The 60948-nt window shown below is 40.2% G+C and overlaps 4 protein-coding genes across 5 annotated transcripts; all 4 read left to right on the top strand.

Moving 5' to 3' along the window:
- Positions 1 to 1354: 1354 nt before the first annotated feature.
- LOC310863049 (chitinase-3-like protein 1) lies at positions 1355 to 10036 on the top strand (the record flags this gene model as incomplete). Its single annotated transcript, XM_083771172.1, has 12 exons — positions 1355 to 1446; positions 1596 to 1622; positions 1852 to 2056; positions 3084 to 3140; positions 3318 to 3474; positions 6166 to 6290; positions 6624 to 6741; positions 6949 to 7131; positions 7872 to 7988; positions 8104 to 8236; positions 8615 to 8884; positions 10029 to 10036. Exons 1-12 carry the CDS (start codon positions 1419 to 1421, stop codon positions 10034 to 10036), a joined length of 1428 nt encoding a protein of 475 aa, XP_083627298.1. The 5' UTR covers positions 1355 to 1418.
- A 2306-nt stretch (positions 10037 to 12342) lies between these two features.
- On the top strand, positions 12343 to 18225 carry arfrp1 (ADP-ribosylation factor related protein 1). The gene is made up of 7 exons (XM_083771317.1): positions 12343 to 12696; positions 12932 to 13019; positions 14757 to 14839; positions 15462 to 15543; positions 15654 to 15724; positions 15857 to 15957; positions 17180 to 18225. The coding sequence occupies exons 1-7, from the start codon at positions 12604 to 12606 to the stop codon at positions 17265 to 17267; spliced, it is 606 nt and encodes a 201-aa protein (XP_083627443.1). The 5' UTR covers positions 12343 to 12603; the 3' UTR covers positions 17268 to 18225.
- A 2134-nt stretch (positions 18226 to 20359) lies between these two features.
- Positions 20360 to 26422, top strand: stmn3 (stathmin-like 3). Its single transcript, XM_083771404.1, has 5 exons — positions 20360 to 20463; positions 24173 to 24268; positions 24459 to 24640; positions 24869 to 25060; positions 26150 to 26422. Exons 1-5 carry the CDS (start codon positions 20445 to 20447, stop codon positions 26210 to 26212), a joined length of 552 nt encoding a protein of 183 aa, XP_083627530.1. The 5' UTR covers positions 20360 to 20444; the 3' UTR covers positions 26213 to 26422.
- An 835-nt stretch (positions 26423 to 27257) lies between these two features.
- LOC310863215 (3'-5' exoribonuclease HELZ2-like) lies at positions 27258 to 46622 on the top strand. Of its 2 annotated transcripts, XM_083771401.1 has the most exons (20): positions 27258 to 27377; positions 30856 to 32343; positions 32981 to 33164; positions 33415 to 33522; positions 33637 to 34151; positions 34245 to 34868; positions 35097 to 35895; positions 36052 to 36127; positions 36320 to 39758; positions 39936 to 40021; positions 40180 to 40317; positions 40411 to 40566; positions 40680 to 40824; positions 40930 to 41046; positions 41123 to 41315; positions 42759 to 42905; positions 43065 to 43274; positions 43406 to 43556; positions 43979 to 44146; positions 45334 to 46622. In XM_083771401.1, the coding sequence occupies exons 2-20, from the start codon at positions 30977 to 30979 to the stop codon at positions 45447 to 45449; spliced, it is 8739 nt and encodes a 2912-aa protein (XP_083627527.1). In that variant the 5' UTR covers positions 27258 to 27377; positions 30856 to 30976; the 3' UTR covers positions 45450 to 46622. The 2 variants fall into 2 exon arrangements, with proteins under 2 accessions (XP_083627527.1, XP_083627528.1); XM_083771402.1 differs by lacking the exons at positions 40930 to 41046; positions 41123 to 41315; positions 42759 to 42905; ... (2 more) ...; positions 43979 to 44146; positions 45334 to 46622 and having other exon boundaries at positions 40505 to 40566; positions 40680 to 40819.
- Positions 46623 to 60948: the final 14326 nt, after the last annotated feature.

The raw sequence follows: 60948 nt of genomic DNA, 5'->3' as shown, positions 1-60948 counted from the left end.
TATCCAGAAAGGTCAAAGCCCATTGGCGAAATGACAATGTATGAGGCGGTTTCCAGTGCGAAGCAACCATCTTCTTTGCGGCCGTTACGCCAGCAAAGAAGACACGAATACGGGTGTTATTTAATGGCAACTGGGATACATCATTTAATAAGAATAGAGATGGGGAGGGTGTGATGTTAACTTGTAGAATAGTCGAAAGGTTAGTAGCAACCAAATTCCAAAATGTGAGGACACTCGGACACTCCCACACCATATGAAAGAATGTACCTATGGTGTTTGAAGTGCAGAAAGTGCAGTTGTGATTATTTAAAATCTGCATAGCACACAATCTACGGGGGGTTAAGTACGTCCTATGAACAAAATTTAGATGAATTTGTTGATGATCAGGATTCCTAGAAGACAGGATAACATTAGACCACACTGTATCCCAGCTCCAATCAGGATCTAGATTTGGTATGTCATTCCTCCATACAGTATTGACAAGCAAGGTCCCATAACTAGATTCTAATAAATAATCATACAATACGGAAACAAAACCTCTTGACCTACTACCACAGATAAGTCTATGCAAAGGGTGCATTGCAAGGGGGGTCTGCCATGGCACCCCATATGTCCTCATGGCAGTTCTCAATTGTAAATAGAAAAAAAAAGAGTTACCAGGCAAGTTAAAAATATCACATAAATTCTGGAACGAACGTAAACCATTAGCATCAAATAAATCACCCAAAGTATGAATCCCCTTGGAACTCCATCTTGGAAAACGAATAGGACGATTGTCCAAAAGCAAACCATCATTGTTGAACACTGGGGAAATGTATAATATATCCTATATTTTTAATTTGATTTGTTTCATACAAACAGGATGGGTTGCTACTAGGAATGAATTTCACATGTGAGATTTTTGGTTTTTGTTTTTTTCCCCCCCCAAAAAAGTATTATTGTAGTTTAATGAGAAAAAAAGGACACCATGTTTACCATCACTAGTATTTTTGCTGTATGTTTTTCTCTGTGGATTAAAACCTGAAAATGTAATGCACTGTCCAATATATCCCCAGTACATACAACATAATATTAATATACTCCATTTCAAATATGACTTCACGTTGATTAATCATATTACTTTTACATAAGATACGTTTGATAAGACAGATGCTATAACTCTACCCGTGGGCCCATGCAGGCCAATACATCAATCATACGTATAATTATGTCTCTCAGGGAACATCTATTTGAATGTTAATGCTGTGACCATTGCATTGCTGTACCACGTGACTGAGAGTAATCGGAGAGGTGGCTTGTGTGACGTTACAGTATGAATACATATTGTTGTTGTTCTGTCTGCACTCTGTGAGGTGTTCCATGATGGGACTTACCCTCTCCCCGGAGCTCAAACTGTGGAATAAGAAAGGGCTGCTAACATGAATGCAGGAATAGCATGCACAATTGGTGAGCATTTCTGTGTTGCTTTTGTGACACATCTTGTGTGCGTGACTGCCCTGTCTTATAGAGGGGTTGCATCTTAAAATGAAATCAATTATGTATGTAACTTTGAACACAGCACTTTTGAATTGATATCTGCATTGTGTCTTCTACAGTAGGTCTGCAACTTTTTATTCAGATTGGTGAGTAAACAAATATAAAATGTATAAATATAAATCTTGTTAAACACAAATGGCAGAAATTTAATACTGTTAATAATCTACTGTATGCATCCTATCCAGACTGTAGTAGCCAAGCCCTCCTCCGTACATGTCATCTTTAAGTTAAATATATTGTATATTTTGTTGTTTTACACACAATCTGCGTACACATCATTAAAAACTAATATCTCTATTCTGTTTCTCATCCCAGCAACCACCACCAAACTTGTTTGTTACTTCACCAACTGGTCTCAGTATAGAACTGGCATAGGGAAATTCCTACCAGAGAACGTTGATCCTTTTCTGTGTACCCACATGGTTTATGCCTTTGCTATCATCAATTACGCTAGTGAGATCACTGAATCTGCCTGGAATGAGAACACTCTCTACAAATCATTTAATAAGCTCAAGAAGAGGTAAGAATACAACATCCAAAAGACACCTTAGTTTTTTTCAACCAAGGTTCATGTTTTAGGTTGTTATTAGAGAAAGTAAATGTGTTACATTTTTTCATTCTTTCGTTTTAGGGATTTTAGCTGTTTTTGACAGGAGGGCGGGGGCATTCGAACATGGGGCTAAATATGTATTTATTTACAAAATATTATGGCAATTTATTATTTATTATAATCCTATAATAGACCCCGGGAAATTACATCTTGCCACAGAAGATCGCAGGATCTACTGAATGTGAAGGAGTCCTAGGGGGCTGCCACACTCTGTGTGTTGTAGGCTCAGTTTGACACATTCAGTAGATCTCGTGATCTTTTGTGGCCAGATTTCTTGGGGTCTAGTAGGACAAGGGGTTCTCAAGCCGTGGGCCGCGACCCCTCGGGGGTCGCCAAATACTTTTGGGGGGTCCCCAAATAATTTTCTATTTTTATTTATTATTATTCTTTTGCAACATTATGGCTGGAAAATGGAAATGAAGAGTTTAAATATAGTACACATAGTACATGCATACACCTTCCCTAATGATTATATCTGGTTTATTTATGGTGTATTGTCTCTATTAGTCAGGTTATTGTAGCAGTCAATTTATATTGGGGGTCGGGAGGGGGCGGGGCGGGGGTCCCGACCCGGCCAAAAATGTTGAGAACCCCTGTAGTAGGACTATAGTAAATAATAATAAAAATAAATCGCTATAAAAATGTGTAAAAATAAATAAACATTTTGCCCCATGCTCGAATGCCCCCGCCCCCCTGTCAAAAACAGCTAAAATCCTTAAAACGAAAGAAAGCAGCAAATGAAAAAAAAATAACACTCATCTTTTACTTTCTCTAATAACAATCTAAAACATGAACCATGGTTGGAAAAAAAACTAAAGTTGTAAATTAACAGTTAAATTAACACATTTTTGTAATTGTAATTGTAATGGTCTATAGACTATTTCATATATATTTCTCTCTCTCTCTCTCCACCCTTCTGCATCACCAACCAATGTAGAAACTCGAGACTAAAGACTTTACTGTCTGTCAGAGATGAGAGAGATGGTGGATCCCAGTGAGTGAATCTCTCTTGCTAACTCTTTCTGAAAGCCTAATTTGCATAATGTGTTGTCACTTGGGTAGAAGTGTGACAGTAAAAGTTTGTTGTACAGCAGCATCTATTCAATTTGTTGTTTTGTGCTGTGACCTTCTGAGTGTAATGACTTGTTTTATCCTCTCTGTCATATGCCAGCTTCTCCACAATGATGTCCATAGCAGCCAACCGTCAGACATTCATCCAGTCCACCATCAAATTCTTGAGAGCTCATGACTTTGATGGTCTAGATCTGGACTGGGAGTACCCTGGACATCCCCCAGAGGACAAGCAAAGGTTCACACTTCTCTGCAAGGTACCGTGACTTGAGTGTCTGTATCTTGCCTACATACTCTCTATACATTCTATTTTTCCTCACAAATATATCTGCTGCTATCAAAATCTAATGATTACATGCTCTGTAATCTGCAGTCAATCATAGTTTAAACTATTTGGACAGCACCTGTCACTGCTATTTACCCCAACGGTTGTCTGTGGGAGGATACAGTATACAGGTTACGCCGCTGCAAGACGCCCCTCGGGGGACAGGTCTCCACCAGCATAGGATGTTTTTTGGAAAAATGTCAAGTGGTATTTCTTCCTCAGCCTAGTGGGAATATGCGTGGACAGTTTCATCGCAATCGGATGCTGTTTCAATGATTTGCAGCATTTTGTACAAAACGGGCCACCCCTTCTTAGCCGGATGTAATATGATAAATCAATATGAGAAATCAGACAGACCCACCTTGATCACATGACTATAGATATCATGTGTACCGATTTGCATGAGATTTGGGTAAATATGAAGGAGTAATTTTTTTTTTTACATAAATCGGCCTCCTGGTGGCGCTATAACAGTCCGCTATTGAAAAAGGTTCATCGTTGGCATTCAGGGAGGGTGTGTGCACAGTTAGGCATCGGCCCGGGTCAACGATGCCGGAGATTAGCTGTACACAGACGCACGGACACACTGACACACACATGTGCAAAACATACTGTAGGCCTACTCTTCCCATGCCTTTGGCCTGGTGGAGACAATGGGCTGTATTTTGCGTGTCTTAAGTACCAGGTCTTATTACTTAACTTAAGACCTGGAGGCGTGATCAATGCCATTTGGCTATTAGTCAAATATAATGGGTGGCCTCCTTGAAACAATCAAACATACCAGAGAATGCTTCGGAAAGTGGTCGCCTGTACCACCAAGTATACCGTGAGGCGTAGTGAGTGTGCTAAACATATCAGACTACATATCAGTGTGGTCCTTTAGGCTAGCTCATCTTAGTGGAAGAAAACGCTCACAGCAAAAACTGGACATAAGTGGTATTTGGTAGGCTTAGTGACCCAAAAACACAACTACAGTACAGTAGCTTATTGCAAAATCAGGTGCAAGTGCTGCACAATTAATCGAAAAAAGATTGCGATCTAGATTCAGTCACCTATGCAATCTCATTTCTAAATTTGAGCAAGAATCGTGCAGCACTTAGTTGGCTGTCCAATTCATTTTAGTTAAGAGAGGTTTAAGTCAAGCACTTTGATGTTGTCTGTTTAAACTAAGCCACAGTAGTTGACTCCAGGTGCCCTTATTTTGCATGTAATGTTCAACAACTACAGACTAAAGACAATGAATATTATATTCATGGATAAATGAGAATCGTGTGAGAATTCTAGTGGAGGAAAATGTATTCACATTTAAGCAAGAATGGTGCAGCACTAGAGCACTGAGAAATTTGATATAATTGATTTTGAGAAATATATATATATTGGATTTGGATTGTGCTATACGGCCGCTAATCCACACCAGCTACAGTACCTTGATAAAGGCTATACTGAAACGTTGGGTCTGTAATATCCATTATATGTTAACAATAAAGATAAATACAATAAATAAATCTTCAGATCAAACGTCCAGATTTAAATGTGAAAAGTGCAATCCTTGACCTCTACTCAGAGGATTGCAGGTCAAGCTGGAATTGCCATCCCAATCCCAATTGCCATCCCAAGCCAGCAGGAGAAGAGCAAGGTGCAGGGGGGAATATAATATAATATACATTCTTAGGACATCTTGTTTTTGTGGTGCCCACTTTTTTTGAGGCGTGCTCTATAAAGGCCCCTCAACATGTGATTCCAATTTGGGGTTGATTGGATGTATGTGGGGTTCATGATATATATGGTGTTCTTTGTAAGAAATAGTTTCCACCCTCACATCTTCCAGGGGAAATATTGTATTGATTCTACAACCTATGATTCAAGAGTTATATATGTCAAAACATAAGCGGCCTGATATAGCGCCACTATGAGGCAGATTTGAAAGAGGGTGGAGTGTCTTCCTTGGTCTACTGGGTGTGCGCATGCTAAATTTGACACAGATTGATCCAGCAGTTTACAAGAATGGCTGTCCTCAGACACACAAACACAGACAAAAAAACAGTGTTTTCGCCCCCAAGCATGGCGAACATAATTAACACTCATCCAGAAGATAGTTCAATTAGTATCTCAGGTTATTATTGGCATATTGTGGCTGGTCCCTGGAGGGGCACGTGGAGACACATCCTTTGTACTGAAAGAACATCGGTCTCACATGACACAATTCTCCATTTCAACATGTTAAACACTTATCCCTTCTTTCATCCTGGCAGTGTGCCGCGGGTTCGACTCCCGATCCCGACTGCCTTTACTGCATGTCTTCCCCCCATCTCTCTCCCCATTTCCTGTCAGCCTACTGTCTGTCCCTCCATAAAATATATAAAATAAAGGCAAAAGCCGCAAGTTCAAAGCAAGGCTTCCTATTTCAGGGGAATGGGGACACGGAGCATCATCAAACAATAACGGATGATGTTGCCCGTAAACATAATTTACTCTGGATCATTTCCTGGGGCAACCACGGCAATGGAATCGCTTAAAAGCTTTAAAGGCCTCCTATTTCACACCACCTCTAACTTCTAAGCATCTTCACCTCAGGTTACCTTCCTTACAGCCAAAATAAAAACACACAATGTTTTCTTTCTAGGAGCTTTCAGAGGCATATGAAGCTGAAAGAAAGGCCAGAGGGAGCCGACCACTCATTTTATCTGCAGCAGTCACAGCAGAGATAGATGCCATTGAGATGGGATATGAAGTCGCTGAGATGTCAAAGTAAAGCTTGCAATGCTGTCACCACCTTAGATATGAAGGCCTATGAACCAAAACATTGTTTCTGTTCACAAAAAATATATTTTAATTGCATGTGAAAAAGACTGGGCAGGAAGTTAAGGAATTTGTCATTGATTGATCACGTGGCTTTGTGTGTGTGTGTGTGTGTGTGTGTGTGTGTGTGTGTGTGTGACGTGTGTGTGTGTGTGTGTGTGTGTGTGTGTGTGTGTGTGTGTGTGTGTGTGTGTGTGTGTGTGTGTGTGTGTGTGTGTGTGTGTGTGTGTGTGTGTGTGTGCACGCGTGTGTGTGTGTGTGTGTGCATGCGTGTCTGTGTAGGTACCTGGACTTCATCAGCGTTAAAACATTTGATCTTCATGGTGGTCAAACCAATGTGACAGTCCACCACAGCACCTTGTACCACGGAACAGTGTCTACTGAAAATGATACCAACATAGTAAGAAATATGCAATGTATCACAATGCTTAACCATTATCTTACTATGGTAGGAGACCTGCATACTGTGTACTGTAGGACCTAATCATACAACTGGATCTGAACCAGGTCTATAGTTTGCCATATACAATCAAACGTCTCGGCAACAAAGTACAGCAATAAAAGCAATGCATTGGCTACAACAGTCCATCGTCTTTGGTCCTCCCAGGACTATGTTATGCGGTACTGGCTGGACCGAGGAGCCCCTGCAGGGAAGCTGTTAATGGGCTTCCCCACACACGGACGTTCCTTTACCTTGTCCACAGCAGAGAGTGGCCTGGGTGCCCCAGTCAGTGGCCCTGCTATACCTGGCCCGTATACCCAGCAGATGGGTGTCTGGTCCTACTATGAGGTAAGGCAATCTGGGAACTAGTTAACTCAGCCCTCACCCACCCGTGTGCGTGTGCTCGTTAACACATGCACGCGCACGCACGCACGCACGCACGCACGCACGCACGCACGCACGCACGCACGCACACACACACACACACACACACACACACACACACACACACACACACACACACACACACACACACGTCACACACACACACACACACACACACACACTAGAGGCAATGCAAATTGTATCATTATTTATGTGCAATGCACATTCAAAGGTGAGCAGAGCACTTTTACCTGTCACATATGGAAAACTGCTCCCTGCTGCAGTGGGGAGGGGGGTGACACACACACGCACACACACGCACTTTAGTCTCATAATATATGAATTATAATTATATATTATTTAATATTATCTACTGTATAAAGTGTCTGTCTGTGGTTGGCACATGGACTGGACATTTGCAGCTCATTTGCAGCTCAACTTCATACGTATACATACTGTAGTAGTAGATAATATTACAATTTATATTATCCTTTATAATATATTTAATATTATTCCTTATACTTCATCACCAAAATACCAAAACTACCATCCACTAAAATCATTACTTTAAGTCCTCTCAGAGAGTCTATACTATGCAATGTGTTGTGAGCTTATCGTCTATTTTCGCTGAATGTTCACCTATTATGACATGGGGATGCTATAGTATAGGGTTTGTGTGGTTAAGATGCTTGTTTCCTCTTTAGATCTGCTCTTTCATCAGAGGGTCCTCCGTCTACTGGATTGATGCTCAGAGTGTCCCATATGCTGTCAAGGGGAACGAATGGGTGGGCTTTGACAACCAAGACAGCTATGAAGCCAAGGTCTGACCCTGCCGGAGGACGCAGACAAGATACATTTTAAATTCATAGCCTCTTTAGAACTATATATACTACTACTATATATATTTTCATCTTCTTTCTGTTCTCCCTTATACAGGTGGAGTATCTGAAGAGCAGGGCGTTTGGCGGGGCCGTTGTATGGACACTGGACATGGATGACTTCTCTGGACAGTTCTGTGAGCTAGGCAGATACCCACTGATAACACACCTGAAAACTCTTCTCAATAATGGTAAGGCCTACACTGCAGCCTATACACAGAGTCATATACAGTACAGTACAGTACAGTACAGTACAGTACAGTACAGTACAGTACAGTACAGTACAGTACAGTACAGTACAGTACAGTACAGTACAGTACAGTACAGTACAGTACAGACAACATATATTTGTACATTTTCATGTTTCACTGTTTGGGAGTGATGTGGTCATACAACAAACTACTACAAATTAGGCTATATCAGATCCAAACTAATCGCAAGACTACAGTGTTGAGGAGCACATATTGATATATTTTTTCCCATACCTTCCTTTGTAGACTCGAATACATCAACATCACCACCACATCAAACCACTAACCAGACAAACTCTTCCTCCTTATCTTCTGAAGTCACACGTCCGACACAAGAGTGGCAGACCACCGGGAGACACCCCATTACCACGACAAGACCAGGAAGCACCTGCCTACACAACATCACTGTTGCGTTTCCAAATGTACGCTACTGCCAAAAGAAACGTGATGGATTTTACCAGAGATCAAGTTATCCAAAGATCTTTTACCAGTGTGTGCGCGGGAAGACATCAACAGTGAGATGCCACGGCAGCCTCACTGTTATCACGGACCCGGTGTACAGTAAGGGAGACCAGGCCAAGCTGGGGAGTATAGTTTTAATTCATCTTGTCATAGCCACATATGTGTTGACAGTATGGTGATTTTATAATGTTTGGGGGAATTCAAACACTCCTGTACGCTATGGATAGATGGTGTGGACAGAACTGGCAACTAATAAAGAGTTAGTTGAATATTTTTTTATGACCAGAGTTCCAGTATACACTGCTCTGTGTATCTTGCCAAAAATCTATAGTCATAAATGTGTACAATAAAAGTAATGAAGTTCCGTGAAAACCTGAGCTTGGCCAGAACATTCTTTAAAAAGTATCAAAGAACTTTAACTGAACAAAATATTTCATTCTCACTTGTTTCTCAATCATGTGAAAAGACTGCAGGCATTTTGTATTTTGGTGGTTTCATTTAGTAATAATCACATTAACAGCGAACAGATACTGCACCCCTTCTCCCCACCCAAACCGACCACTTTTCATTGACCTTACCGAAACCGCAACGGGTCATTTAGAAAGCACATCTGTTACAAATTAGATAAAGCTTCAAAGGTATGGGCACAACATGTTATAAACTGGTCCAATAAAGTTAAAATGTTCACACAGTCGCTCATCACTTCTTGTATCATGTACATTACAACTTGCTTACTGCAGCAAAGTCACAGGAGTCTGTATTAACTTATCAAGACCACTAGATGGAGTGAGAGGGCACTGCTCAATGAAGGCACATATTATACCCATTACTCAAGAATTTTCATCCATCTTCACTCGTGTAGATTACAGTACATACCATATAAGTAGGTGTCTATTTCGGACTGTAATTTTTCCTAAAAAAAATGTATGCCTGTATTATTTATATTATTGATAGGAGAGTAGGGTGACAAGAAATGGGGAGAGCGGTGGGGAGTGACATGCAGCAAAGGCTGTCGGGATTGGGACTCGAATCTGCGATGCGCTGTCAGGCCTAGGTGCCCAGACCGCTACGCCAGAGGTCCAGGCCATATGCTGACTGGTTGACAGTAACTATGCTCAGGCCCTGATATATCCTTAGTGAGATGTTCTAGACTAGAATATATCAAAGACACACATTCCACATGACTGCACATTGTGTTTTGTGACATGGCTGTTGATGGTGGAATGAGAGTGCCTGCCTGGCAGCTCTGCACATCTTTCTTGATCTTCAGGATACTGATCTGGTGTTTATATGCTGTCCTAGCAAACCAAGGGCAAGAAAGACTTGGATAGTCATTGATTTTCTCAAAGACTACAGCAGCTAGTGATGATGACGCTGCAAAGGCAGGAAGGAAGGAAGACAAAATCATCTGCATCAGTCCACAACACACTAGTATGGGCTGGTAACAGCCAGCTGGCACTACCAGCCACTAAGCTTATCTTTTTCAAGGCCAAGAGAACTGGGAGTACTGCACCGCAGCTTAACTCCTTCACACTGTGGGAAGTCATAACAGAGACATGTCTAATAGACCTCCTTTCAAAACCTACCAATACAGTAATGCTTGACTGCACTGCTACAGCTCTTACAATATCTGCTCGGTCAGAAACCATTTCAGAGACATATTTCACCAAAAATATAGTAGGACACAGCTAACCCTGAACAACAATTAGTAATAATATGATTCATACAAAAAAGAGAGGGTGTGTCTGGCAGAAGGAAAGTTTCCGTGTTGCTTGCTTACTCCAACCTTGCACTTTGTAATTACAATTACAAAAATTATACACATTCCTGAAAGGCACTGACCTTTCTCTGATTCATTCTGGTCAGGTTCATCCATCCTCAAATGGTCAGATTGGCACTCGATGTTTTACAGAAGACGTTGTTTTCCATGCATCACTGGTAATAATAATACGTCTTCTTCTCCTCCCTTCCTTTCTACTGAAATGACAAGATACAGCACAGTATATGTTAACAGCACATGTTAACAGTTAACTAAATAAAACCAAATAAACAAAGCTAAGCTATACATAGTTACAGATCTGGGTTTTGTTTAACTATGTGACCCCTGGTAGCCTGCCTGGTAGCGTGACACTGCATTCCGGTTTAATCCCTCATCATGTACAGGTATCACCCCCCCCATCTCTCTCCCCATTTCCTGTCAGCCTACTGTCTGTCCCTCCATAAAAGATATAAAATAAAGGCGAAAGCCACAAAACATTTTTTTAAAGGAGGAGGTTGTGTTTTTATCCGTGATGTTTCTGTGAGAAGCATGCAACGTTTTTCTTGTGTTGCAATGTTTTTCTTTTAATCATAACGTCTAATAAATCAAATCAAGTCCTTTGTCGGCATACCTGGCTTAAACTTTATCATCAACATTGAATACCTGTTAGTGTTGAAGCTATCTTGCCAAACAAAAAACAAATAGTTTAGCCGGTAAAACTTGATTTTATTTTGATAAAGATGTTGTGCAATAATTCTCATCCATTAGGCCTCAAACTTGATGTGCCACTGGCATACCAGGTTAGCCGCAAGCAACTAATTAAGTAGCCCTAGAACGGCTCTTGTTGTTACATACAGTATGTACAGTACAGGCATTCTAGGTCTACTAATTAAGATGCTATAATGCATTGCTATCTGGCATCTAGATATTATTTATTATTATTTATTTATACAGAGGGATGGTCTCCCTGACAGCTCAACTTATTTTGCTGTTCTACCCAATCTAAGACCAAGTTATATAAATTTCACAGAATGATTCTGTAATTCCGTAAATGCACCATACATACCACTATAGGCTATATACCTTTAGTATACAGTAAATTGCAGGCCAGGGTAGGGTAGGTCTACTCAGAGATCACAGGTTGATAGTTGTTCATGTCATGTGGAGTTTCAGCCTATCTCTCTCTCTCTCTCTCTCTCTCTCCAATGAGATTTTTCGGAGAAGAAATTATTAACATGACCTTCCTTGAATATGCTTTTATGACGAGCAGCCGATCGTTCCTCGTACTTCAACATGTCACATGAGTCATACTGCAACTGAAGAAATGCCACATCATTCATGACCCTAATTAATTGACCTGAAATAGCTCTGAAAATTAAGTTAATATTAGGCTATTATTCTGTAAATTAATATTGTTACGGTTTTTTTCTATCACACTGGAGTCGCCCATCTTCAGTTTGTTAATGTTTTATATATAACTAAATAACCACTGCATGGACTCAAATAAAACAATGGTCTGGAATCTACTGGGCTGGATTACACTGTCAGATCAGGCCAGGGGTCAGTTTTGTATCTGACGGTCTGACCCCTGACAACATGAACATATTATGAGATGACCTCACCTATCCAACCTGAAACCAACTTCACCGCGGTCATGAGATGAGACTCCAAAGACAGAGAAACAGAGAAACAACGAAATTGTGAGTGGGAGGGCTCCGTGACACTTGGATGAAGAAGATGATGATGGTAACGCCTACAGTGAAAACCACTGGACTTCAATCCCCACAATTCCAATTTCCACATGATATACTTCCGGTTTAAATAACACGTAGCAGCAGCCAGCAGCACCACGGCTCAAACAAACAAGAGAAACATCCATAAGTTATCTGTCTATTATTTTCAGCGTATTTTGTGTACTTTAAACTTTTATAAATGAACATACTCCGGTGTAGCCGGTTCAGTCATGAGCAGTATCCTGCTCGTTTTGGCTTCGCGTAACAGCTGAGCTAGCTAGCTAAGTAAGTAGCTAATTAACGTTAGCCAGAGTTAGCGAGATTGTTTACGTTTAGTTTAGTTTAAAAGAAAGATGTACACCTTACTCTCTGGGTTGTATAAGTACATGTTTCAAAAGGACGAATATTGCATATTGATCCTTGGACTGGATAATGCAGGGAAAACGGTGGGTAGCAGTTAATTATTGGCTAGTTTACAAGTTGCACAATAGACTTGGATCGCCAGACTATCATAGATGTAGTCTTGGTCCAAGGCTAGCATATACATTTTATGTAGAATTCTATTTATGTCTATTCGTGGGCAACAGTATCGTTGTTTTGATTTGTAAAATAAAGATGCTTATGTAACTTCTTGTACATGACATACTTTTTTTTTTTTTTTTAAACATGTTTTCCCTGCAGACCTTTCTAGAACAGACCAAAACTAAGTTCAGTAAGAACTACAAAGGAATGAATTTGTCCAAGATCACCACAACTGTTGGCCTGAACAGTAAGCTCATCCATTACATTTTAAAACTTTTGCCTATAGCCTTATTTCTGTCGTTTTATTTTTTTGTATTTTTCGGTAATTTAAAGATATTGAACTACATGATAATATTCTGCTGTTTGTGTTTTTGTTTTTGGAAAATGGTCAGAAATGTTTGATTGCAGTTGTTTGTAAAGTGTAAATGATTTGAATGTGTGGTACATTATCAGACCTTAATCTACATTTTTTTCCAAATCTGTAGTCATTTTGAAATATATATTTTATGTATTTGGACCCCATTTTTAAAATATTAAATATAGCCTAAATAAATAAAATGGGTGCCCACACTGCCCAGAGGTCTCAGGGTCTCAGAGCCCACTGTACCCGTTCCAGTCCTACAGCATTAGGGGTGGGCATAACTCTGTTCCATAGCCTTCCGCTTCGCAGAAGGCTATGCGACTTGCCGGTTTGAATCTCAAATCGAAATCAGACCAGCCTCTCCTCTTTAGTGGAAATCTCACTAACGTTTGACCTACTCACCAATACAAACACGGGTTGTGTCAATAGAAAGCCTACTTTCCTTAGTGGAAGCACTCTGAGCCCCCCACCACACGTATAAACGGTACTTTTTGGCCAGAAAGGGATTTCTTTCCACCGGAGGGAAAATATTCTCTATGAGGCAGTTCTCTGGGCAATATCAGTAGAGGGCGCAGCGGAGTAACAAAAAATGTTTTTTTTTCGGTGGAAACAAAATCCCCTTTTGGCCAAAAAGTACTGATTATACGTGTGGTGGGGGGCTCAGAGTGCTTCCACTAAGGAAAGTAGGCTTTCTATTGACACAACCCGTGTTTGTATTGGTGAGTAGGTCAAACGTTCGTGAGATTTCCACTAAAGAGGAGAGGCTGGTCTGATTTCGATTTGAGATTCAAACCGGCAAGTCGCATAGCCTTCTGCGAAGCGGAAGGCTATGGAACAGAGTTAGGGTGGGCATAGCCCCGTCTGGGTGAAGTGTCCCTGAGAGCAAGACACTTTGGGCTGTATTTTGCGTGTCTTAAGTAATAAGTATCAGGTCTTATTCCCTAACTTGAGTAAACTAAAGACCAGAGTGGCCAAAGAGCATTGATCACGCTTCCAGGTCTTTAGTTTACTCAAGTTAGGGAATAAGACCTGGTACTTAAGACATGCAAAATACAGCTCTGTAACTCCTAACTGCTCTGTGGGCGCTTAATAGTGCCCACTTCTCCTAATACAGCGGCCCCCAAACCCTTTTGGCCGTGCACCCCGTGTTACCTTCTGACCTAGCTGACGCAGCTGACCCAACGCTCATGCTCGTTGTATTTGAATTATATGATTATGGCAAATAACGGTAATCACAGAATGTCACTGCACTGAGAGACACACAACTGCTGTATACTACTATACTCTCACAGCTGCTCTATACGTCTTACAACAGTGGTTTACAGGATTTTGCCGTTTGTGTTAAATAACACCATAAAACTAGAGGGCGTTCTCACGCACCACAGTTTGGGAACCCCTGTCCTAATAGTTAGGATGGGTAAATGCAGAGGATATGTGTAAATGCACAGTAACAAAAAAATATCCCAAATGATTGGGGACGGTAACAGCTTATACTAAGGGGCCACGGTCACTTATAAATGATTATAGCATCATGATTATTATGCAGATTAGCTTGCTTCTGGGTATGCTCTTGTGCTCAGTCAAAGTAAACCTATTAATCCACAAATCAATCACCCTTCACAGTTGGCACGATTGACGTGGGCAAGGCTCGTCTAATGTTTTGGGATCTTGGGGGACAAGATGAACTTCAGTCATTATGGGACAAAGTAAGTTGCTAATTGCTGCTGTGTGTCGCATATTAATCCATACTGCCCTGGCATACTGGCAAAACTGTTATATATTGTTGGAAACAATAAAACCATCCTTGACCTGTTTAGTTTTTATGTTTTAATTAGGCCGTTTGGAAATTTGCCAATTTAGGAGAGAGAGCGATTTTTAGCTCAAGGAGTGTTTTTTGTGCAAAATTAATGCTTGGAATGGATTCACAATCATGGAAACCCCCTAGTTTGACATGTCAAATGCTACTTAAAGCATAAGGAAAGTTCGACATTTTTGACAATTTTGCCTGCCATAGGATGTTAATGGTACAAGAAACCACTATGAAAACATTGCTCAATATTGACAGCCGGTCAGCAAGTGGATTCACGAATGTATTTATATAGACAATATTTTAGGCCAATAAAAAAGACTATATACCAAATTTCCCAGCCTGTCGGCTGCCGGACTAATAAGACTGCAGTCTATTTGTAGCTTTGTAATGCTTGCACACTCTGTTGATCCCCAAATTGTCCTTGCAAGCAGTTTCCAGTCAGCTGTAAATGTCAGTTGTTTCACTGCTTCTACTATAGTCTACTATCACATCATCATATCCTTATTGCCTGTTCTTAGTACTACGCTGAATCCCATGGAGTGATCTATGTGATTGATTCAACTGATGAAGAGCGTCTGTCAGAATCAAAGGAAGCCTTTGGTCAGTAGTATCATTGTGTGTGGGGTGAGGGGGGGGGGGGAAGACAGATTAATAGGTGTGTGTGTGTGTGTGTACTTTTTGGAACTGACGAGACTTGCCATTTCCTCCAGAGAAAATGATTGGCAGCGAAGTTTTGGAGAGCGTTCCACTTCTCGTGCTGGCCAATAAGCAAGATGTTGCGGTATAGTACCTTTTTTGGTCATTAACTAATCTCTAGTATGCTAAATGTTTTGTTAACAGTACCTATAGCCCTGGTCTTGTTGATGATTTTATACTTTATTCTTCTAATCATGTCATGTCTTCCTTTTCTCAGAACTGTTTATCTGTCCCAGATATAAAAACGGCTTTTAGCGACTGCGCTCCAAAGATCGGAAAGCGAGATTGTCTAGTGCAGCCTTGCACTGCCCTGACAGGGTAAGATTCTATGATTCTTCCAGGATAATTAGTCTGAATGGATTACGTTTTGTGCGCTTCTAAGTCAGTCATCGCTTCTATTTTCAAAAACCAAAGTAGTGCAATTCCTGCCACAATAGCTGCTAGGCCATAATATGGTCTCAAGTCAGAGCAAGTCAACAACACAATCTTCAAATGCTTAGTCTGTAACTAGAATGCAATTCTGGAAAAACTGCAAAGTGTGGTTGCCTCAATCGCTAATATAGGCCCCTCCCACTAATCTTGCTTGCCAATTCACATCACCCCTGTGATCATGTGTAAGTAATGAAAGGGAAGTGGGGGTAAAGTTGCCACCCACTTCCTAGCATTTTCAGCGCTTCCATTTGACTATGGAAGAAGCATTTTAAAATTGTACAATTTACAATTTACAATTTAGGCATTTAGCAGACGCTCTTAATCCAGAGCGACTTACATTTAAGCAAGAACAAAAGCATGGGAATACATCACATAAAAGCATTTATCATGAAACATGCGTAAGCTAAGAAAGTAACAGTGGAATATCTATATAATGAAACTATACATACACTATACATATAAACTATACATATTTACTACTATGCTATACATATGTACTATGGCGTGCTATGACTATATACAATACAATTATAGTGCTGTCTACATAACATGCTATAAGTCTGTGTCAAATGCTATCTAAGCCAACAGAAATGCTATCTAAGGGGTTAGGGTAAGTGCTATGGGCCATGATGGAGTCTGAAAAGGTGGGTTTTCAGGCTACGGCGGAAGATTGGGAGTGATGCTGCAGTTCTGACTGCAATGGGAAGTGCATTCCACAGTTTTGGAGCCAGAAGGGAGAAGAGTTTGGGACGTGTGGAGCGTTGTCCCGGCGTTTTTAGTGAGGCGACTTCCAGTCAGCCAACAATGTGTCTTAAGAGACTAGTCATATGACTAACAACAGTTGGTGTGCACTGTGCATGTATGGCTGAGCAAATTGGGCAGTATATTGTTGCCATGATATGCGACTAGATATCTTATGCCCTGTTTTATACTTTACAAAAAATCATTGTGAGCATGTAGGTCGTCTATATGTTAAAATTTGCTAAACATATATTGTCAAAATCTTAATATCGATATCAAGGTACTGTATCTGTTCAAAAGTGTCATACTTTGTCTATTGCCTATGTCTATGTCCACGTCTTCATTTAGAAACTCCGCTCTCTTTCAGGGAAGGGGTCAATGAAGGCATTGAGTGGATGGTGAAGTGTGTGGTCAGGAATATCCACAAGCCTCCAAGACAGAAGGACATCACATAAGAGGTTGTCTTTGACAACCAACACCCAGCTCTTGACACTCATTTTGTGACTGTGATTTTCCTCCTTAAAGACTTTCAATAGAGCTAAACCCTTGGAGCCTGAACAGGTTTCCTGTCTCCTTGTGTTTGGGCATCTCGGCAGTGGCTTTGAGAAGTTTCTCCATCGAGTTTTTGGACTGAGTTGCATGATATTTATATCAGACCAACTGGGTTGATCCTTTTTTTTCTTCTTCAAAGCAGTATTTTGTTTTACCCTGCTTTGCGTGCAAAGGACGTATTCACTTTTGTTTTGCCACTAAACCTTTCTCGTTCAAGGTTTGGTCATGTTCAACATTTTATCAGATTCTCATCATTTTCACCTTTTTAGTGTTAAAATATTGAACATTGGACCTGTCATCAATCTATTCTATATAGGGTATCTGGGTGGATTTGATATGAGCATTGAATGGTTTCTGTGCATTTTATGCAAAGGGACTACACTACAAATTGTGGGCTAACGGGGACCTACAGGAACGCTATAGTTACTAAATGCACAAAGAAGGCCCCCAGTAGCCTAATATGGATGGACAGTTGGACACAATACTAATTGTATGATTGGAAGTGACTTGTAGTCGATCACTTTATACTGACTTAAGTTTAACTTGATATATATTAGCAAGTCTGAAATTATGTCCTATTGTCCTCATTGAAAAATAGAATATTGTAATAAACCAAAAAAAGGAAAAAACTAACTATTTGTCATTTCTGAATTGCACATTTGCACCAGACTAAAGCTTTTCTTGAGAGTGGCCTGTTGTCATTGTAACCAGTGGGTATAGAAATGTCTTAGAGTTAACAAATATGATCTTTGAAATCTACCATCTATCATTCTTTCTTGTCTCATACCGTGTCCTTGGAAAAAAACAAATCATTGGATGTTTTTACATTACAGAAAATGGAAAACATCTCATGGCCCCTACACACTGCAAGATATTTTTGCTCTGATTATGCTGTTGGGGAGCTTGACAAAACCCAATCTGACACAAGATCTGGCTTTCATTGCCAGGGTTTTGCTCGCAAGTGTTGTCCAGAAAACTAAATAATGGAACAAAGAATTGCATTCAGTCGTTTACATTAATGGCATGCACTGAACTCAGACATTTAGATTGCATGTGTGGTTCATAATACTTCCGTGGCTTCCTGTCTAGCCAACATGATTCACTAAAGGAGAAGAGCACTAGTAATGACCTGCCAGTCAGCATGTTTTAATGCTACTTCCACAGAGGCCTTGGCCCTTAATTGTAGCTCATGCTCATAAACCTGGATCAATGACAGGGTTATGACAAAATAACCTTTCCCACTCACAGATCGTAAAAGCCTGTTTTAATTCATCACTTTTCTTTCTCTCCTAATCATAATGTCTTCTTCAGGATCCATCTTTGCCTCAACAATCAGTTCAGAGAAAAACAGAATTAATTGAAGACATTTTATATTAATCCCCATCCTGTTGTTCTATAGGTGTTTATCAGTGTTGTCAATTTTCTTGGACAAGAGTATGAATCAGAAAAATATTTGTAATGGTATTTATATGTAAATTACCCTATCCTGCAGCTGCATTACAAGTGAAATTGATTGTTAAAGTACATATACAGGGCAAACAGCATTGAATCATTATTTGCACACCTTTACTGGGAGGGGAGACGCATAAAATAATATATCAGTGTCTCCTCATGCTGATCTCTGAAAAATATGATAATCTCAGCCTTATCCTCATTGGTTGTGAATGGAGTAAGCAGCAAAGGGTGTAAATAATGGATTGGCTGTGAGAGTGGTGGATTAGAGGTCATGCTAGGGGGGATGCTGATGTTAATGTTTCTTTATCCCCATTGCCAATTTTGAAATGTACCCCACCCATATGTTACAGACTACAGATGTTATACATGTGCTACATTACATAAGATATTATGATATAATATTCAACTAGATGGACATTTAAAACATTGGAATCACGGTTAAAAGGCTTCCCCCCCAATTACTGTAAAATATTGTTCATGTTTATAAATGTATGTTAAGTAACGTATATTAGCATGTACATGACAAGGAAATACACTTACTTACAGTATATATAGCCTACTACTTTATTAACCCATGATGCAACATATCTGAAGAGACAAATTGTTTTGAAGTAATGCTCAGTACATTGTACAGGACTGAAATATTTTGGGAATATTTTTTTCATGATGTACAGCCAGGGTATCAATTCAACTTCGTCCAAACACCTAGCATATAGGTGGCTAAAAAGGTGACTATAAAGTATTGGAGTTTACCTGACTGGTTTATTTAAAACCCAACTAATTTTGATTGCCATTGCCCTAGACAGCACCATGAATGTTGCAGTATCAATTGTGGCTCTGGAACGGTGATAGTCTATGTGATTAATGTAATTGAATTGTGACTTGCAGCACCAAATTGTAATAGCTATACAGTTGCCTTTGACATGCCTAGTTTAGATTGATAATACCTGATAAAAGACACTCTAGGGATTTTGTATATGATCACCTCTGATGCTGACCAATGTTTTTCTCCTTCCTTCCATTACCTGTTCTGTTCTGAAGATGTGCTCTTCTAATGCAAATCCAATCCATTCCACCATCATCTGCATCTTATCCCCAATCTACGCATAGCATTGAGTCACAAGAGGTGAGTCATGTCCTGTGCTGTCAGCCTAGATGACCTATACCCCCCACTGGCCCCCCACTCATCCTCCTTACGGTCAGCTTCACTCTGAAAGCCTTCCCATACCAGACACCAACAAAACAAATGGTGTGGTTCTTCTGTCATGTGCTGACTGTATTAAATATTAAGGGGTGTGTGTGTGTGTGTGCCTGCCTGCATGCGTGTGTCACTGCCTGCGTGCATGCGTGCGACCGTGCGTGTGTGCTGTGCTGTGCTGCCTGTCTTCTTGTACCCCACCCCCTTTACTGATGATGGGGTGCAACCCCTTTGCCTACTACACACACAACACACACACACACACACACAGTCCCACTGGCTGCCATTGTTCAGAGTGACGCGTTGAGCCTTGTGCACTGCACCACTCAGGGGCACAGACAAACGCCCAGCCTTTCTCCCTCACATTCTCTCCTCTCCTCCATCCGGCAACATCCGTCTGCACTCTCCTCCTCCACCTATAGGAACCATGGCCACTACAGTGTCAGGTAAGAGCAGAGCATCCGACACAGAGAATCTGTTTCATACCGGAGGTCAAATGTGTGAGTATGATAGGGTTGTTTATTTAGAACTGTTTAAGTGGTACGGTGCTTTAGGTCAATCTAAGGATGGAGATAGCATAAAGCTACAAAGATGGTGTCTATCTTTGTAGCTTGTCATGGTGACTGGGACTTTCTCTTTCTCTCTCAGATGCAACTGGAACTGCAACATTATAGATACTTGAAATGTGGACTGAAATGTAGCCAAAGTCATACTGTACATTCGTTATACCCATAAACAGCTATATAAACTGTATGGTTTCTTCCAGAGAGAGCAGAATATTGTTCCTTTAATAGAAATCTTCCGGTCTATTTTCTTCTTTACCTGCCTATTTTCTGATTATGTTAAGGTGTGTCTAAATGTTTTCTATATAAAGCACGGTAGATGTTGTAGAAGCAAAAAACAGGACTGAGCAACACAGCATGCAGTGCGGCAAACTAAATATACTGTTGCTGCTACATGCAGGTGATTCCATCCGGCATCCAACATTGTGACTGTCAGGAGTATTCTGGATGGAGTCTGGCTATCCGTTTGAGGGCATCATCATTATCACCACCCTAAATGCACATTATACTTAACTACTATATTTGACCCTCAGGGCTCTATACATTTTCTGTTTTCACACTACTTTAAATATCTTTATTGAAAATAGCAGATGTGCGTGCGTGCATGCCTACACCAGGAGCTAAAGTTGATTCTGTAATGCAAAAAACTAGCTCGGTTTTGTCTTAAACCCAGAGGAGCAGACGATCAACTAGAATTGCAATAAAGCTGAGTGATTCAGGTGCGGGTCTGTTTCACCCAAGGTTATAATAGGCTGTAAGGGAACGGGCATGTGACGTAAAGGTAAAATTTGTGATATTGTTTGGTGAAAACAACTTTTTAAAGCTCTATTGTTCTGTTGTGAGTATTTGTTCAGTAACAGCTGTTCTGTGTTCTCTCTCTCCAGCTCTTTCATAAACAGAAAAGACATTCCAATTTCAGCCAATCATTTATTATCTGCTCATCTCTTTGTGTCATTACTTCCAGTCCTGTGTATCCCGTATGAGGTCTCTCTCCTGATTGGATGAAATTGGTATCCCGATCTGAGAATGCATTTTCTGTTAAGAGCTGCCAGCTGGAGAGACAGGGACGTCCCTGTTATTGAACAAACACTATGACTATAGCAATGATTGCCGTCAGAATATAGAGCTATTTAAACACTTATTTTAACCCACACAAAATGATCACTGCACCTTGAAGAACACTGGCAGAAAGGACCCAGCCTTACTCCGTTATATAACATATGCCTGCTCCTGTGAATGTGTGAGTACACTGTGAGTATAGTACACTGCTCAGTGAGATTTGTGTCTTGTTTCTGCTGAGCTGAACCCTGATGAACATCTCAATAATGAATGACCTCCCAGCCAGCACACGCACTCCGCAGTCAGCCAGTGATTCTCAACCCTTTTTATTTCAAGGACCCCCAGTTTGATAATTAATAGGCCATTATTATTATTATTATTATTATTATTATCTATGACTACAGTATCTAATCTACACTGTGAAATGGGTGGGTGTGGTTAGACAGTTTTTCCTTCTTACAGTTTCTTCTGCTTAATAATATAAGCTCCACGTACTACTATATTTCATAATGACCTTAATCCTCATAAGCACCAATGTAATTGGTGGATTGCCCCATCTAAAAGAGACAACACCTTGTTTTGACAACATTATGGTTTGACTGGTGTGTTGAGTGTAGAACTCATTCTAAGGGTTGATTTATACTGATGATTCTGATGACTCTCAGAATGATGATCATTGTAGGCATGCATTTATGAACACTCAGGTCATATAGAACTTTGTTTCAGTACAGGATCAGTACAGGCAGCCGGTGAATGACCGTGTTTAGTGTTTAGTGCAGTACCGTCGTCCAAGGCCAAAGGCCAACATCTTGTTACAATCTGAACAAAATGTACAAAATACTAGAAGATTTCATCAATGCCCTTTTTAGAGATAATCCCCTTATCCCTAAACTTCTTTGCCTTTTCTTTTTTATATATTTTTAAAATAGTTAAAAAAAAACTAGCCGATCTGATTCAACACGTTGTGATAAATCCAATAAGAACAGTAGGCTATAGAGCAAAAAAGGAAGTTAGGGCATTATTTGCATACTGAAAAGCAATGCCCACAAACTGGTTATGTTCCTTCTTTGGGAATTGCTTACTGCACTATATTTACACTGTACATACTTAAGCACTGAGAAAACTGTTGCGCCTTTCTTCGTCCTTTGTACATACTTGCCTGGTTGATGTTAAATGGCAAGAAATCCAACTCACTTCCTTGTACTTTGGCCCTTGCCTGGCGAGCAGCCACAATACTCAATCTTGTCTATTAAGATCTAAAGATAACTTGAAACTCAGAGAACTGCAAGCATGTTGACTCCTTTATTCAATTTGCATTGGGGTACATGCAGAAGCATTTAATTAATCAACTCAGACAAAGATGCATTAGAACTAAGGCATTAGAATTTCAGTCTGCGTGGTCTTCATTTTAGGATGTTTATCGTCTGACGTCTTTCATATTTCCCTGAGATACTAGGCAGCTCAGGGCACATGCCCTTGTAATGTCATACGTACATCAAAAGACCTAAGTGATATATTCCAGACATGATACGTTTTTAAATAGCAAATTATATGAATGCACTCAGCATCCACACTAGTGTGAATATTGTCAGTACAAAGGTAACATTGATTAGACCACTCCAAGCGTATGATCAATGTAATAAAGAGCAACCAGACTTGTTTAAATATTAACAGAACATCTTTGTTTTGTTTTCTTTCTTTCTTTTTTATAAATCATGTTAATTTGCATCACCTGAGAAGAGAAGAACAGTAGAGCAGAAAAGGAAGTTATAGGCCGGGCATTATTTGCATACTGAAAAACAACGCCTACACACTGGTTATGCATTTCTCCAGGAAGTGCATACTGAACTAAATTTAAACTGTGCATACTTGCCTGGTTGTCGTTCTGATCAAACTGCATGAATGCTATTAATGGTTGAATGGCGAGTGAGGGCCGCACCTCTAGTTTCTCAAGATAAAACAACAACAGCAGCAACAACAACAACAGTAATATTAACAACATCACTACTACTACCATTCCTACTACTACAACTATTACTACTACTACTAGTAGTAGTAGTAGTAGTACTAGTACTTGTACTAGTACTAAGAAGAAGAAGAAGAAGTATCATATCTTTGTGTCATTACTTCCAGTCCTGTGTATCCCGTATGAGGTCTCTCTCCTGATTGGATGAAATTGGTATCCCGATCTGAGAATGTATTTTCTGTTAAGAGCTGCCAGCTGAAGAGACAGGGACATCCTTGTTATTGAACAAACACTATGACTATAGCAATGATTGCAGTCAGAATATAGATCTATTTAACACTTATTTTAACCCACAGTTATCCACACTTATTTCAACACTTTTAATCCACAGTATCATAATACTTAATAATAATAATGCACGTAGTGAGTGATCGAAACTGTTAGACATAAGCCTGAATATTCACCTCAGTCATGGGTGATATTCAGGTTATCAGGAGATGCTTGTGGCATGATTGCTCTGCTGCAGTTCTTGTAGTTACTCTACCCTTGTCTTTCCTTGTGCCACAGCCTACACAGACAAGATCAAGGAGATGTCCATGCTGTCCTTGATCTGTTCCTGCTTTTATCCACAGCCACAGGCGAACAGCCTCTATCAGTATGGAGGTCAGTGGTCCTACTGATGAGACTATCTACCGTCTATTCTGTATATGTCTAGTCAAACAATCATATTATACGTCTAATGTCTCTCTGATCCTGTGCTTTATCTAGGAGGGCAGTGAAAACACAATGAACTTACTTAAGATCTAAAAGACAACTTGAAGAAACTCACAATTTTAAATTCTGCCATTGTCAGATCTGGAAGTGAAGAGCATCAACAAGCGTGCAGCCGGCCAAGCATTTGAGGTGATCCTTAAGGACGTGTCTGATCGCTCCCCAGACAAGTCTCATTCCCATCCCCTCCCCTACCCGCTGAAGAGGGACGTGTCCCTGGAAGAGCTTCAGAAGAGGCTTGAGGTGGCTGAAGAGAGGAGGAAGGTAAACACACAATTCATCTTAATATTAGCAGGTTAATAGTCACATTGTCATGACCATAGGTCATGACTCATGCAGTAAGCCAGCCATGTAGTATCCAGATTAGTCATGGGATCATGTAGTAAAATTACCTTACCGTACCTAGTACAGTAAGCTAGCCATGGGGCTAAATTATAGTTTGTTGTATCTGTCCCATCTCACCATAAACATTTCATCTGAATCTCTTTGTAGTCCCAGGAAGCTCTGTTGCTGAAGCAGCTGGCAGAGAAGAGGGAGCATGAGCTGGAGGTCCTCCACAGGGCCCGCGAGGAGAACAATAACTTCAGCAAGATGGCAGAGGAAAAGCTAAACCACAAGATGGAGGTCATCAAGGAGAACCGGGAAGCCCACCTTAATGCACGCAAGCAGCGGCTCCGGGAGAAGGTTCTGTGATTAGTGGCCTATATGGCATTGATTGATTGATTGAAATATTTATTAACAGTTTTCAGAATTACAGTACATTTCAAGCACAACTCAATACAAAGACTGTTAACTGTTAACATCAAAACATTTAGAGACGTACAATTGCAATTGCTAAACTATTTATCTTCATTGAATATAAAAATACACCCTTGGTGGAAATCTATTATATAAAGAATGAGCAGTGTGTCATCCCTTAGTTCCATTCTGACCGGGCACCCATTTTGGTGTCAGCATCATGTTATGCTTTAGCTATTTAAAAATAGCAGATCTACAAGCTCATATCGCGCCACCGAGTGTCGCGATACGAGCTTGTAGGTCTGCTATTTTTGAAAAATCGAAGAGCGACTGACATTTTTAGAATCTGATCTCAGGTCAGAATGGGTTCATCAGACCAGTGTGTGTCCGGCGGAAACCTCGTATGAATCTGATCTCAGGTCAGAATGGGTTAGTTCCCTTCCCATCTTGCCCTTGGTCATACCTGCATGGGACATACTGTTACCTCCTTATCACTATCACACAGCCACAGTGTCACACACAAAACCTTGAAACCTTGATATTGTGTAGACTTACTTGACATGCTGAAGCTTGCACTTGTTAGAGTGGTACTGTATAAAGCACTTTTTTGTATAGGCTACACAATTATATTTATTGAAACTTAGTTAGGGTATAAAATACAAGAATATCTTGTAAATAATTATGCTACTGGGTTAAGCTGGAATGTTTTAGCCGAATGTGAAAGAAAATAAAAGCCTGGGTCTTGAGGCTTAGCTGGAATTAATTGGCAGTATCATTTCTGAGAGCACAAGAAAAAACACTTTAATTCAGTGTTTTAAACTTTTAATTAAAAAGTGACAATTTCCGTAACCCTAACCCATAAGAGAATATTTATGATGTTAAACTTTTTCAAACGTTATACAAACATTTTTCAACATTAAAAAAAATAAAGGTTCAATAGCAGATCTATTGAGAAAGAATTTATTTTCTTTTTAAAGAAAAATGTCCCCTCATTCTGCCATTTGTGTCTGATAGTTTCATTTCTTATCATCACAGGAAGTCCACGCAGCTGTGGTACGCAGGAACAAAGAACTTCAGGCTGCTGATCTCTCCAGTTGAAGACGTTTTATACACTTTTACCAAGTTATTTTTGTTGGACAAATTTGGGATGCAAGTTAATGTGACATTTCAAGACCTTCAGTGTGATCAATGTACTCTTCTTGTTCAATTCCAGAGCACAAACCGGTTTATCATCACCAAAAATAGGTTATCATCTCTCTCTCTCTCTCTCTCTCTCTCTCTCTCTCTCTCTCTCTCCATATCTCTCTCTATCTCACAGCACACCACAGACATCATAGCAAATTCATAGACACACTGAGCCTGAGGCAATTATAGCTGAAATAAAGTCAAATTCTGAGCCAAACAATTTGTCAATTAATTATTTTGTATGTCCTCCTAGTCATTGTGGTTTATTCATAATTAAATCCTGTTTCAGCAGACAGATTGCAGCATAATTTGGTTAAGGTTTACTTTAAAAATATATATATATTTATACATATTATTATTTATTTATGAATGTGTAGGCTATACAACATAGAAATATGTTGTATATGTTATTACAGGGGCCAGTTTCGAATTGCAGCTGCCCGAGCGGTTTTGAGGGAGTCTGGATTCTAGGGAGTCTAGGGAATAAGTAGCCTATAGCCTACTCTGAGTAGTGAGCAGCCACAGTGCCAGATTCACTTGATAATTTGATTTAGATAAAGAATTGCAGCGATGAAAAAACGTCCTAATTGTTGGTTAACACAGGACAACAGCATTGATGATGATGGTCCCATATGGTCCCTCAGTCCCTAGTCCCTACCTGCTACAGAATGAGCATATAGGGAGGAACTGAGGGGGCTTAAAGTTCTCAGTCCTGGGGACTGATTTCAGACTCCTGAGGATCTCATAGGGGTCATTTAATGAGATCAGTGCAGATTTGCAAAAAAAAAACAGTTTCGTTGTTTTAGGCTTTAAGTTTAAGCCATATGGGGCTAGGTGTTGTTTTCTTCCCTTACACGTTTTCCTTTTTTTCATAGTGTGGCAAAACCGAAACTTAATAGCTAGCCTACATGATCATGTGCCTCGAGGAAATGGGAGTTACTTGCAAATGTTCTCGTCTGATAGATATAGGCAGGCTGCTGCTATCAGGCGGTGCTCACTCACTGTTCAGACTGTTTTCATCAAGTGTCGTCGGTGGGATGGAAATAAAAGCTACACATCTTGATTCCTGAGCATAGAGGTGAGTGTGGAGTAGAAAGTAGATAGATATGTTTCTATACAGTAGGCGCACAAATAGACTGAAATAGAACAGGCTAAGATGGTGGTTTCTCCTTTAGTAGGCTAGTAAATAATAATAAAGTAAATAATAATAATAAGTGTAATAATAATATTAATAATAATAAAAGGGAATAAAAACGGATCTACAAACTTTCGTAAACAATTATTTTGGCAAAGCCACACCCAGTTGTGCGACATATTAAGGCAAGTTAACTAATAGGCTAATATTAATACTCCATGATCATGTAAAGGCTTGTTAATTACCGTGCTTGATTCTATTCCATTTTAGCCTAATGTCCGTGGTTCGGACGGTGCCCTCCCGCGCATCGCTGCATGTGATATAGTCTATTCAACATGAAATGTTATTATTCCATCACAAAATAAACTACAAGTTAATTTGATTTAAGTCAGAGAAAAATAAAATAAAGTTCCTGTGCATGGTGGTGGTACAGAGACAATTTGACCACAGTGACAGTTATGACACTATTATAGCCTATTGCAACATGTAGCCTATACTGTTATTAGTACTGTAGCCTTTAGCCTAATCTAGATCTTGGCCGTTGTTTGGGTTGTTTAGCACCATCAAGGCTCTGTCTGGCACCATCTAGCGGTCTTAAAGACCTACAGGATATTTCAGCACTGGTTTCAGACAAAGAGGAAGTAGCCTATAGACCTAAAATATATAGGCCTACTTTTACCAAAGTGACAGCAATTCAATATATGTGATATCTCAACTACATAGAATAACCAGTCCAGTATTTCAGGATTGATTGATTTTTTTTTTTTAAGATATTTTTTTTGCGGCTTACGCCTTTTATTGATTTTTTAAGGGACAGACAGTAGGCTGACAGGAAACGGGAGAGAGATGGGGGGATGACATGCGGTAAAGGCCGTGTCGGGTCCGGGAGTCGAACCCGCGGCACACCGCGACTGGATCACCAGTCCGGTGCCCAGACCGTTACGCTACGGCCTGGGCCGATTGATTGATTGATTGATTGATTAATTGATTGATTGATTGATTGATTAAGTCAATACAAACGGTTACTTTGTCCTCTTTGTGGACGGTCCAAGATTAAGCATTACACTTGTAATGCTGCATTCATTGTGCATTAGGTCAACCATTTTCAATTAATCAGAACATTTAGAGACGTACAAATATACACTTCTATAACAAAACAAAACAGGAAATCATCATAATGAGAGTAAAAAAGGGAAAAACATGTACAATATGGGGAGAAAGGGGTGGGGGGGAGCTCAGACTTAAATTTACAGGGGCCAGTTTCAAATTGCAGCCGCCCGTAGGTGCTCTTTGAGAGCGGTTTTGAAGGAGTCAAGGGACTTCGTTGAAGGGTCTTAATGGCTATCGGTAGCCGGTAGGGTGTTCCACATTTTAGTGGCATAGGAGCCAAATTAATTTAATCTCTTGTTTGAGCCGAATCTGGGTTGCACGTGGTTTGTTGAACTCCCTCTGCCTCTGGTGTTGTGAGTGTGGACTTCGTTGACATTAAGGAAGTATTTAGACAGGTACATGGGTATCTTGTAGCCAATCTTGTAGACCAGACCAGACCCATTGCAAGATGCTGTACTCTTCGTCAACCCTAAGCCATTCCAGCCTATCAAAATGGGCAGGGGTGAGGTGGGTTCGGGGAGTGAGGCCAAGTAGTAGCCTGATCAGTTTGTTTTTGGAAGTCTGGAGCCTTGTTTTAAGAGCCTTTGAGGTGCTGTGGTACCACTACCAAGAGGTGCATGCGTAGTCGAAGAAACCTTGTACAATTAAGGGCACGTGTTAGAGTCTTCAAGGGGTTTTTGTTGACCAGTGAGGAGATCCTGTACTGGAATCTTGTTCTTTGGTTGACTTTCTTAATGACGTTGGTGCCATTTTATCACCAGAAAGATTTGCCTCCAGGATGGAACCTACTGTAGATACGGTATAGGTAATTCTAATTTCATCTTTTCGTGTGATAATATTGTCACCTACTTTTTTCCCCCACAGTTTTGTTTATTCAAGATTTCAGGGTATACAGTAAATCAGATAATATAACAATGTGACACACCCATATGGGACATACCAAAAAAATACAAAGTACAAATAAATGTCATAACCAAAATGACATTGTGGTAAAATATTGTGGTAGCATAAAAGAAAAATAAATTGTATAGTCCTATACTAACAGGGAAGTGACACTGACAGTTACAAACCATATAACCTGAATCAAGTTTTGAAGACAAACATACGACAAGACAAGACAAGACACAACATGGCATGGTCATTAATTGGTCACCCCTCCAAAACATATTGTCACCTACTTTAACTGAGAAGCCGTCTGCCTTGCTGAGATTACTATTTGATCCAAAGAGAATGGATTCAGTTTTTCCTAGGTGTAAAGAAAGTTTTTTATCAGCGAGCCAGGTGCAGATTTGTTCTCTGAGTGAAGAGACTATGGCCCTCATTTATCAACGCGGTGTACACCCACATTTGGGTGTACACCTTGTGTACACCTGGTGTACACCCATAACCCCGTTGATAAATGAGGGCCTATCTCTCCACCAACATATTTAATATGTTTGATTGATTGATTGAAATATTTATTAACAGTTTGTAGAATGTACAGTACATTTTAAGCACAAACTCAATACAAAGACTGTTAACTGTGAGTGGACGACCCAATTAAGCATTACACTTGTTTACAACAGGGTCCACATTGTTCAATTCATCAAAACATTTAGAGACATACAAATAGACACTTCTATGTAGCTAAAGAACAGAACAGGAATTCATCATATAGGAAGCAAAAAGGGAAAAGATACATATACAGTGAGGGGAAATGGGGTGGGGGGGATTCAGATTTTACAGAGGCCAGTTTCGAATTGCAGCCATCCGTAGGTGCCCTTTGAGAGCGGTTTTGAAGGAGTCAAGGGATTCACATGTCTTAATGACTGTTGGTAGGGCGTTCCACATTTTGGTGGCATAGGAGCGAAAAGAATTTAGTCCCTTGTTTGTGCCGAATCTGGGTTGTACATGGTTTGTTGCACTCCCTCTGGTGTTGTGGGTGTGGACTTCGTTTACATTGAGGAAGTATTTAGAAAGGTACATGGGTATGTACGGGGAATGTCCCCACCTCTTTCTACCAACATATTTCATATGCACAGGGAATGTCCCCACATGTCCCCAGTGAGGTGGGGACATTCCCCGTACATATGAAATATGTTGGTAGAAAGATAGTCTTGATACAATAGAGAACTTATTATTTTATGTTTTGGACACACTGTAGGCAAAAGTGTTGACCATCATACATTGTTCTAATTGTGTGTGTGTGTGTGTGTGTGTGTGTGTGTGTGTGTGTGTGTGTGTGTGTGTGTGTGTGTGTGTGTGTGTGTGTGTGTGTGTGTGCGTGCGTGCGTGCGTGCGTGTGCGTGTGCGTGTGTTTTGTCTTCTTTAGATTCAAGAAATCGAAGGACTTTACCGTGGACTTCATTTTTTTTCCTTTTTTTATCCAGATATGAGTTCTTGTTTTATGCAGATCTAGCGTATTCATTAGATATGAGTATTCCATTAGCACAATGGCAAATAAATGGGCTTATGGGTCCAAATTAACACATCTTTTATCAACACATGACTTTAAGCGTGTGTGCGCTGAATGCTCAGTCAAAGAGAATGAAATTACATATTTACTCAAATCTGCCAGGCACCAGTGTGCACACAATATTCTAATTGGAAAAGCAAAGGCCAGTGACAAATGGAGGCCTATTTCTCGACGACCCACACTTCCAAATCCGAGTTTGTATGAAGTGTGCTGGTACTTTTCAGAGGGCTCTGGTTGTAAAAAACACAAGAACCGATGTACCTTTGCCAGAAGCGATGAGGAAGCCACGGTATGGAACTTTGAAAAGAGCCAGGGATTAAACCACACCTCATTCTGCCAGCGTATAGCTCAAACTGAAATAGTTGCTGCTGAGCTCGACACTGGTAAACTTCAAAAACCTGAAACCCTGAGCGACCTGTTAGGTATTTTAGACCTAACAGCTGCGTGTTCCTCGTGTTCTGTCCAAGAGAAGGAGATAACTTACTCTCTTCAGTCAGTTAGTCACTGTTGTGGTAAAGATTTGCTTTTAGCCAAAGTCAAAGGCTCTAACCAATGGAGACCGATTTCACCCCAGCCAACAATACTTAGGAGTAAAAGTAGCCTTTATCAAGTATGCATATATTTTGAGGAAGGCTCTGGTTGCACAAAAAATGGGAGGAAATGCACATTTGCAAGAAGTATGGAGGAGGCCACAGTATGGAACTTCGAAAAAGACAAAGGGATAGATACTGCAGAGTTAATTAGACTTGTAACGGAATCTGAAAAAAATGCCATGCAGCCAGAGATCATAGCTGAAAACATACTTAAAGAGTTTTCAGGTGAATTTCTTGAGTTCTGTCAATATTGTTTTCTAGGCAGTCCACCAAAATTGAGCTCAAACAGCACTTGCTCATCAGATGCCATGCATGCCTGGAACCCAGTTTTAGTCCATCACGTAACACACGGTCAGGGTAAGGAAGTGTACAGCCAGGTGCGCCCTCTTCCCCCAAACTGCAGATATGAATACTGTAGCCACGTTCAGCACGGCATGCCCTGTTGGCACGGGGCCTCCCAGTGCCACTGTGCCCATAGCGAGGTAGAGTTGGCCGTGTGGAAGGCAGAAGAAAGTGGGTCTCTCGTTCGTGCAGAGCTCCTTCTGCTGAGTCAAGACAGAAAGGTTGAGCCCTGCAGCCAGGTGGCCATCTACTGCAAAGCTTGCCTCCTGGTCTTGTCCTCTCAGGAGAGCTTCCTGAAGCATTGTGCCTCCTTGGAGCATGCCCAGATGATATCTGAAGATACCACCATCAAGTGGGGATGTCGCCCCCCTCCCCACTGCAGCAGGGAGCAGTTTTCCATATGTGACAGGTAAAAGTGCTCTGCTCACCTTCGAATGTGCACATTCACTGATATGCTTTATTCCTGAACAGTTAATACCGGTATGCAACTTGCATTGTCTTTAGTGTGTGTGTGTGTGTGTGTGTGTGTGTGTGTGTGTGTGTGTGTGTGTGTGGGTGCGTGCGTGCGTGCGTGCGTGCGTGCGTGCGTGCGTGCGTGCGTGCGTGCGTGCGTGCGTGCGTGCTGCCTCTGTAAGTACAGTATGGTGGTTTCCTCTGTAGTTCTTTGGGGTGGTTGACTATATACTGTAGCACCGCTGATACAAACTAAGGGCATGTATGTTAAGCCCCTCTATGGTTCTTTACATGTTCTCATTGGTTCTTCAGCTTAGTTTAGGCACAGGTTATGGTTCTATATAACACCATTTGGAAAACAGGGGCTATAGCCCCCCCAGCCCCCAAATGTGCCATTCAGTTTACACACACTCAAAGGATCATGATGAAAAAAAAATACTTTTGTGTATACCAATGAATTAACTTCAAATAGTCACATGATTTTCATAAAACATGATTATTTCCCCTCTATCCTCTGATTTCTGGGGCATGGATTTGGCCTTTCACTCTGTACAGTTTACAGTATTTAATGATGCTTCTACTTCTCTTTCAAGGCCAGACACTTGTGAGTATGGAAACAGCTGTGTAAAAGCACATTCTGTGGTGGAACTGGAGGAGTGGCGGATCCGTGCCAAAGAACAACAAGAGATAAAGCTTAACATTGAAGCTCAAGGCTTCATGCCTTATGGTGAAAAGCTCTTAGAGGAATACAGAAACAGCAGCAATGAAGTATATGTTGTAAGTAAGAGTTTTGTCCAATTTACATTGTTTATATAGATAGATAGATAGATAGATAGATAGATAGATAGATAGATAGATAGATAGATAGATAGATAGATAGATAGATAGATAGATAGATAGATAGATAGATAGATAGATAGATAGATAGGTGATTCATTGATTGATAGCCTACTACAGTATAAACCATTGTATTTTAAGAATATATATACATCATTAATGAAAATAAATGATTGAAATCATTGAACAGATGTCTGACCAAGTTGATGATGTCAGTGTTATGTGTGATGAAGAGTTATATGTGGACTGTGAGCAGGCTAATGCAAGCTTGCACTGGAACTTTCATGTCAACACAGAGGTACATTTTAACTATACATTTCTATTGGTTTCAAATAAGTTTAAAAACTTTTAAACAAAAAGTAATTAATGTACATCTTTGTTGTAGTTAGCTAATACGTTTTTGTTTATACAGAGGCTACTTGTTCATGTGGCGCTGCTGAAACAGGAGCCAGGAGCTTCATTCTCCCTTGGAGAAATCAGTTCCATGCCCTGCACCTATGTCTCAGGTGAACAGTTCAAGAGCACAGACATGACCTATGACATCACTGTGTCCTTTGAGGCCCTCAACCCAGGCCTCTACGAACAGTGGTTGGTGCTGGATTTTGACATGAGACCAGTGCTGCTGAAAAAGCTCAAGGTTAGGGTCGGACAGCCAACGCCAGAAGGCATGGAAGGACCACCTGTGGCCCGTGGTACGTCCTCTCAAAGTCTTGAACGCTGGCATCGAGGAAACCGAGTCATCATCCCATGTGTAAACCGAAAAGAAGACCAGGAAGAGCTGTTAAAGGAGTACAAGCCTCCTCAGATTAGTTTTCTTTACAAACCCACCAACATCAACCAAACACCTCTGAGTCATGAAAACTACAAGGAGAGAATGCACCAGTTCCTGTATGATGAGGAAAGGGCAGAGGAAGAAGTTGTCTCAAGGTAGTATGATTATCAATTAATCTTGTCCTTTCACAACTCTTTAATATATAAGCATTATGTAAAACAAGTGCATATTCTTTCTCTTTACTTTAGACTAAATTTTTGTGGAGAAGCTATTGTTTCAGACACTCTTCAAGATATGAAGGCGCCTCATGGAGAACTGTACTGCACTGTCTCAGTTACTTGTAAGCTCACACCAGACACCCCAGAGGGATCGGTACTGAGACGAAGTGTCCAGGCAGCTTTCATAGCACCATTATCTTCAGCTGGGAACCAGTCCAAGGTTTATGAAGCCATCGTTGTACGAGATACTATGACTGAGAACAAAATGCACCTACTACTCTCCAAAAGATGCTGCTCAGAGCTGGACCTCAGAAACAATGAAACACGTCAGATGGAGGTGCAATTTCAGCTGAACCGTCTGTGGTTCTGCAAGATGCACAAAGCTGTAGATCTCCTACCAGATACAAAGAGAGTGCTGCCAGACTTCAAAATATGTGGAGTTCCTGTGAATGACAGTAGCTCTGACAAGGTCAATGCCAAGCAGCAGGCTGCAATCGATTTCATCATAGGCGATTCAGATGTGCGAAAAGATGTGGCACCACTTCTTATCTATGGACCATTTGGAACTGGAAAAACATTCACACTGGCTACCGCAGCCAGAGAGCTCTCTCAGCAACCTGATGTCAGAGTGCTGATCTGCACGCACACCAACAGGTACTTATTCAAAATGTAGAATCGATCCTAGGCAGATGTTTGTGAAAACCATGTTCTGAATCAGTTAATTTAACCACCTTTTATGCATAGTTCTTGATTGTAATAAAGTTAGTAATAAAAGTTCATTACTAATTGGAATGGTTATTAACTTCATATAATTTTAAAGAATACTGCTTGTAATTATTGTATTGACAGTAACATTTTAACAGTTCCAACCGTTCCTTTTAGTTCTGCAGATCTCTATGTCAAAGATCACTTCCATCCTTTCATCAAGCAAGGACACCATGGATTAAAGCCAATTCGAATAAAGGCAAGAAACTATGGCAATTCTTTGAATGCTACCGATGCAGTCACTCTGAAATATTGCCATCTCTCAAAAGATGGACAATATTTTCTACCTCCCACGAAGGCTGTCCTGGATCGCCACAGAATCGTGATAACAACTACCTCAATGGCACAACACTTTCATGACCTAAAGCTGCCTAGTGGCTACTTCACCCACATTCTGATTGATGAAGCCTCCCAGATGCTGGAATGTGAAGCCCTGATGCCTCTTGGTCTGGCTGGGCCAAACACCAGAGTTGTTCTAGCCGGAGATCACATGCAGATGGGACCCAAGCTCTTCTCAGTGGAGGACGGCCAGCGTTCTAATCACACGCTTCTGAATCGACTGTTTCACTTCTATCAAGGACAAAGGAGTGATGCTGCCATGAAAAGCAGAATAATTTTCAACGCAAATTATCGCTCGACCAAAGAAATAGTGGACTTTGTATCCACTCAGTTCTATGTCGGCAAGAATGATGCTATCAAGGCTGTTGGAAAAGTTCCAGTGCATCCAGATGGCCACTCCCTGAAGTTCTATCATGTAAGAGGAGAGTGCCACATGGAAAAAGATTCTATGTCATGGTACAATACTGCAGAGGTCGCAAAAGTTGTTGAAATAGTACAAGATGTTCTGGAACATTGGCCATCTGTATGGGGAAAGAAGGACAACAGCTCTATCTGTGTTCTATCAGAGGGATTTCAGGTAAAGTAGGACACAGTTTTTTTTATTGTTGACTCTTGTTATCATTGGAATAATGCCTACAAGTTGATAATTTATAATAATGAGTAGGGAAAACACTTTCCTCCAAAACACTTCTTACCATGAGCCTGTTCTTTGTTTTTGGTGGATTTGTCATAGGTTCAACAAATCAGAAAGGAGCTCTGGAAAAAACACCTTGTTGGAGTCAAAGTTGAGAACATCGCAAATGTTCAAGGTGATTTTAGTTTAACCTTAGATGTTCCTAGAATTGATTAAATTGTATCTTGATAAGATAACGAATTAGTAACCATTGAATGGAATCTGGCTTATTCATCTAAAATATAGTATTCAAATGTACTGTTGATGGTATTAATATCCAATTTAATTAAAAATGTCTTACTCTGAAATGTGTCTATTTTGTCTACAGGAAAACAATTCAGGGCTGTTATAATCACAGCTGTTCAAACACGTGAAAGCCTAAAATCATCGTACTTACCTGGTGTTCAGCTCTTCAATGATCCTCGTGTTTTAAACACAGCCATGACCAGGGCTCAGTCCCAAGTGTTTGTGGTTGGAGATGCTGCTGCCCTCTGCACCTTTGGAACATGCTCAAGGATCTGGAAGAACTACATAGACCACTGCATAAACAAGGAAAGTGTTAAACCAAACCACCTCACCAAAGATTTCTTTGACAGAGATATCAATGAAATGTCAAGGTTCCGACGATTTGAACAGCCAGATGATAGCGACATTCACACAGATTCAATTCTTAAAGAACTGGAAGATGACATTGCCATCATGGAAACAGAATGCAGTTCAGACAAATTTGAGCCTCTGAAAAAGGATGAGTCTACATACAATGTCACAGATGCTGAGAAAGATCACCTTAAGGAGCTATGTATAAGTCGTCCAAATATGTTTTTCCGGGGACAGTTGGTTATGGAGTCGTTTGACACAGGTTATATCATACCATTTGACAACCCCACCAAACGTGTAAGCCTGAAAGGCAGGCAGAACTTGGGTAAGGCCTTTCATGGAGATGAAGTGGTGTTGAAGAGAACATTCTGTGACGGCAATGCACAGAATAAGGTTGTTGGGGTCACCGAGATGGCTGAATCACCCCGTGTATTTGTGTGCACGCTTGAGGATGAAGATCACTACAAAACAAGTGAACGAAAACGAGTGAAACCTGAGGAAAAACCCAGAAAGATGATGATACCACTTGCTAGAAATGCTCCCAAACTATGCATATTGGTTAGCGAGAAAGACCGCAATCTCATCCCAGTATGGGACCATAGTAACACACATTGGACCATTAAAAAGAGTGTTCGTGAAGAGCACAAACAGAAGTATGTTTTTTTGGTGGAAGTGGTTTGCTGGAAAGAACATAATATTTTCCCACTGGGGAGGGTCATAGATGTTCTCCCAATTGGAAAAACTTTGGATGATGGCCTAAGAATTTTAGATGCAGAATTCAGAGTTAAATCTCCCATCGAATACACAGATGGTGAAGATGCCAGATCAGAAACTAAGTGGGGGCACACTTGCCCAAGAATAGAAGACTTACACAAGGTTATAACATTCACTGTTGATCCGGAAAATGCCAAAGTGTTGGATGATGCCATCAGCGTCAAGGAATTTGATGATGACCACTATGAAATCGGAGTTCATATTACAGATGTGGCTAGCATGGTGAGACCAGGGGATGCATTAGACAGAGAAGCAAAATGTTGTGGTACCACATATTACCGTCCAGTGACAGAGTCCATCCCTATGTTTCCACAATGCTTCAGCAAAGAGTGGAGTCTTCTGCAACGTCACAATCGCAGAGTTATTTCGCTAATATTCAAAGTTAAAAAGGCAACAGATGAGATTGTTGGAGAGCCAACATTCCAGCTCTCTGTAATCAAATCTAATCAACAGCTGTCTTATGACGGGGCAGAGGACATCATTGAGAAAAGATCCCTCCCAGATCCCTCCCAGATCTGTATCAACCCCAAGTTTGATACAGTAGAAGACTGTGTCTCAATGGCTTATCGTTTCGCAAAAGCCCAAAGAAGAGCTAGACTTAAAGACTGGGCTTATGCTCGTCCTGATGATCACCAATTACCTGGGAAGAGGAGAGCCCATCTAATGATTGAGGAGCTTAGTGTGTTGTTCAACAGTTGGACATCTCACGTTTTGATCCATGCACAAGAAACGAAAAATTGCACGCCCCTTCGATGTCAGGCTCCACCAAATCCTGAAAAGGTTGAAGAGTTGAAGGAGATGTATGGACATCTCATACCATTATCTTTTCATTTGAAGCACAGAGTGCTGGACTGTGAACAAGAAGTGGCAGGGGAGGAAGGTTTCCGTGTCCTCACGAAAGTGTGGCATGAAATTCTGTCAGCTGCCCAAACAGAGAGTGACGTAGACAAACTAGTTGATCTAATTGCGACAGATGACTTCCATCCTCAGCTTCTACCAGCAGTAATTCAGTTCCGAAAGTGCTTCGGGAAATCTTACATAATACGTTCAAACTCATCACCCAAAGCAGATGTTGGGCACTATTTGCTGAAATTAAGGTCTTACACACAAGCCTCCTCACCGTTAAGACGATTCCTTGACATCATTTTGCAGAGGCTTTTGCACTCAATATTATGTGGCGTTCCAGTCCAGTACTCTACAGGAGAAATTGACATTTTGTCGCAACATTTTGAAGAGAGCATCAAGACTGCAAAGCAGTATGAACAAAAGGCTGAGATGATCTCCTTTGCAGTGAACATGAAGAAACAAAATGTCTCAAAGGTAGCATTTGTTGTTAGCGCAGACTCAGAACAAGAGAGTTTCCGCGTGTCATTTCCTTTTGACAAGAGCATATTTCCAGACAGCTTACCGATTATGTACAGAGATTTACAACTGGAGGAGCAACCATGTCCTGAAAGAAATGGTACAACTCTTAAGTGGAGAAGACGAATCTATTCTGCCAGCAAATCCACCATCAAGCAAATCCACGATGAAGTGGAAAGGATGCAAAACCATAGTCCCTGCACTGAGATTCCTCTCTCAACCTGGAAAGCCATTGTTGAAGCAATTGACAAAGGCAATTGGAATCAAGCTAGGTTACTCATACAGCATGCTGATACAAAGCAAGAGGAAGTTGAGGAACAACTAGATGTTGGTGAGAAGCTTAACAGTGAGACCAGCTTATGCAGCTCAGAAGAAGAACATTATGTAGACCTTGCTCTCCAGTTGACATCAGGTGACACCCTTCAGGTCCAAATGACATCAGCAATAAAAAGAGGGCAACACACACCCACTGTTCAGCTGGTGTTCATCAAACCAAAGTTTGAGATTTGTGTGGATCATGCCCATGACCCTATCCTATGTTTCTCAAAATATGCTTACCGTCCATCCAAGTCTTCATATAGGGACATAGATGAATATATACGGGTGTGGAAACCTATGTGTGAGATGGAGTCTGCTGCAACTGCAGTGGCTGAAAGTGACAGCATAGTCATTGAGGACTTGATGGTAAGCTTGAGTCAAGAGCAGGATTCCATTCTAAAAGGAAGCTTTGTCCTAACCCTCGCTTGCATTGAGAAATGGGCCATTGAATTCAATCTTGCGAATTGCTTCCTTTGCATACGGAAACGGGGTTTGCCATTGACTGAGACTCTTGACCTCAATGTAGAGGTGGATCCTGGCGATTTCACATGGGTGGCCCATGGTGTCACATACAAAATGGAAGACATTGAGTGCTCCAAAGCAAAGAAAGTGGACTTCTATGTCAATCATTTGCCAATGGACAACATTCCAGAGTGTGTTTTTCAGAAAAAAACAGATTTCACAGTTGAACTAGTGCCAAAGCTGCTACCAGACATGTAAGTGTTAATTGCAAATTGATTATCTTACCAGCTCACAATTCTTTAAAGCTATCTGTACAACATTTTATGTAATTGCATAAATTCCATCCAGTTCACTTCATTAATGAATATATTTTTGAATAGCAGACACTTCAAATTTGAACATACAAATGTTTTATTTTATTTTATGTGTAGACGAAAAGAAAGTGCTGTCATCAACATTGCATCTGCTTGTGACCTTGTCAAGAAGCTAGCTCTTGGACATCACATTCAAAAAGAAGGTAAGCTAATCTGTTTGGACAGTAGTGAAAAGTTACATTATTTTATAAATTTGTACCAAATCAAAACAAATTGAAAGAAATTGTTCCAGGCAACAACCTCCCTTTATGCGCACCTGATATCATTGAAGTTTTAATGTTTCTTAAATTTTGTTTGATAGTGACACCATACGAGATCGGCCGATGGCAGCTGATGAAAAAAGAACCACCAAAAGGACTGCCACGGTTGAACAAGAGCCAATGTGATGCTGTGGAAAAAGCTCTCAAACACAACTTCACACTTATACAAGGACCACCAGGTAAAATGTAACATTATGCTGCATGCTGTACCCTGATGCCTCAGGATTAATTTCAGTTATTTAAAATAACTTAAAACTAATTATGTTTTATAGGCACTGGAAAGACAGTGGTGGGAGTATACATTGTGTACTGGTTCTTGGAGATGAACTCCATGACTAACAGGAAAATCGTTGACCCTAATGACAGCAAGAAGAAAGAAGTTATTCTCTACTGTGGTCCTTCCAACAAATCTGTTGATGTTGTTGCAGGTAAGTTACTTTGTGTGTTAACACTGTCATTTCTCCTGTATTTGTTTAGTTTCAATGAATCATATGCAATGCAGTGAATTATACATACATGTCTTTGAATGTTTAATGTGTAGAATACCTGTTGAGGTTTGGCGATGCTCTGAAGCCCCTCAGAGTCTACAGCCAACAAGTGGAGTTGCTGGACTACCCATATCCAGGTTGCACCCTCAAGTTCCCTCCAAGGTCACTTCGCCAAGAGTGCTCCAAGGCAGAACTCAGGTATTGTAACCACAGTATTCAAGTTTGTGCTATTCATTTTCATATGAACATTTGAATTCATTTTGTATCCATAATTCACATTTCCCTTCAATTGATTCTTTTTAGGAGCATCACACTGCATCATCGCATACGCGAGAAAGAAAACCCTCATTCTGAGGAGATAAAAGCATTTGACCACAGAATAAAAGAAGGGCCAAAACTGTCTGACGAAGAAGTGAAAGAGTAAGCTCGCATACACTGTTTAATTTTTTTTTTTTTTTTTACCACCGTATAACACAATGGATTCTTTCCCTTGTAGCTACAAAAAGCTTCTCAGTAAAGCTGGGAAGCATGAGCTTGAACGACATGATATTATACTGTGCACATGTACAGCAGCTTCCACCCCCAGCTTGAGAAGCACAGTCAGTGCTCGGCAGATACTCATTGATGAATGTGCAATGGCCACTGAACCGCAGGCCCTAATTCCATTAGTCTGCTACAAGCCGGAAAAGGTGTGTTGAACTATTTTAGTGTAAATATTCTGATGTTTCTATCTGGATCTGTTTTTTATTTATTTGTTTTGTATTTTTTTTTATTGTTGTTCATCAAAATTGCTTTCATTCCAACAGTGTCTGGATCGGTTTGACAATTGACTGTTGACCTCATCATGGTTCTTCAGTATGTCTATGAGCATGTGCAAGATTTGTTTTTGCAATGTGAAATTGATATACATATTTCTATGCATATGACTATACAAAGAAGTATAGGAATATATAGAAATATGGGGACCGGTTTTGGGGCTGGTGGTGGATTGGTGTGAGGCTTGCAGTGGAAGTGAAAAGTCACAGTTTCCGGCGGTAAAGTGGCATGTTTTACCTCATCTGCTCAGTGTCAGTGACCACTTTGTGTCTGCACGGAAATACTGTATAGTATATACAGTGGCCGACTGGCCGTGCCATTGACTGCACTTCAAACCAGTTTGAACACGGGGGAACACGCCTGTTTCCCGTAAATAGGCACAGTAGCGTTTAATCAGAGGTCTTCAACAGTCTTCAACTACATTTTGAGGATCTGAAAATACACATGAATCCAGCTATCTATGAAATCTATGAAAAAGTTTAATCGGCAACAGAATTTTATACAATACTGTATGTAGTGGGGTTCCCTGATTCTCTTAGCTAGGGGGTACTTGGCCTGAAAAACGTTGAAGACCCCTGGTTTTAAGTACAGTAATTACACAACATAATGCAGTTTTTCTAATAAACACTTCCAATTTGCATGTCATACTCTGCATTCAGAACCAGTCTGATTTAGGCCTAATGGATACCAGTTGGCAATAAGCAGGATATAAGAACACTAGAATAAGACTGGCTGTTGATGACTGATTAAATTAGGCTAAAGCCTCGTAAATGTATATTGTTCACTCATCTGTTGGAGTGGCCATTGAGAGAATGCTAATTCGAGATCTCGAAATAGTAACTTGTGGTCTCTAAATACTATTTAGTGCTCTCGAATTACTAATATGTTTTCTCGTGATCTCGAATTACTAATTCGAGACCATGAGTTACAGTACTAATTAGTAATCTCGTGGTCTCAAATTACTAATTTGAGATCACGAGATAATGACTTAGTAATTTGAGAGCACAAAATAGTATTTCGAGACCACGAGATAACTAATTAGTAATCCGAGAGCACGAAATAGTATTTCGAGACCAGTTACTATTTTGAGATCTCGAATTAGCATTAAAAAAAAACATCTCTCTCTCAATGGCCACTCCAGGGCTTAGGTTTAAGTCGCTTGAGTTCTGAGTACATTTAGTTGACTGAGAGCTGATTGTCACACTAATGCACCATTAAGCCATTATGTGGGCTTTATTGTGCATGAGCAGTCGTTTTGGATGTCATTCAGATGTGGTGCCTGATAAAATAATAACTACTGCACTTTATCCCTTTAGATTGTTTTGCTTGGTGACCACAAACAGCTGCGACCCATTGTCAATAATGTGCACGTCAGGAGGTTGGGGATGTCTAAATCCCTGTTTGAGCGTTACTTCACCCTCTACAGGACTAGGGCAGTGATGCTGGACACCCAATACAGAATGGTGAGACCATGTCAAGGATACAGTATTATGTAAAGTATATGATTACTGTAGGTAATCTTTGCTTTATTCTGTTGTGAGATGGACGATTAATATCATAATTTTAAAATTGTCAAGTAAAACAAATTCTAGTTAATGATGGTGAATTATGCACCGTTATAGCATGAAGACATATGCAAATTCCCATCGATGGAATATTATGAAGGACGTCTGCAAACCATGGTAGAGCGGCCAAACAGTGTCTTCATGGTTGACCAAAAGCCAAAGTCGGTCATTTTTGGAGACGTTCGAGGAGATGAGATCAGTCAGGTTGTGCGCACAGCAAAGGGCAATGAGAACTCCAAAGCCAACTTGGAAGAGAGAGATATAGTGGTATGGTATTAAACTACCTTTTGTTCCAGTATTATTCAGTGTTAAACTATATAGCTGAATGTCATACATTTGCTTAGAGAAAGTTAGTATGGTATGCTTATTAACCTTTGTTTTTTTTTGTTTTTGCACAGGTAAAGTTTGCTAAACAACTGGTTGAGAAATCCCGTATAGAACAACAAAGTATTGTGATTCTGTCTCCCTACAATGCCCAAGTGTCAGAAATCAAAGATTGCCTGAAGGAAATGGACAAAATTACTGTTACCACCATTACAAAAAGTCAAGGTGACTGTTGCCTTTCTCTATCCAGCAGTTGATTCATTTTTATTATTTTTTTCCTTCCATAAACAAGCTGTGTGGCTTTGAAATTCCTAATCTCCTTGCCCATGTGGACCAGCTCAGTGGTCTTGGTTAGAGTGTCCACTCTGAGATTGGGAGGTCAAGGTTCTATTCTCTGGCCAGGTTATACCAAAGCCTATAAAAACAGGACACTAGTGTCATGTTCAGGGGTGTACATCACGCTACAGAAACAGTAGATTATAGGCTCCTGCCCTATGGGCCACATTACATACATACTGTACATATACATTACATTACATGGCTCGGCAAGACTTACTCTATCCAAACATTTAATCAGCCAACTTGAATGCCGCTAAAGTGTAATAATGAACTGTAATGAAACTGCTGTATAATATTGTGTCTTCCAGGCAGTGAATGGCGATATGTCATCATATCTACTGTGCGCTCTCTGCCCTCTTTGGAGATTGAAAGACAGCCAGACAGAGCCTGGCTGTCCAAACAGGTGGGCTTTGTGGGTGACCCCAACCAGATAAATGTAGGCATCACCAGAGCCAAAGAAGGACTGTGCATTGTTGGTAAGATAATATTACTAGTGTACTACAGTACAAAGTTTACTTTGTATTTCTAGTTTACTACTGTGTATTTCTAGTTTACTACTGTGTTAAGCCAGCCTTCCTCTGCCTTTGCAATGCATATTGCCCCAGGCAGATTAAGTCTGGCCCCTCTCAATTGTGGGAGGACTTCACGGCCGAAGTGGTGACGAGCCAACCAGATTGGTCTGGAACCAGGCCCAGTATGCAAATATGGGGCTGGACAAAATCGAATACTGAGAGGGACGAGAATATTCACACAGTGATATGTGTATCGCTACACGAGGCTACTAGTGTGTAGTGAACCTCTCAGTCATAACTTATTTGATAAGCCCATTCTAACTAGGCCCCAATAAACAGAGCTAACCACTTAAGCCCTACCACTTAAGTTTTCAACACCACACATATTTATAACCATCATCGCATCACAATGCAACATGTTGATATATTGTAGACTTGTTCGTTTTATCAAGCAATGAACACTGTTGCACGAGACAGGAGTGGCTTAGGGGTAGAGTGGCAGGTAGAGCAGCCGGATATATGAACCAACCATGAGGTTCCCAGTTCGATCCCAGGCTCCCACAGAGTTAGTGTCGAAGTGTCCTTCAGTCCTTGAGCAGGATCTGAACGATGTGCAGGTTGGTTGCCTTGCATGGTTTCATCTGCCATCGGTGTATGATTGGCCAAATGTAATGCATAATCTATGTAAAGCTCTTTGGAAAAGCACTATATAAATGGACCATTTAAAAAGATGCACCATTTTGCACGGTGGAGTATAAATGAAGATTAACTTTACATCAGACGCAGGGCTTAATTTATGCTGCAGCTGCCCGGATCTCGGCTGCGGTGTTCTGTCACCTCAAATAGGCTATATATGGCTAATAATTATTATTAATTCAACTTTAATATTTTCTCCTCAATGTCCCTTTCTCCAATGGAAAGGACCATGGATGAAACGAAACCAAGTTATGTTTGTAAATCGCCACAATTTAAACACTATATTATTCGTTGGTGCGCCCGTGAGCAGGGTGATCTGACTCCACAAATAACACAAAGGCACAAATGCTTGCATTGACCATAACTGTAATGTTGCTGCCTATCTGTGTACTGGTTAAGGGTCCATTGTGAGTAGTTTTCTTCATGTTATTTTTTTCTGTTGTCTTCCCTAAAAGGAAACCAGGAATTACTGAACTGCAGTCCAGCTTGGAGACAACTCCTAAAGCATTACACAGCAAATACCTCTGTGACAAAAGCTGAAAACATTTCTGTGCGAAGGGTAGCCAGATAGATTGTTTTCTCTGTGGTCTAACAGCCTTTGCGGATGTTGGCTGAAAGGATTGTTTGAAGTCTTCTATTGTGTTTTTTTGTTGCACATTGGAGAAATCAATCTGGATGCTAATACTTATATTCTGTGCATGACACGGAATGAAGCCAAGTATAAATCAGCCATAATGTGATCTGCTACTGCCACTGTAGAAGAACTCGGTCCAAGGCAGCACACAACCGTGATGACCATGGCACAATTGTTTTAAATATTTTAGTAACATGCTGATAATTTATTATCCAATTTTTTACAAATGTGTACGATAGCTGATTTTTATATTACATTAATGTGAAATTGTCTTTTGCATTGTGATCTTCATAATTTTTTGTAAGAATTGACAAAAGGTGTACTTATATAAAGCTTTTACAGTATGTACATTAGCTATATTCAGCCCAAGATTGCATGTAATATATGTATGTGTAGCATTCCTAGACACTCACAAGCATGCACACCATAAAAAGTCACTTAAGGACAGATGGACTCTCACATAACATTTTTACCATCTCGCTTCAACACCAAGCAATTAACCAGACACCCTGTGTTTGATTTAACATAACACTTTGACCTCTCTCTAAGGCTAGTCCACTGCAACCTCTTGCATCAGAGCTTAACTCTGCAGGCCAACACCAAACTGTAAATATGTTCTTTCTATAGCAACCCATCTTGTTGTTACCTTCACCACTCTCAGGAGAACAGACCACAACCTGAGATGTATAACTTTGTGAGCCTCTGTCCCCACAGAGAAAACCATTTGATCTCAGGAATTTCAAATAAATGTGTTTGTTCTAATAATCTTTTATGAATGTTGTCCATGCTTGATGCTTTCAATCATTGATTGTATTACTTTATTGTCACTGCAGTGATTTTCATTGCATATTCTAGTGTGTGATCAAATGCATTACATTATATTACATTATGTTGACAAATTAGTCTGGCATCACTGACTGTATGATGGATTTATTAATAATAAACCAGAAAGAAAGGTTATCAATACAGCATTATCCTGTTCATACTACACATGCCAACTGGGTTCCAACAAGAATTAAAGAAATATATGGTTTACTGAGCAAACATATGCCAACTCAGGTCTTGTTTTGTTTTTTTAAGATGTAAAATAAATTCACTCAAAACATGCAGTATATTGTAGCCCTTTAATGCCTTTTTTAATAAACTACCATTGGATTTCACTAGCCTACTTGTACCTGTATGAGTGAGTGAGTGACTAATAGCCTCTAATGATTCTTACTTTTTTGTGGGTGAGGTTGCAGTTAGTCAAGAGCGTCCCCAACTGGAATAGATTCTAATTACATTACCCTTCAAAATGAGTGATAAGTAAGTACGGTATGTAAGCCTTGCCGAGCCATGATGGCAGGAGCCTATCTCCTGTTTATGTAGTGTGTGAGGCAGCTTTGATGTACAAGTACATCCCCCGGTAACAAGAAGACTCACCCCGTTTCTGTTTTCCTCCCAGAATTTTCCCCAGTGAGGGGTGGGAGAGGCTGGACAGCAGACGGCTGGATTTTGAATTTCTCTAACTATAAACTTTCATGGCAGCAGACAGCCTAAGTACAAATATAATTTATGAAAAGCTACTACAGTGAAGTCTGTTCACAGAAGTTGTTGTAGGATATGTGGGGATTATCTGACGAGGTACCATTTGAGGGGGCAAAACCTTACATATACTGTACTAAATAATACTAAATTGTTTATAGGGTCAATATAAGTAATATAATATAGCCTTTCCACAGGAGTAGCTTTTTATATTTTTCCAAAAAGAATACAAACAGCCAATAGCATATTACAATTGTGTCCCATTTTTATAACCCCCGACCTCCCAGTCTCAGGGCAGACACAAGGCCACTGGCACTGAGCTGGTATGTTTTTGTCAATGTATGCTCAGTGTTAATTATTTCCTTTGTAACCCTAAGTGCTTTAATACAAATGTAACATTTGTACATCCACTGACATTTGTACAACACAACATGTTGTAGCCAATTTGATGATTTTATATTGTGGTTATAAGTTCTTGTGAAGTTGCTATGACAACCTGGGCATAGGCGGGTTCAACCAATCACAGGCACCTACTTGTATGCGTCACAGGTGCACGGCAGCAGGGATTTGAAACGCCATAGGGAAGCCGCACAGTTTTTCAACCGTGCGTGTTTTGTTTGTTTTTCAGTTGTTATGAGTTAATTTGTTTATTTTGTAGCACCAGTTTATTGTTCATTTACAGTTAAGTACCCGGTTTCTGTTACGACATCCTGCAATCAAAATAAACCCCTTTAAATGCACTTAACAAGATCAGATTTACTGTCAACACCACCATGCGTTGGAAAGAGCTTCATTCACACCATATCCGTCACTGCCACTGGCATCCTTTTGTTGGAAAAGTTGCCTTTACTCAACATGTAGAGTTAAATGAACAGTATTTTACTGTGTAGTACCTTAAAGTGAGTGACAATCTTTGGCCATATATTTGGGATGGATGGAAATCAACCATTACACATCAGTAAACAACTAAGGAATCTGGGAGTTACCTTTGACCTACAGTTACCTTTGACCTAACACGCACGAGCGCGCGCACACACACACACACACACTTTCTTCCCGACAATATATGCTGTAGGCTATAGCCTATGGCATGCTGTCGGGAAGAAACCAAACTCCAAAATATATATTTTTTAAAAGTTTATTTTTCAGGAAAGAAAAGGAAGAAAACCTTATTTCTAAAACAATGCAATGCTGCCTCATCAAAGTTGGTATTGTGACACTGACAGTGACTTAATTACTTGCATGAGATGGGGAGAGGTGGTGGAGTTATAGCTAGGCTATAGAAATGGAGTTAAGAGGTTTTGTCCGAATAAATATATAACCTTGGAGTTTTTATGTATTTCTGTGTGACTGTTGTGTTCCTTTGAAAGATAATTTCACTCTTGATCATGTGATGTGACAATTTAAGGATTTACTTTTGCAATAAATGTTAAAACACATTGCTCGAAATATGTGAATAGGTCAAAATGAGTTATTATGAAGTTAATGACAATACTACTGCATGTTCCTTTAACTTGTTTACTCATGGTTGCTTGGTGACATTGCTTCTTTCATCAGATAGGACGATAACTAAACTATAGACTTCAGTCAGGCATTGCTGAATCAGTTGCACTTCTCTGACATATGACATGAGGCTGCCTAACCTGCACTGGCTGGCATGGCTATAAAGTGGTGAGGTCACTGCAGGTGTAGCCGACAAAACGGTTACCATGATTTCTCGCGAAATGAAACTCAACATTTCACCAACGATAACAACACCAGCACAGCAGTCCGAGTCCAGCACATCATCACTTCCTGATCAGCTGTCTGCGACATCATATTCTGCGCTTTACTCGGATCATATGGTCAACGGGCGGCGCCGCCTTTGGGGAAATTACAACTTTTGCATATTTCATGTTACTTTCCTTTTAGACTAAATGGAAACTGATTGCCATATCCTCCTATATATATCCAGCAGGTTGGCAGTGTAGTACCGTAGTTCAGTCAGTGAAGCAAGCCAGAATTTAACAGTGTGGCGGTCCGGTCATGTGTGTATTCAAAGACTTTCAGAAGACAGCATCAAATCCTCCGATAGAATATAGGTAAGTGGTTTAATAATTGTTATTAACGTAGAGGGATAAACAATTATAATTTAAAAAACCGTAAAGACTAATAGGATTTATTTCTAAGTCACTATAAAGTCTTAATTACTATAGTAGCCTACATCATCATGTATGCCTATGTAATAATTTAAAACGGATATGAATATATTAGCATATCCATTGCCAATGGATTGTTGGGAACTTCAGCTTAATTTTAGATTTTGGGGAACAGAAGAAACTGAAACTTTTCTGAAAGTCCGTGATGTCTCGTGTCTGTGAAGCGGTTGCCATGGTTCACATGAAGCTCGTACTTCATGACAGTCATGTTTCAGGGCTAGTGATGCGGACCGTAGCCCGGTCAAGTGCTTTTAGCGAGTCTCTCACTAGTCACTCAGTCAGTGAGAGACTCGCTGACGCACTGGACCAGGGCTAGTGATGTGGATGGTGTAGGGCGCAGGTCTGGCCAGGGCAATCAGACCCAGACCCGTTCTCAGGTTGAAGTATTCAGATTAATTATGGATTGGACCCTATTGTAAACAATGCTTTGCTTTAGTTTTTCGTGTCATCCATATAGTTAACATTGGACGACACGACACAAAACGAGTTTGACTACGCCTGTCCTGGTTCTCTAACATCTCAATGTCACAAAAAACTAAGCTTCAAACCTCCCAGAACGAATCCGACTCCTTCTAGGCCTAGTAGGGCCCATGAGTCATGACCCACCTTTATGCAACGCATTTTGATGGCATAGGATGGCTCCGGGTAGAAGACAGAGTCAAGCAGTTGAACCTATACAGTACATGTATCACTCCCAATCTTCCGCCGTAGTCTGAAAACCCACCTTTTTAGACTCCATCATGGCCCATAGCACTTACCCTACCCCCTTAGATAGCATTTCTGTAGACTTAGATAGCATCTGATACAGACTTATAGCATGTTATGTAGACGGCACTATAATTGCATTGTATATAGTCATAGCACGCCATAGTACATATGTACTGTATAGCATAGTAGTATATATATATAGCTTATATGTATAGTCTCATAATATAGATATTCCACTGTTACTTTCTTAGCTTACGCATGTTTTATGATAAATGCTTTTGTGATGTATTCCCATGCTTTTGTTCCTGATTATTGTAAATCGCTCTGGATTAAGAGCGTCTGCTAAATGCCTAAATTGTAAATTGTAAATTGCATGTATGTTCAGAAACATACATTTGTACTACACATTGTACATCTCCTGTGTACAAACCCCATAGCTGATATGAGTGTGCATTCTTTTCTCTTTTTTTTCTTCTTCTCTAAATGTTAGCCTGGCTAAACAGTAAAGGGGGAAATAAAAAAGAGACTGGTTTGCCAAGTGCATTTGCACACACCTATTATTCCTCCTCTGCATTTCCATTCTAGAACCAGTGGGCAACTCAATTGAACAGTGGCCAGGGAGCTGTTGTGTCAGTGTCTTACTCAAGGACACAGATCCCAGATTGGATCCCTGGGATCTCAGACGGCATTCCCTACCTCCTGATACCCAGCACAACGATCGATAACCAAGTGAGTGAGTCCGATCCATGAAGTACTGGGAAACCACCACAACATCTAAAGGAGGAGTAATTTAATTTCACATTCAATTGAAATTATTAATCCAAATAGCCAATTTGTGGATCCATGACATGAAAACATAGTTTTTTATAGAAATATTTCATAATAAGCTTGCATTCATCATGATAAAAAATATCTACACTTATTTCACGGCCTGTATGTCATATCATACAACAAACAGCTATGGGTGTTCAGTTCAGTTCAGGTGGATCACATTCTTTCAAAAGTTCAACTTTATATGGCCATAAAAGAGGATGTGCTATTGACCTGTGATGTCTATCCATAACTCATAGGTTGCATGTCTTCTCTGCTATTTTTATCTATGGCCATGGTCATAGATCAGTTAGTTATATGCACTAAAGGATGACTCGCACACAGAACAATAAAGGAGTTCAGACTAGTCTGGATTTTAAATGTTTATATTTGAGACCTTACAGGGTGCAAACAAGGGTGACAAGTTTCATTTCAATCTGAACTTTAGATGTTCCTGATTGCTTCACTGGTACCAATTCCTATTCAAATGTGTTCACCTCAACTGCCCTCCATACCTGAAACAGTCACTGGTACTATATACATCTCCATACCCACTTAGAAATACTCACCATCCCTACTTTGCTATTCCCAGAAGAATATTTTCTGTATCCGGACGCAGGTCATTCCATTACAAAGCCCCATTTGACTGGAACAACCTTCCCCTTTCAGTAGTAGTATAATACACCCTTTTTCCCTCCCACCCTTTTTATTTAGGGGGGATCCTAACCACCCATTTTTAATTAATCTAAGACACTCCCCAGGGACCCCGAGGTCCGATTTCGGCACTGAAGACACTTTGTGGGCGTGGCAGTTCCGCATCTGATGACGTCATTATATTGATTTTGATGATGGCACTTTGCCAGTTTGGCAGTTAGTGTCATCATGATTGTAGTTCTGCTTTTGTGTGAGGATCTCATCATATTGATCGTGTTTGGGTGGACTTTGCCAGTTTGGGTCAGCATATTGATTATGTATACATGCATTTTCATCTTTGGCAGTTGGGGGATCAATATGATTCTAGTTCTGCTTTTGTGTGAGGCAGTTAATGCCCATCTGTTCAAAATGAACTGCGCATGCACTGATTTGTCTAGGCGAACTATTCTATTGATTCTATCTGTGTGTGTGTGTGGGTCTGTGTGTGATCATTCAACTTTCTCCATCTATGCGACTTCCTCAAAATCGACAGACTGTGGCCGGCCGGTTTGGATGCAAGACAAGCAGTTTCTAGCCTGTGTGGGCATATTGTACTCCTCCATCTGTCGATCCTGTCATGGCTCTAGACAGTGCTGATGTCCGAGGTCGGCGGCACTTGTTATTTTCATCTAGTATTTTAATTCACCATTTTGTTATTTTACTGACTTCTTCATTTTGTCATTTAGCCAAGCCGATGATGGCTGAGTAGCAATGTTAAAAATTATGTTCAACCCTAACTGTGTGACAGTCTGTGATATAACAGGCACCTATGGGGTGTTTAAGGTAAAGCATTTAGGCAAAATACAGGAGGGTTATAGATGATGCATGCTTAAAAAAGTATAATTGATATGATATTGGGTTTTTATTTTAAACCAATGGATTTAGTTAAGTAGAGTTCAATACACATCTTTGGACGTGACTAGGTTCTTTATCAGTATTATATAATATTACATTTTATTTAGAGTATAAGGCTAGTCATTAGCCAATGGTATCAATTTTGGTTTCTAAACTTTGAAAGTGTGACGAGGTGTTAAGGCATAATGTTGCAAAAGTAGCAAATCTTGTGCGTGTGTGTGTGCGTGCCTGCGATATTGATTATGTTTGCAAACGACCCCGTCTCATCCACCCTGCACCGACTTCCAGCTACTTCCCTCTGGTAGACGGTACAAACTAGGCATGCCATGGTATGAGATTTTACAGTACGGTACGATGCCAATATTGATAATCTATACCTCGGTATTCCAAGGTATTTATATTTATAAAAATAAAATAAAAAGATTGCCCCCCCTGACCTATGTCTAGTGACTACCTTCACATCCTTATAAGCCCTTCTTTGTTCCCCAACATGCAGGCCTACACATATATATATATATATATATATATATATCATAATATATGCCATGATTATGAATTGATTACCCTGGACCGAATGGAAACAAGACAGCAAGGACTTTTATCAGTGATCCCTTTGGATATGTGGTTGACTGTATCCTGTACTGATTACACTTCTGCCAATAATGTATTCAGTCAGTGAATCAATAGCTATTCCCCAGTCCCCATTGTATTTCACTGTACTATGGCTCCCCCTATTGGCCGTTTTGTCCCCAGTATGGTGGAGCAGAGGTGATGCAATCTGCGCATGATCACAATTGTCAATGTGTGCCTCCGTGTTGACAGTCCACACTTAGTTACTACATATGGAAATATGGAATATACATTTGGATCTAGGTGTTTTTCAGCAACACTAACTCAAAGGTAGGAAGCAACTTTTCAATCTACTGCATCTGTGGGGTGAAAATATTTGTGTTAAGTGTTGTTGATGGTGTTGTGACCGTTTGTTTTTTACTGTTTGGTAAAGTTTTGCATGGTTCAGGTTGTCTTAAGGTTTTGTTTTAATGTATGACTTGGATTATTTTGGTACGTGGTGACGTATTTTGTGACAGTTGCATGGTTCATGATGTCTTATTGTTTTGTTTTAATGCATGACATGGGTTATTTATGGTATGTGATGTGGTGTATTTTGTGACATTTGTACGGTTCAGGGTGTCTTAAGGTCTTGGTTTAATGCATGAGTTGTATTATTTTGGTATGTGATGTGGTGTTTTGTGACATTTGCACGGTTCAGGTTGGGTTAAGGTTTTGGTTTAATGTATGACATGGGTTATTCTTGGTATGTGTTGTGGTGTTTTGTGACATTTGCATGGTTTAGGGTGTTTTAATGTTTTGTTTTAATGCATGACATGGATTATTTTTGGTACGTGATGTGGTGTTTTGTGAGTTATGCATGGTTCAGGGTGTCTTAAGGTTTTGGTTTAATGCATGAGTTGTATTATTTTGGTAAGTGGTGGTGTATTTTGTGACATTTGCACGGTTCAGGTTGGGCTAAGGTTTTGGTTTAATGTATGACATGGGTTATTTTTGGTATGGGGTGTGGTGTTTTGTGACATTTGCATGGTTCAGGGGGTCTTAATGTTTTGTTTTATTGCATGACATGGGTTATTTTTGGTACGTGATGTGGTGTTTTGTGAGTTATGCATGGTTCAGGGTGTCTTAAGGTTTTGTTTTAATGCATGAGTTGTATTATTTTGGTAAGTGGTGGTGTATTTTGTGACATTTGCACGGTTCAGGTTGGGCTAAGGTTTTGGTTTAATGTATGACATGGGTTATTTTTGGTATGGGGTGTGGTGTTTTGTGACAATTGCATGGTTCAGGGGGTCTTATTGTTTTGTTTTATTGCATGACATGGGTTATTTTTGGTACGTGATGTGGTGTTTTGTGAGTTATGCATGGTTCATGGTGTCTTAAGGTTTTGTTTTAATGCATGACTTGGGTTATTTTTGGTATGTGGTGTGGTGTTTTGTGACAGTTGCACGGTTCAGGTTGGGCTAAAGTTTTGGTTTAATGTACGACATGGGTTATTTTTGGTATGGGGTGTGGTGTTTTGTGACATTTGCACGGTTCATGGTGTCTTAATGTTTTGTTTTATTGCATGACATGGGTTATTTTTTTTTGGTAGATGGTGGTGTATTTTGTGACATTTGCATGGGTCAGGGTGTCTTAATGTTTTGTTTTAATGCATGACATGGGTTATTTTTGGTACGTGGTGATGTATTTTTGGTATGTGGGTATGTGGTTGGGGAATTTTTACATGGTTCATGATGTCTTAATGATTTGTTTAAGGTATGAGTTGTATTATTTTTGGTACATGGGAGTGTATTTTATGGCGTTTGCATGGTGCATGGTTCAGGCATCCCCTGGGCATGTCTGTGGCCGTTTGAGATGTGAGGTCGGGGTTAATACTGAGTAATGTACGGTTAGTTCATGGTAGTAGGGTACATGTTTAAAGTAATCATGTATATCATATTGGCGTAACTAAATTTGAAATGAGTTGACTGGACTATGTATTTTTAGATGAACACACTATGTTGTTCACCTACAATTATACGGATCGATGACTAGAGTAGATTGACGGCATTTTACAATAGCTACTATTAGGTATTATTGACATTTAAAGTTAGATAGACTATAGTCTATACTACATGGTGGTATAGGCATCCATGGATTTCCAGGGAATTCAACCCGAATCTGTAGACGGGGCCTGTACACAAAACACAATGTTTTGTGTTGACAATAACTACGAGGCAATAACAGCCATCATACTAGTAAATATTATTTATACTAGTTAAATTATCTAAACTCGGTGATTTGACATAGACATTTTTTCACGATACATAGGAAAACTCTAAACTACATGCATAATAATAAAATATGGTTGAATGTTTCAAATAGTGGATAGTTAGAATGGGTCATGCATGTTTTTAATACAAACACCTTAACAACACCATGTCTGATGGTGCAGTGTGTAAATGTAACAGGTTATCTACATGGTGTATACTAAACCATGTAATACTGATGTACCGATGTTTTTCCAAGAATTCAGAACGTATAGTTTAGAAAATTGTGTAAGTCTATACTATACGAGGTCTTTAGATCATGGTCAGCACCAAATATCATACCAAAAGTCTGTATCTTATGTTTATCAGGTTTTATTTTGATCAGAAAATAGACAATTATGCAGATGAACATACACTGTAGCACAACATGGAGCAAAATGTACAAGACAATGAATTCACCAGGACATCAAATATACTCAGTCATCAACTATTTATAATGTATGTATATATATATATATATATATATATAGATATATATACAACGATGCAATCAGGTCAATCATAGTGGCAATAGTTATGTCCTTGATTATTATTTTTTGGATCATATCAGGGTAAATCCTTCCAGTAATGCAAATAAGATGTACATAGCCTATGGATTCTTGACATTGGTAGTGGTCCTACCTCAATACCGCTAGTTCTCAATATCTTAATAACCCCCGGTATAAAATCATCAGTCCACAACTTGTTCATTAAATCTTTAAAATGATTGTAGAAGTAATATCGGGGCGTAATATTCAAACATGTGTGCTCGGTTTGACTAGAATGGTCTATGCGGCAGCCGTTGCAATCATCCTTCATCTGTTCGGTTATAGCGTTTGCGAGTAGTTGACCAACATGTATTTTCAGAATATCTGTAAGATTTGTGGGGTTTGTCCCACCAAACTCATCCAAAGTCAGTGGCCAATTCAGGGGGTATGGCGGCGAAAGCAATGGTGTGTCGGAGGCTGGAGGGTCATGGGGAGCAGTTGAATTTGGGGCTGATAGGTCTACCGTCTCAAAATACTCTGTGTCCCCCGCACCATAGCCCCAAAATGCCCTCTCAAAATGTTCATCGTTCTCCGGATCATAGTCGCAAAATGCCCGGGCATCATCATATTCATCGCTGTCCGTATCTGCAGTACTGATGTTATGCCACCACGGGGGGTGTATACACGGTCCATTGCGGGTCCATCCATCAAGAGCAGTCCCTTCATTCGAGTTTGATTCTCCCAATGAAGAAGTAGAATCCTCCATGATCCGTGAATGGCGCAATATACTGGCAATAATGAGTTAGCATTTTACCTATAGTGTAGGAGGGGGTGGGCTGGTAGCTGCAATTGTTGGTCCATCGGTTTCTAGATCAGAGTGGGGCGTGGGTGCATCGTTTTCTAGGGCGCTGTACGAATCATGATTTACAGGACGGTTATCCATTGAGAATAATGTAGCGCCAGCTGGCTTTGGGGGATCACCGAGCGAGAAGCTACTATGTCTGGGATTACCGAACGAGAACCCCGTAGGTCTGGAATGGCTTGTCTGGTAATCCACAAGCCTCAGTTTCTTTTCATTGAAGTAGTCCATTGATCGTGAATCCACACATTTGGCGCCTCTAAGGTAGCCTTCCAGTAGGTCCAGAGATCGATTCTCTATAGTTGTGAAGAAATCCAAGGCTTCACACATCACATGCTTTAGAATCCCTAAATCATCCACACCAACGGCTAGTTGGATTGGAAAGCATTTCTCTTTCTCCATGATACTCTTAGGTCTTTCAACTGGGCTACCGCATTGAGATTTGTATCTTAGTAGCAACCATAAGTTTGACCTAGAACAGTCAACGATGAAGCCCTCAGTGTCACTACGTGAGTGTATTTCAGAGCTCGCCCGTACAAATCGAGATGGCTTGATATAGCCAGGGTTTATCTTTGTATCCAATTGCAGGTACTTACAGAACTCAAGAATAGGAGGGACCAATCGCTCAAATTCAGATGCATAGATGCGTATGTAAGGCAACCGGTCTTCAAAGATACTGTCGCCTGTTTCCAATGTATAGAGTTCAATACATCGATGATTCTTGAATGGAAAAAAAGACAGACGAATTTTCCGGCCGTCAGATAAGGTCCAAACTTTCCTATTCTCATCTTGGTAGCAGGTAGAGTACATGTTGTCTTTCTTTCTTCACGGGCAGCTAGTGTCTCTATTGTAGGATTACTCAGTTATGTAGGGTTATTCTCCGTATTTAACAACATCCCCGGAGAGGTGGAGCCTAAAGAATAACTGCCATACTAATCATGGTCGACCTTTGAGGTCAAACAGGGTTTTTTATACAGTACCGGATACGTTACACCCTCCCCAACAAAAGAAAGGCAGGATCATCACCAATGCATAATCCTAATTAGTTACAATAGTCGCAAAGTTTAGTATACTACCACCGTAAGAACCTAACTAGAATCTAACAACGTTAATAGTGTAAATATATATATATATATATATATATATATATATATGAAATAAAAACAACAATGAAAATATGTTGATTTCTTTTTTTATTACTGAGAAACAGAGCATGTATTTACACAAGTATGTTACACATTACATTTAATAGACCCGTTCAATTCATTCCAATTCGATTTGGGAGTCGTCCCATCACATAATATGGATTTTAAGTGGCAATGTAGATTTTTACATATAGTAGTAAAATAAATAAATAAAATAAAAATAAAAATAAAAGGCAAAGAAGTTTAGCGATATTGGGTTTAGCATTGAGGAAATGACACCCTATGCACACAAGGGAAAACGTTTTCCTGCTCTCAGACTTTTCGTTTCCCTCAAAGTATGGATGATCCAAGCATTCCTCCACTGTAGGTCTTTTCTTTGGATCTTCATTGATCATCCTCTCGATGAGATCGTTGGCGAGCACATCCTGAACATGGTGCAGGTTGTAGATTCCATCCATAATGTTAACTTCACACCGTGGGCCTGTACCAAAGGGGTGGTGTCCTCCAGACAGGATGTAATATAACAACATCCCAGCCACCTTTAGAATGAAAATGAAATGTAGGGACAGATTGTATTGTTTTCTTTGATTAAATGGTTCTCTCATACTGGAAAAAAACAAACCTGTATGTCGGCACTTCTTGTATATGGTACAACCGCACCGCCATAGTCTTCATCAATGGTCTCCTTCGCCTTCCAACATTTTCTTCCTGCACTACTCGTTGCATATATTGTTTGTCGGTGGTCCAACTGTCTACGTACTCCATAATCGGACAATTTCACCTTCCTTGTAACATCTATAGGGTAAATTGTATAAATAAATAAAAATATATATATTTTTTTAAATGACAATAATACAATAGTTTGCCTGTCTTATTTTTTTTTTCATCTATAGCTTACCAAACATCACATTCTGGGGTTTGATATTACAATGGAGAATTGGAGGATTCTGTCGATGAAGTGTGTTTAAACTAATGAGAAACTGTTTTGCGATCAGCATTTCACAAAGACGGCCTCCAGGAAACTCGTCTCTTAAGTTAACGTATTCTTCCAGTGTGTATTCACATAATTCAAGAACAACGTAGGCAAAGTTTTCATCCTCTATAAAGTCCATATATTGTGCAATGGAAGGATGATCATGCTCTGGATGGCATGAAAGAACAAGGTAGGCAAAGTTTTCATCCTCTATAAAGTCCACATATTGTGCAGTGGAAGGATGATCAAGCTCTGGACGGCATGAAAAGTATTTCTTCCCCTTCAGCATTCTCTTCACGGCGACTTCAGTGCCATCCTCTCTTAACCCCAAGTAGACCCCCTTTGCTATGCGGAATTCACCATCTAGCCCAATGATAAAATTACCACATTTGACAACGTCATCAACCTCGTGAACGTTTGCAAGTTTCTCTAGTTGTTGGCTCCATCTTTGACTGATTCTGTGCCATTCTTGTGGTTGTTTTGACTCTGTGATGGTCACTTCACTTTCCGAGGTTGGTTTGATGAGATGTGAGTGTAGCGGTCTAGACATGTCCATCTCAACTTCATTGCTCCGCATTTGTGCCTATGGGACAGAGGGTCAAGAGAGGTGATCCCAGACATAGTAGCTTCTCGCTCGGTGATCCCCCAAAGCCAGCTGGCGCTACATTATTCTCAATGGATAACCGTCCTGTAAATCATGATTCGTACAGCGCCCTAGAAAACGATGCACCCACGCCCCACTCTGATCTAGAAACCGATGGACCAACAATTGCAGCTACCAGCCCACCCCCTCCTACACTATAGGTAAAATGCTAACTCATTATTGCCAGTATATTGCGCCATTCACGGATCATGGAGGATTCTACTTCTTCATTGGGAGAATCAAACTCGAATGAAGGGACTGCTCTTGATGGATGGACCCGCAATGGACCGTGTATACACCCCCCGTGGTGGCATAACATCAGTACTGCAGATACGGACAGCGATGAATATGATGATGCCCGGGCATTTTGCGACTATGATCCGGAGAACGATGAACATTTTGAGAGGGCATTTTGGGGCTATGGTGTGGGGGACACAGAGTATTTTGAGACGGTAGACCTATCAGCCCCAAATTCAACTGCTCCCCATGACCCTCCAGCCTCCGACACACCATTGCTTTCGCCGCCATACCCCCTGAATTGGCCACTGACTTTGGATGAGTTTGGTGGGACAAACCCCACAAATCTTACAGATATTCTGAAAATACATGTTGGTCAACTACTCGCAAACGCTATAACCGAACAGATGAAGGATGATTGCAACGGCTGCCGCATAGACCATTCTAGTCAAACCGAGCACACATGTTTGAATATTACGCCCCGATATTACTTCTACAATCATTTTAAAGATTTAATGAACAAGTTGTGGACTGATGATTTTATACCGGGGGTTATTAAGATATTGAGAACTAGCGGTATTGAGGTAGGACCACTACCAATGTCAAGAATCCATAGGCTATGTACATCTTATTTGCATTACTGGAAGGATTTACCCTGATATGATCCAAAAAATAATAATCAAGGACATAACTATTGCCACTATGATTGACCTGATTGCATCGTTGTATATATATCTATATATATATATATATATATATATACATACATTATAAATAGTTGATGACTGAGTATATTTGATGTCCTGGTGAATTCATTGTCTTGTACATTTTGCTCCATGTTGTGCTACAGTGTATGTTCATCTGCATAATTGTCTATTTTCTGATCAAAATAAAACCTGATAAACATAAGATACAGACTTTTGGTATGATATTTGGTGCTGACCATGATCTAAAGACCTCGTATAGTATAGACTTACACAATTTTCTAAACTATACGTTCTGAATTCTTGGAAAAACATCGGTACATCAGTATTACATGGTTTAGTATACACCATGTAGATAACCTGTTACATTTACACACTGCACCATCAGACATGGTGTTGTTAAGGTGTTTGTATTAAAAACATGCATGACCCATTCTAACTATCCACTATTTGAAACATTCAACCATATTTTATTATTATGCATGTAGTTTAGAGTTTTCCTATGTATCGTGAAAAAATGTCTATGTCAAATCACCGAGTTTAGATAATTTAACTAGTATAAATAATATTTACTAGTATGATGGCTGTTATTGCCTCGTAGTTATTGTCAACACAAAACATTGTGTTTTGTGTACAGGCCCCGTCTACAGATTCGGGTTGAATTCCCTGGAAATCCATGGATGCCTATACCACCATGTAGTATAGACTATAGTCTATCTAACTTTAAATGTCAATAATACC

The sequence above is a fragment of the Protomyctophum parallelum genome (assembly GCF_964188405.1).
Source record: "Protomyctophum parallelum genome assembly, chromosome: 8".
Lineage (NCBI taxonomy): Eukaryota > Metazoa > Chordata > Actinopteri > Myctophiformes > Myctophidae > Protomyctophum > Protomyctophum parallelum.
This window is presented reverse-complemented; position numbering and strand designations above follow the sequence as displayed.

Coding starts and splice junctions, on each gene's coding strand:
- arfrp1 (XM_083771317.1), top strand. CDS start 12,604: ATGTACACCTTACTCTCTGGGTTGTATAAGTACATGTTTCAAAAGGAC. Junction 12,697..12,931: donor TGGATAATGCAGGGAAAACG/GTGGGTAGCAGT, acceptor TTTTCCCTGCAG/ACCTTTCTAGAACAGACCAA. Junction 15,544..15,653: donor AGAATCAAAGGAAGCCTTTG/GTCAGTAGTATC, acceptor CATTTCCTCCAG/AGAAAATGATTGGCAGCGAA.
- stmn3 (XM_083771404.1), top strand. Junction 24,269..24,458: donor CAGCCTCTATCAGTATGGAG/GTCAGTGGTCCT, acceptor TGCCATTGTCAG/ATCTGGAAGTGAAGAGCATC. Junction 25,061..26,149: donor AGCAGCGGCTCCGGGAGAAG/GTTCTGTGATTA, acceptor TTATCATCACAG/GAAGTCCACGCAGCTGTGGT.
- LOC310863215 (XM_083771401.1), top strand. CDS start 30,977: ATGGCAAATAAATGGGCTTATGGGTCCAAATTAACACATCTTTTATCA. Junction 39,759..39,935: donor CCAAAGCTGCTACCAGACAT/GTAAGTGTTAAT, acceptor TTTTATGTGTAG/ACGAAAAGAAAGTGCTGTCA. Junction 40,318..40,410: donor ACTTATACAAGGACCACCAG/GTAAAATGTAAC, acceptor TATGTTTTATAG/GCACTGGAAAGACAGTGGTG.